The sequence below is a fragment of the Conger conger genome, chromosome 1, assembly GCF_963514075.1.
Source record: "Conger conger chromosome 1, fConCon1.1, whole genome shotgun sequence".
Taxonomy (NCBI): domain Eukaryota; kingdom Metazoa; phylum Chordata; class Actinopteri; order Anguilliformes; family Congridae; genus Conger; species Conger conger.
In genome coordinates this window covers 58,544,205-58,616,293 of record NC_083760.1, presented here as the reverse complement: position 1 = coordinate 58,616,293, position 72,089 = coordinate 58,544,205, and the positions used below count along the sequence as shown (strand labels likewise).

General features: G+C 42.6%; 4 protein-coding genes across 5 annotated transcripts; 3 read left to right on the top strand and 1 right to left on the bottom strand.

Moving 5' to 3' along the window:
* Window positions 1–23,772: 23,772 nt before the first annotated feature.
* LOC133135397 (alpha-N-acetylgalactosaminidase-like) lies at window positions 23,773–30,628 on the bottom strand. The gene is made up of 9 exons (XM_061252375.1): window positions 30,478–30,628; window positions 29,602–29,758; window positions 29,360–29,500; window positions 28,011–28,222; window positions 27,566–27,660; window positions 27,071–27,232; window positions 25,856–26,053; window positions 25,382–25,522; window positions 23,773–24,263 (listed from the first exon to the last, which is right to left on the bottom strand). The coding sequence occupies exons 2-9, from the start codon at window positions 29,754–29,756 to the stop codon at window positions 24,093–24,095; spliced, it is 1,275 nt and encodes a 424-aa protein (XP_061108359.1). The 5' UTR covers window positions 29,757–29,758; window positions 30,478–30,628; the 3' UTR covers window positions 23,773–24,092.
* Window positions 30,629–37,317: 6,689 nt separating this feature from the next.
* On the top strand, window positions 37,318–40,727 carry LOC133121558 (uncharacterized). 2 transcript variants are annotated; one of them, XM_061230822.1, is made up of 2 exons: window positions 37,318–37,425; window positions 37,974–40,727. In XM_061230822.1, exon 2 carries the CDS (start codon window positions 38,944–38,946, stop codon window positions 40,414–40,416), a length of 1,473 nt encoding a protein of 490 aa, XP_061086806.1. In that variant the 5' UTR covers window positions 37,318–37,425; window positions 37,974–38,943; the 3' UTR covers window positions 40,417–40,727. The 2 variants fall into 2 exon arrangements, with proteins under 2 accessions (XP_061086806.1, XP_061086814.1); XM_061230830.1 differs by having other exon boundaries at window positions 37,329–38,163; window positions 39,002–40,727.
* Window positions 40,728–43,433: 2,706 nt separating this feature from the next.
* Window positions 43,434–48,448, top strand: rrp15 (ribosomal RNA processing 15 homolog). The gene is made up of 5 exons (XM_061258012.1): window positions 43,434–43,567; window positions 45,471–45,787; window positions 45,994–46,091; window positions 46,452–46,641; window positions 47,589–48,448. The coding sequence occupies exons 1-5, from the start codon at window positions 43,519–43,521 to the stop codon at window positions 47,730–47,732; spliced, it is 798 nt and encodes a 265-aa protein (XP_061113996.1). The 5' UTR covers window positions 43,434–43,518; the 3' UTR covers window positions 47,733–48,448.
* Window positions 48,449–49,804: 1,356 nt separating this feature from the next.
* tgfb2 (transforming growth factor, beta 2) lies at window positions 49,805–71,293 on the top strand. The gene is made up of 7 exons (XM_061242917.1): window positions 49,805–51,171; window positions 60,413–60,576; window positions 64,822–64,954; window positions 65,316–65,426; window positions 65,867–66,035; window positions 67,992–68,145; window positions 68,636–71,293. Exons 1-7 carry the CDS (start codon window positions 50,826–50,828, stop codon window positions 68,792–68,794), a joined length of 1,236 nt encoding a protein of 411 aa, XP_061098901.1. The 5' UTR covers window positions 49,805–50,825; the 3' UTR covers window positions 68,795–71,293.
* The last annotated feature ends 796 nt before the right edge of the window (window positions 71,294–72,089 follow it).

Here is a 72,089-nt window from a genome sequence, read left to right as displayed (position 1 = left end):
GAAATGGTAGGATCAGAAAATCAACCGGGAGTGCAGGTTACCGCACAAAAGAAACGCCGCCGTCACACCCTGATTGGCCAAGAGGGGAACGCACCAGACTGCTCTCAGTTATGAAGTAAGAGCCAATACTCACACCCTGAGCTGCAGGTGACTCAAATCACCCTCCCTATCAACCCAGTGGAAGTTTGCTTTGCTGCAAACTGAAATCAAAATTGAGGACAAAAATCCTGAAGTAAGAGAAAAAACTAAAATGACTTCCTAAAGGAACTACTACTCATACCAGAAAATGGGTGTCTGCTACAAATTTAATGCATCTGGTATAATACAATTATGAACATCAGTAGTCTCTAGGAAGGTCCATACAAGGAATACGACAGTAATGCATCTGTTAACATGATCCTATTCACTAGCAAGTGACAGAGAGAGTTTATAGGAGCAGGCACTGGCCGCAAAGTTGACAATATTTTCTCTTCACATGCTACTTAGTGAACTCGTCAAATTCTGTTCAACATCTTCTCCAAAAGGGAGGCGAGTCGCCTCACGCCAGACAACGAAACAAAAAACAGCCAAATAAATCTTTACCACTGTTGTGGTGAAACAATGTAAACATGTTTCACCACAAAAAGGTTATGGAGAGTAATTACAGCCGCCGGCCCTGGGAGGCAAAGCAGAACATGGAGCACTGCTGCTCTGGAGACTAAAATATAGCTCACAGCTGGAACAGTTATATATGGATACCTTAAAGAGACCAGAAATAAGACAAACTTCCATTACATGCGAGGCCTGTGTCCAGCTGGAGGGGAAATCAGCCACGCCTCATTTCTCCCACCGGTTACAGCACTTTGCTTTCCATCGCGTGGGCAGAGGGGCGCGTTGCTGGGGACTACCTGAGGGAGATGACCGGTCTGCTGCTATCAGGATGATAAATTCTGTCCATTATGGGTGGTGTGCTTATTTCTTGAGTCAACATTGCTGACTAAGAGCGTAAGATGTAGCAACCGTTACCGGGGGGTGTATGGTGTTCAAAACAGGTACAGCATACTGAATTAGTGCTATAGAGGTAAAGTCAAAGGACAGAGAAAACAAAATGGATGCATTTAGGCGTTCAAGAAAGATGATTTACTGTACATGCAAATATTCCCCAGTAATGTCATTTCGATATAATAGATATTTCCACCAACAGCAAGAAAAGAATAACTCATGGCAAAGATTTCAGAAACTTAGTTGGCCTAGAATGCCCTCTGTCTCACACTAGAGCAATCCTATACCTGCACACCAGCATACGGCAATTCTATACTTTTGCACCACCAGAGAGCAACTCCATACTACTACAGGAAACATCATTCAGCCATTAGTACATTGCATTTAAAAGTAAAATGAAGGAGATATGTTTTGTAAATCAGCATATAAATCATTTATGTGGTGCATCGAACAATATACTAACATGATAATTCACAGCTGTTGCTATGGAGATTTGTAGCTAATGCAGAACTGCTTTCCATTTTCCCAGTTTTTGCCCTCAGAATGAGCCCGGTGGCGCTGGTACATTTCGTGTCATTTCAGCCCATCAGGGTTGGAAATAAAATACTTGCTAAATATACAGACGTGTAATTAAATCTATATTTGAGAATGTCTATTTGTGTGGGCGTATCATTATAGAAGACACAAAGTTGAGTCAGCTCAACGTTTTAAAACAGGACATAATGACTGGGTGATTGTGAAGGCGCAAGGAGCTCCTGTCTCTTGTCCACTCTGCTGTGGCTGAATATTCTCAGTTACTTCTGGGAACATTTAAATTCTTTCTTAAATGGTTCTTTTTTTAAATAGACTGTTATCTGATAAGGGACATGGCTCTTCATCTGCCCATGTAACCCACTTACATTTTGTTATCAGACACCTAACTCTGTGACACAGGTGAAGGAAAGTTTATTTCTCATATTAAAGTACCATGGCATTCTTAAATAAAACACCATCAGCGATGCAGATAAATATATTAGCTCATACAGATATGTAAATAAAGATTAAAAATGATATGACTAAACTATTGACACATGACATACATTATTACATTGCATAATACGACATTACATTATGTGTCATTATATTAATATTCAGAGAATCTTATCCAGAATGACTAAGCAGATCATATCCAGAATAGCAGGTTCTTCCAACTTATTTATATAAGCAATAGTAGCAGGCCTGTATCACACACGCACATATGCATGCACGCGTGCACACACACACACACACACACACACACACACACACACGCACACACACACGATACAAATGCTTATCAGTGTATTGGTATGAAGGTATACGTTTCCCTATGTTGGTGGAGAGACATAGAGCTGCCCTTTGTTAAGTTGGTTCTTCAGAGCTATAGAGTTGTCCCATGCTAGTGAATAGAATAGTGCTCCAATGTTGGTCAGGAAATATAGTTGCCCTAAACTGCCCTAAACAAGGGGAGATATTAAGTCACAATGATTTAGATCTAAGACGTAGAGTTCCTCGATGATGGCGCAGAAGAGCAAAGTTGCTTCGTTCGAGGTTGGGGTGTACAGTTACCCTGTGCTAGTATAAACGTGTAGAGTTTCCTGCATGGGCTAGTTACCCGGTACTGGTGGAGCTTGTACAGGGTGTAATTATCCTGCCTGCAGACAGAAGCTGAACTCGGCCACTGTTTGGACTGTCCAGGCGCCCTTAGGGTCAAACTCAGCATTCTCCTCAGGAACCTGAGGTGAGATGTCACTGATGCCCCATCTTTTGTTGAAGCCACAGTGACCCCTGGTGGATAGGTGTCTTAAAGTTCAGTGCTTTAACCCCCTCCTCCATTTATCATGTGCATAAATGTATAAATACAAATTTTGTACTGATGGAAAATTAATGAATTCCTACTTATGTATTAGGCGCTCTACGGATTCTATTACTGACTCCATTCTTCAAACTGCTCCAATATGTCAAATCAGCAAATAGCAGTCAGACAAACAAAGTGTTCCTTGCAAACATACTAATGACATCGTAAAAGAAGCCAGTAATCAGGGTCAGGGTTTCAAGCTACATATGGGTCCAGTGCGAAAACAAAAACATGTATTCGACATAGCATCGACATGAAGAAACATCAGAAGCACTGTTTTAAGAAGGATTGTGAGAATGTTCCAGAGAAATCATCCTGGAAAAATAAATCTTTAAAAAATGATTATTGTGTGACCTGCTGTGTAATTATCGCTGAGATTAAAGGTTTGTCCCCACAGGATGTCTAGAGTGGTTGATAATGGTAGAGCAATGTCTTGAGGTGTGATTATTCTGCAGGAGTTCTAGCCAGCAGTTTTAGTGATGAACAACAGTGTCATTAATGAAGAACAGATTCAGACATTCCACAATGAACTGCAGATTCATAGGGAAACATCAGATTCAGCAAAAAAGAAGTAGGAAGTAGATATTGCCATCATTCATAAATAACCCACTGAAAGAGCGGCACACAAACTTGACTCAGATTATCTGCGTAAAATAATAATGAACTAAAACATGGAAAAAGTTAGCAAACAGATCAGCAGGTAGGCAGACCACCCAATCAGATCATTCACTTTAAATGGCAGAACACAAGCACCAAATATAAGCAGTGGAATGGCTCAGTGACATTATACACACAGGTTCTTCCGCATAAACCTCCACAATTAGAACAGAAGGTCAGCATTGGTTATCTGACATATGCCTGGATGAGCGGAAATCATGAGTGAAAAATGAGTAGAATAGGAAACTTAAACAAACTTTTTCCAACTATTAATTTACGCCTGGCTGCCAACCATCATCATGGGGAGGTGTGATGCCTGGAGCTCATCCAGGGGTATTCTGACTGCGACTCATTCCTGTGGAAGGAGACCAGATGACAAAACAGAACGTTCCAGCTCTGGCAGGGCTCGCTCACAGTCCTGAAGGTCAGCTGACTCTCAATGAGGTTATTTTTAATGGTGTTTATCAAGGCCGTCTATTCCTGATTCCGTTTTGGAAAAGCTTCTTTGTATTTGTCCATATGTACACGTAGGCCAGGGTGTCTGAAGGGCAGGCGTGACAACCAGTTGGGTCATGGGGCTAACTTGGCCACCATGTTCCTTTCAATGTCCCCTCTCGGCATTTGTTTTGTTTTAATTAACAGCTTGTTAAAGGCTACCAGGCCACCAGTCAAGGTCCTCTCCTCTCCATGAGCACTGGATGTAAACCAATAGTTCCCAACCCTGTTTCTGGAGATATACCTGTAGGTCAACCATAATTTGGTGCAACTACAGCATCTACTAATTAGCAGCACAATAAGATCTCTTGATGTTGAATAAGACATACTTTGTTAGGGTTGGAGTGAAAACCTACAGGAAGGTAGATCTCAAGAAACAGGGTTGGGAATGACGGATGTACTGTTCAGGTCTCACATGCCACTACTAGCCACTGGAGGGAAGAATGAAGATTAAAGGGTTGCTGGCACTGGAGGTCCAAGGTCACCATGGTCACCATAATTTTGGATGCTTTTTTTGTTGTTGAATATTATAGCCTTTTGGCAAAATGCACATCGATTTTCTGGCTTTGGTGCTCGGTGACACCGGACATTAGTTACAGAAATGACTCTGGAGAACTGGAGTCTTAGGTGATGCATGCCAGATGGAGAGAGAGAATACTGAGCCTATAAACAGAGGAGGAAACCTGGTCTGAAAAAAAAGTGTTCCTTTGAAATCTGAATCAAGCCACACCATCGCACAAGCTGTCTTACAAGCCTGAGAGTTTGACAGACGAAACAAAGCAGGCAGGGGGCTTACACAAGAGTGGTTTCATGCATTTCTGAGAGTCTGAGAAATCATTTATTTGTTGCGATCTAACTGAGCCAGCCACCAGTGGTTAATGTTTAGACACATAAAATGTGAAGTGTTACTGCTATGACCGAATGGCACCGAGTGTGACTGTTTGATTTTTCCTGCAAACACAGCGAGGGGCTTAACCAGATGCACTCTACCTTCACACAGAGTCAATGGGCTTATATAATGAAAAGCTGACGCATTTACTTTGTCTTAAAGAGGCCATTCGGAGATGACTCACTTTGTGGGACACACGGGATGAAGAATAACAGACCTTTAAGAAGGAGCACACTGATCAGACGGGGGGGGGGGGGTGTAGTGTCATGGTTGTGCGCCCAAGGTCGTTCTGAACTGGTACATGTATTCAGAACAACCAATAGGGGGCACAGTCCCAGAGAATGGACCCAGAGAGGCCTGAGTATAAGACATCTCTAAACTGCAGTGAATAAAATTGAAGGGCGACTGAATGCCGAGAACTTTCCACACCATAATTGGCCATAATACAAACAGTGTTGGTGTCAGCACTGCAATAACTGTTATCTCTGCTGGGGCAGTGACATTTCATAATTAGTGCTATAATGCAATAAAATGTACAGGACAATAAATACTCTACCCAAAAAAACAAACATAAGCACTTTAAAGCAGGACTCATGCATGCTGGCAGAAGCAGACAGCACACACACATGCTGGCACACACACCACACAAACACACACACACACACACACACACACACGCACACACACACACACCACACAAACACACACAAAATATTTTTGCCTTTTCTTAGTTAGGCAGGTCATAGGCAGGTCCTGTTTAGTTCTCATTCTTGGTCAATAACCACACAAATACAGTACGTGCACTCTGTTTGTGCTAATGTACGTATGCATTATTAAATGTATCCATTAAAATGAGGGCTTCTTCTAGGCATTTTCTAGACAGTTTGCGTGATGTGGAGTACCTTACTCTGCTCGGATTCTTCTCTACAGGCGATCAATACCTTCACCCTGCAATAATGTTGCACAGATGCCAGGTGGCCTTATTTCTGGACTGTTCATCACACTGAAAGGTCCTTCCTCCAATAAGCAGGGGTGATGGGCAAGTGTTGATGTGATGTTAGCCCAGCATGGCCACAATGTCTGGTCTCTGACTCCTACGCTATTCAGCACTGGAGGGCCTCCAGTGCGCGGGCTGCACCATGCCTGGTCTACAGTTACAGCCACAGCATTCTCTGTGGGTCACCTCTCCGCCAATCTTGGAGGTCCCCCTTTGTCCACTAGGGCCAGCGACCAATCAGAGGTAAGTATTTAATAAACCAATAACCTTTTGGTGCCCGGGCTGGAATCTACTGTTAGCCAGCTGATCTTTCCAAATAAAATGTTTAATCAGGGCAACAGAAGAGCGTAGATGCTGATGCTTTGGTATGTCCACCTTTTGCTTTAATGGTAATGTGCACTCAAGCTGGCATGTACTCCACAAATTTGGGCAAAACCTGATGATTCATGTTATCCCAGCATTATTTGACAATGTTCCAAAGAGCATCTTGTGATGTTAGTGAATTCTTGGCTTTTATCAGTCTTCAAGTGCCCCATAAATGTTGAAAGAATGTTCAAATAATTGCTATCCTCATCTTCTGGATGGTATTGTGTTCGGTATAGCTCTGTACAGATATAATTATCTGTGTAATTATTTTCTATTTATAATATGTATTCTTGGTTCATCTGACTTTACAACTTTTGATTATAAATGAGCCATCTGGGCCTTTTGTCGACATTGCACTTTTGTAATCCTGAGACTAACACTCCTGAGAGTTGCGTTCTATTTTAAGTTGCTCTGGGAAAGGGCATCTGTATATGTAATATAATTATTGATATAAGGACATGTTGTTCATTTCCACCTATGCTCCCTTGTCCTCCTGACAAAACTTAACCTGAAAAATCTATTCCCCCATTTTTTATCTGCAGATATAACATAAGCAACATTGCTGCTGATGTAGATGCAGGTGACTCAACAGCATCATAAACGCATATTCTATTTTTGGCGATACACCTGGGGCCGGTTTCACCAGCTGAACAAATGCCTGGTCTTAATGTTAGGTCCGACGTAGTCTGTGCAAAAAAAATACACCTGTTGCACCAACTGGACATAGCGCTACTGTACGCCAGGGTGTAAATTTTACGCCGACTACGGGGTAGGCCTAAGTGAAGACTATTCTCCTCGGTAACACTCTTTGCTAAATTTTAAGCAAAAGCAACAATCTCTGAATATGCTGCGTCTCCTTTATAGATTTCTCAATCAGCGTCCTTTCAGACATGAGAGAATGTTAAGAGACCCAACAAATCCTCTCCGCATGTATGGAGATAGTGAGCTCATTGAACACTTTCGTTTCCGCTGGGCTGAGCTATTTCAATTAATCAACAGTTCTCGACCGGGGACTGTATCACAAAGCAGCAAAACTGAGTCAGCCATAGAAGTTCACTGAGTAAAATCTGAAACAGTTTCAGTTCATCTTGGTTATGGGTTTTTACTTAGTGAACTTATCCAGCAAACTCAGTTAGTAGTTGGATAGTTGGATTTTGAATGATTGGATGATTCTGTCTGGACAGTGATCTGAGCAGCAGATTTATGATTGGATGACTCTGTCTGGACAGTGATCTGTGTAGCACGTTTGTGATTGGATGGCTCTGAGTGAAGTCATCTGAGCAGCAGGTTTGTGATTGGATGGCTCTGAGTGAACAGTGATCTGAGCAGCAGGTTTGTGATTGGATGGCTCTGTGTGGACAGTGATCTGAGCAGGTTTGTGATTGGATGGCTCTGTGTGGACAGTGATCTGAACAGGTTTGTGATTGGATGGCTCTGTGTGGACAGTGATCTGACCAGGTTTGTGATTGGATGGCTCTGTGTGGACAGTGATCTGAGCCATCCCGTTGGGCGGCTTCTAACAGGCGCCTCATGTTTGTGGGCCCGGGCCAAACATCAAAGCGGCGCCACAGGATGTGTGTATACTGGAATACTCTATGCTCTGCAGGAAATGTAAAATAGCAGGGTTTAAAAAAAAAAATAACAGTGCTTAACCACAGACGACCTCAGATAGCACAGTCTTGTAGGATTGGTATCATTTTACACAATGTATTATAGTCACCAGAATTCAGATGGACCAGCCGCAACATTCAATTGTATAATCCACACACAAACACACTTATAGGTTGACAGGCAGGTACATTCATTTCAGTGGTTTGAATGCTTATGGTGCTTAAGGTACTCAGAACAGCCCATTTTCTACTTTCTCCCAGTTGAGCAACATTAGCATTCACTAATGAGATGCAAGTACACTTGATGTGATAATCACTCATGTGATCATCTAATCAGCCAATTGCGTAGCAGCAGTGCAATGCATAAAATCATCCAGATACGGGTCAGGAGCTTCAGTTAATGTTCACATGAGCTGTCAGAATGGGAAAAACATGTGATCTAAGTGACTTTTAGCGTGGAATTATTGTTGGTGCCAGACAGGGTGGTTTGAGTATCTCAGAAACTGCTAATCTCCTGGGATTTTCACGCACAACAAGTTGAATAAATACCTAATAAAGTGCTTACTGAGTGCATGTTGTCCTGGGATTTGCATCATATTTCTGGTTACAAAACCATTAGAAAGATTTCATCCTGAAATATTTGGCACATTTTAATCAAAAAGTGTGTCTGTGAAGCCGAATCTGAATCTGGGGTATATTTTGTGGTTATCCTTCAATCATGTAAGTTAGGAGGGAGCGTTCAACCATGGATTTCCAAGAAATGAGAGCCGCTATGTAGCTATTTCTCGAATGGCTCAGTGTACTTATATACTTTACAGTACAGTACTGAATGGGAAGCTTTTAATCTTATCGGCTAGCGAGGTGAAGAAAGGGCGTTAAGTGCTGCTGAGTCAGGCAGGCCTGTAAGAGAGGACTGGGCTGTTTGGCCAGGTTTCTGTGCCTGGCTATGAGCTACCCGGCGGCTGTAAGCTTGCAGAACAACAGCAGTACTGATTCCCTTTTCATTTTGGCCCCTTATTCTCTCCAGTGAGTGATGGATAGCTGTGAAAGTCACCATGTCATTATACGATCATGGGAACTTTTAAGGTGACAAGAAGCAGGCCATTCAGCAGAGCCCTGGCAGTTATTTTGCACCATATATAACAATATTGTTGAACTCTACTTTACATGGCGCAACTCATATGTTAAAAATATGAAAACGTGACATTTCTCACATTTTCCACATTCTACTTCTGAAAGTCACTGTACAATAAGCCATTTATAGAAAAGAGGAAGATCTCAGTCTGGAGGGACTCAGCTACTCAGCACTTTAAATCTATGTCAAAAGTTTTGTACACAGAAGAGCTTTTTGTTCCATTGGCAATGGCTTTCTTGCCAAATATATAATTTCCTATGTCTGAAATGAGTCAAAACATCAATAATAATCTGAAAATGTATTAAGCATGATGCATTTTCCTCCTGTGGAAAACAATATGGATTTCTCACTATGGTTCACTTTTTATTCATAAATAACTAATTCAGTAGTCTTGATGACTGAGTTTTATCAATGTAGTACACATTATTTTACTGGTCTGTAATTTCATGGATTAGTACATTATGTTGTAATTAGAACCAATTTTCAACCAATGAGCTTGAATTATTGCACAGCTGTACAATTCTTTGGTATGAGTGACCGTCAACTGTATATTTTGAAACACATATTTTGTCATTTGTGAGGATATATGCACACTGGATTGAATCAATTGGACTGAATAGAACTGAAAGAAATATTTTTTCAAAAGTGTTTAATGGTGAACAATGTTTCAACCTGTGAATGCCCTTGTAGCTGTCGATCAAATCTTTTCACATATTTCAATGCGAGGTCATTGTTTAACAATACACAAAGAGCACTAACTTCTTCAGAGTTAAAGAAAAGCCATTTGCTCCTCATAAAAATCACAAATTCCCCTCACGTAACCATCTTGAAACTATCATGTTTCAAAGAATAAGATCTGTAAAACTGTCCTGCATAAATTGCAAAACGGTTTAAATAGGTATGATCTTCTACGCAAGACTGCAGAGCTTCTTAAGAAATTATGATCAAACAGTCGTGGCTAAATTATGATCAATGGCCATACGCCAAACTATGATACATGGTTTCATATCTGCAGCACTGAATTACCAACAGACTTGCACAGTCTATAAAGGAGTGGTCTCACCCTGGCTGACTTAAACTGTCACAAAGATGATTTGCGGAAAAAAACAGGCAATAGGAAAAACTGCATCCGGCTGCCCCAGACTCGCAGTCACGGTTGGCTCATGATGTTGTCAAAGCTAGATCTGGCGACTATAGGGCTCCAACTGTGCTCATGGTGAGTATCTTTACAGATTGAGAAACTCAGAACAACAGCAAGAGGGTAATTGTTTTGTACCACACTCGTTCCTAGTCTTCTTCTGAAAGAAAGAGAAGATTACAAATGGGTCTATAATTCTCTGAGTCATTTGGAGCTAGCTTGGCCTTTTTGAACAAGTGTATTATTACAGCAATTTGAAGGAGTCGTGAGAAAGAGAGACATTGCAATATTCTAAATGTTTTGGCAGTGAGCAGGTAGTAGTTTTTTTTACAAGCTTCGTGGGAATAGGAGTCAACAAACATAAAAAGGATTTAGAAGTCATAATTATTTTGGTTAGTTCAGACTTGTCCTTTACAAAGAAAAAATCTGAAAGATTTTCTGACCAGGTCTGAGCCAGTATCATTTTTGTTTGGTATATACAGTATGTTTTGCTTTCATTTTTTTTCTAATAACATATATTTTATTAGGCCACCTTCATGATTTTTTAAGTGCATTCATAAAATGCCTCAATTAACTTTGTCCTTCATCTAGTAAAGTTGCAATTTCCTTTTAGAATGTTATCATATTATTTACCTCATAATTGTCATAATTCTCATTTTAAAAACATATTTTTGGAAAAACCAAATTAACAGACATTAATCTCGTTAGGTGAAAAGTAGCCTTCATCTAAAAACTCCCTGAATTCTTTTTCTTTCTTTTTCTAACATTCAGACAAAAGCAATTTGTGCAATCTGTACTGTAATTTAATAGAATAGGTTTAACCGGAAAAAATGACTGGCTGTAATGTTGTGACTTGATAGATTATAGACTAAATATGCTTTATCTTGGAATGATATGCAAGCTTTTAGTCAGAAGAGCAGAGGCCTGAATTAAAATATTATGATGTACTGTGCGTCAATATTGAATAAAGTTTAACTTAGTCTGTTTTCATATCATATTTCACCAGCCAGGCAGTTACACCCATATGGCAGAGCACTGCGCAGTCAAATCTATTGAAGGGGTTGAAAAGAAAAAGCTATTTCTCCCGGCCTTTTTGCAGAGATATTGAAAACACTTCAATTTAGTCACATTTGACTAGTTTGGATCACCCCATGTGAAGCCCTGAAGCAAAGAAACTATTATTTTTAGAGGGGACATTCTGTAACTGGAGCCGTATGTCCAGAATACTGGTACCAGAGAAACAATGGAACTTCCACCAATTTCAGAACATGCAGGAGTCAATCTCAGGTTCAGATTACTGCTCACTGGCAAAGCCCTGGGTGTGACAGTAATACAGATAGTGCCACAATGGAGAGAATTGCATTTGTCACGTTGTGTTGTTCCATATGAATACACCTCCTTGCACTCTCTGATTGAACAACTGGGGTTTCTCCAACATCCTCCAACTTTGCAGTCCTTGTGCGATGTGTGTGTGTGTGTGTGTGTGTGTGTGTGTGTGTATGTGTGTGTGTGCCAAATGGCCCTGGGGCATGTTTTGCTGCAGTTTCGCATGTATTGCCGGTCTCCTCTGGACCCAGTCCAGACCCACCATCAGACCAGAGGGGGCATCCATAACCTTGCACCCTCACTGCCCCTTTCCCATGGCTCCCATCCCCCTACGCCCCTCTGCCCCATCCCTCTATTTCTCACTGCCCCTTTCCCATACTCCCATCCCCCTCTTCATTACATTATATTAATTCACATGACATTTATTTGGCAGACACTTTTATCCAAAGCGGCGTACAATAAGTGCATGCTGAAGGTCAACTACAGAACACAGGTCAGATAAGGTACAGTACAATTCACATAAAGCATCAGCTATCCATAGCCATTAACTTCTAGTCTAGTTCACTTGGTAAATATAGGCTAAGTCAATAAAGTTGTCGAGTTAATTTCCGAAATATTGGCTAAGTTAGTAAAGTTATGGCATGTCATGAACTCTAAGCAAGGCATGATTACAAGAGACTTGGTAAGGAACTACAAAATCAAGATGGAGGAACTAGGGCAAAATGAAAGTGCAGAAGTGATGAGGGAGGAGTATGAGAGATTATGGAGATTTATCCTGAAAGTTACAGTGGATGACTTGTTGGAGGAGGTATGAGAGAGTGGGAAGAAGAGATAAAAGGAAACAAAGAAGTGATCTGATACATGGAGTCATGTAACAGTTGTGTCAGTTGGGCAATGGAGCAGCTCCTGGTGAATACAAGGTCTAGTAGGTTACCAGCCCTGTGGGTGGCAGGAGATGAGGCCTGGATGAGGGCAGAGGACTAGAGCATTGAGCTGACACTAGATCACTGAGAGGTTTGTTGTGGGAGGTTGAAGTCACCCAGTAGAATCACAGGGGTGCCGTCCGCAGGGAGGGAACTTAGGAGAGTGTCTTGTTCGTCCAGGAAACAGCCGGAGGACAGTAGAGAACAACAATATGGACTTTAGAAGCTTATTTGTACAGTTATGTATAGTAGAGAATTTCCAGGATAGAGAAATAAGCACACCAGTGCCCCCACCTTGGCCAGAGGCGCTGGGGTTGAGAAGGAGTAGCCCACAGACAGTGCAGCAAGAGTGCTGTTATGTGGAGTGATCCACGTCTCTGTGAAAGCCAGGGAATGAAGAGACTTAATCTTGTTGCAGGCAGGGAAGTCGGCGTTCTGGACAGCTGCCTGGCAGTTCCATAGTCCTCTCGCCACTTCCCGATCCCACAACCTCTCACTGCGCCTTCCTATAGCTCCCATCCGCCTACACCCGTCTTCTCAATAGGCCGGAAGGTTGGCGGTTTGATCCCCCACCCTGGGTGTGTTAAAGTGTCGTTAAGCAAGGCACCCCAATAGCTCCCAACGAGCTAGTCAGTGCCTTGCTTGGCAGCCAATCGCCATTGATGTGTGAGTGAATGTGTGAATGAGATGCATTCATTATAAAGCACCCATCCCTTTGCTCCCTTACTGTTCTGACTTCCACGTCCTTCTGTGCCCCCCATCTCTGAACCTGTCCTTTTTTGACCCACATTCCTTCATCCACACTTTACTGCCCATACCCTTTTATGTCTCATCACCCATCCCACCATCTCCTTTCCTCTGCCATCCCTCTGCTCCTGAGACTTTAGCAAAAATGAAGCTTTGTGTGACTTTAGCAAAAATGAAGAACTAATCTGATAGATGTGATACAATGCTGACCTTACAATTCTCCAACAACATTCACTTTACGAACACCATACAGTGCACACCTTACAATCCTAAAGGAGCGCTAACTTTACAAACAGATTCTTTATTCACCCTTGTTATAATGCTGCCTTTCCTTAAAACGTTGTTATTAAAATGCAGTTCCAGGTACAACAGGTGTACATCCTGTACTGTAGACCTCACAGTTGACCACTCCCTTCACACCCTTTCCTGTACAAGGTTTACCAAGCAGGTATACTTTCACCTGCCATCACCTCATTGAACTGTGAACACTGAGTGAATGTGTGTGTGTGTGTGTGTGTGTGTGTGTGTGTGTGTGTGTGTGTGCGAGAGAGAGAGAGAGAGAGAGAGAGAGAGAGAGAGAGAGAGAGAGAGAGCAAGGGGGTGGTGGGCACTGTGTATCTGTGTAAGACTACATAGTCTCTGTGTAACCGTATAATTGTGACAGGGTCTGTGTAATCTATTTGTATCACTGTAAATTTGACAGGGGCTGCATAGTCTTTGTGTAACACTATATATAACGAGCACTGTGTAGTCTTTGTTTAATTACACAGGGTCTGTGTAATCTCTTTGTATTACTGTAAATATAACAGGGACTGCATAGTCTCTGTAGCACTGTACATTTGACAGGGACTATAATATCTGTGTGACACTGTAAATTTGACAGGGACTATAATCTCTATGTGACACTGTAAATTTGGCAGGGACTATAATCTCTGTGTAACACTGTAAATTTGACAGGGACTGCGTAGCCTCTTCGTAACGGTGTAAATATGAGAGGGGCAGATAGTCTACGCAGTAACTATATACCTTTGGGGTGGTGCAGGAACTCTGTGGAGGGTGGTTGTGGCAAGCAGCTCTGCCTGTGACCTGCTCCCTCGTGGCTTCAGGCAGCTGACGCCTTGGATGCCAGCCATGTAGGGACTTAATCCATTGCAAACGTGCGGCTCGTCATGTAGGCAGCTCCCACAGAGCCAAGATACGCAGTGTGGCAGCACGAGCCAATAGCAGCCACTGCTGGACAACCAGGAAACTCATTCATAAAAAGGAGTGCTTGTCTGACTGTGTACGTGTTTCCACACGTGTTTCTGTGTATGTGTGTGTGTACATGTGAGCATGCATGCGTTTGTGTACATGTACACTCACTGAGTGCTTTATTAGGAACACCTACTTATTCATGAAATTATCTAATTAGCTAATCATGTGGCAGCAGTGCAATGCATAACATTTTGCTAATATGGGTCAGGAGCTTTAGTTAATGTTCACTAACCATCAACCATCAGAATGGTGGAAAAAGTGATCTTGGTGATTTAGACCGTGGCATGATTGTTGGTGGCAGACAGGCTGTTTTGAGTATTTCTTTAATAGGTGATCTCCTGGGATGTTCACGCACATCAGTCTCTAGAGTTTACTCAGAATGGTGCAAAAAAATCCAGTGAGCAGCAGTTCTGTGGGCAAAAATGCCTTGTTAATGAGAGAGGTCAGAGGAGAAGGGCCAGACTGCTCAAAGCTGACAGGAATATGACAGTAACGGAAATAACCATTACAAGAGTGGTATGCAGAAGTGCATCTCTGAACACGCAACGCGTCAAACCTATCAGTGGATAGGCTACAGGAGCAGATGATTTAAAGGAGTAACATGGTGGTTGAATGTGACACTTTCCAGTTGTCTTTAGGCAACAACAAAACAAATGTGCATCCTTTTTTTTATTACTCAGTCATTTAAATGTATCTTTAAATGTAACATATTTTTCTAAGCCTATATTTCTCAGTATAGAACTTCACCCAAACTGTCTGGGTGCGGTCAATTAGCTATGATTGACAGACCATGCTCCAACTTTCCACACATTGTTGTTTGTTACCATAGCTACCTCCATGATATGTGCTCATCTTGGGAGACTGAATTTTCACAAGCTAGCTAACTTAGTATATCAACTATCAATAGCTAAGGTAAGGACGCTGACTTATCCAAATGATAATTCTTGCTAGCTAGCTAGCCAAGTTAAGATAAAAGCACAACTATAATGTCCTTATGAAAGCAAACTAGCTAGCTAATGTTATTGATATTGTCGCCTTATGAAAGCAAACTAGCTAGCTAGCTGAATGAATATAGCCAGAAATAGTCTAATAGTCCTTAAAAGGCACTCTCATTTAAGGGAACCTAAAGTTAGTCAAATATTTTCATTGTCTTGCCTGGAGGCCAGCGGCACAAACTATGAGTCACAAGTTATAGGGGAGGGATAAGGTTAGTGGTCAACCTTGTGTGACACATATGAGGAGAACATTCTCAGCCGATTGAAAATAGGACGATACATTTAAAAGGCTTACTTCTCCAAAACTAAAGAACAATGTTTCTTCAATGCCAGTGTATATTTGTATATGTGTATGTGTTGATCATGATTTATGTTTTAAGGCAATCATAATTACCAAATGTATTTATTATAAGCAACAAACTTTGTGGGTAGTTATAGATATTTAATAGATCACCGCGAGTAAAAAGAACCACAAGCATTTAGTGATGAAATAGGTTTGGATGTGTCCAATGACATTGATCATGCATTCTGCGGCCTTCAGCTTGGTCACATACATTAGAGGAGCTGGTGTGAACAATGTGTGATCCTTTAGGGTTTACTGTTCACTGTAGCTCAGTTTTGTTGTAACTCAATGTGTGTCCCCAATGTGAGGTCTCCCCTTGTCTTTCAAAGCCAGCTTGAAACCATTGTATCGCATAATGAATTATATAAGACTGCGTTTTACCAGGATAATTTGTCCTGCTGTACATCATATTAGTCCACTCCAGAGTTTAGATTTATATCAGCGTTACTGTCAGAGGGACTCAAGTGCCAAAATGGGAACCCTCAGGCCTCCAGGGACAGGAGCCTACAACAGCCTAGCACCCAGTTTCTGCTCATGTCCATTGACCTACAGCATAATGTATGTCCTCTACTCTCTACTCTATTGACTTGCCCCTTCCCTTTTCAGCAGGATGTGTCATACACACTTTAGTGTGATGCCCCCTTTCCTCTTCAGTGAGATGTCTCCCACACACTTCAGGATCATGATGCCCCCTACACACTTTATCAATATGTCCCCAGCACACTGACGTAACATCCCTGCTGTAAAATCATGCTTGACCAGCTCAGTTGTCAAGATGGTCTAGCTGGGTATGAGCTGCTCAACCAGCTACCAGCTGTTTCAAAATTTAGCTTGAGCTGGTCAGACCATGTCAAGCTGGGAGCTGGTCTGAATGGTCAAAAAGCTACCAGTTGTTTCTAGCGACCTAGTTTGAGCTGTTTTTTTCAGCAGAGATGTGGGGCACATACCCACAAATTAAAGCTGAAAGTCTGCAGTTAAAGCATATCTTGTTTGTTTCATTTCAAATCCATTGTGGTGGTGTATAGAGCCAAAAAGATGAGAATTGTGTCAATGTCCTAATATTTATGGCCCTGACTGTAACTACATTCCATGGATGTGTGATGGTGACAGAGTCTGCTGTGTAGCTAGTTTGCTAGTAACATATTATTTTTTTGGTGTAGCCTGTGTACCCCACTTGCTTTCTTATTTAAGTAGTAAGAATGAAGCTGGACAGATGTCTGAGTGTAACGAGCTGAAATGTGTATGCTTGATTTGTTCATGCTATGGTTTTGTTATCAGTAACAATTTCCAGTAATGTTACTAGGTCTTGATGTGGGAAATAGCGAGAGCACCTTTTCCAGTATACCAACTCATTCACACATGACCCCTGAAGAGGATATGGTTCCATAACATTTGGGGATATGGTTACATGTGTGTGAAAAGGTTCATGTCAAGTTCACTAATGATCTTAGTCCTGAGGTACTCTACTTCCCCCAGTGGTGAATCCAGAGAAATCAACCAACCCTAAGGAGTCACGCACGCAAAATAACCTGCAGTTCAGAGAGCGTTTAGGGTCAGGGTTTAGGGTCACCATCACTGGCTGCTGCTGATGTTGATGCCAGTTCATGTGGCTCTGAAGGCCAATCCTCCACACACACACACACACACACACATTCCCTCACACACACAAACAAACATTCATGCAGTTTATTTCAAAGGATGACTTCACTCTCAAAATGTGCTCACTTTATTCCTGTACGTGCAGTCGTGCAGACTGGCCAAAGGAGCAGTCGTTCCAGGAATTGAGTATGAATGCACCTTTACTGTTTAAACAAGGTGACCTGCTTTCCACCTGCTTCTCACCGGAGTAAAACAAATGAGCGAATGAGAGCACAGAAAATGAAACATTTCTCTCCTGAGTCAGTTAGAGGAGGGGACAGAGGGATGGAAAAAGAGGAAGGGAGGGGGGAGGGCTACGTGAGGACAGTCAGGGACACGGCTCGACACTAGCCTGTTTTTGCTACGTCACTTCTCTCTCCTGTTCCCAAAGCAGCCTTTGACAGTCAGAGAGGTGCAGAATACCTGACGCAGGATCAAAGTCTGCTTTGCTGCAGCCTTGCAGTAAGGCCTTGCACACCACCCAAACGGTTCAAACTATTGAGTCTGCTCCTTATTGGGTTTACTAAATATTCCACACAAACACAAAATCTAAATTCATTTAATAGCATTGTCTGGCTTTTATCATTGTGTTCCGATTTTGTGTCCTGTCTTTTTTTTATTCTTTGTTAAAATCCTTCTATTTGTACAAAAGCTCTGTTTAGATGATATGCTTTGACACTGAATCTCAACTAAACAAAAAGCACATTATACTCATGAATCATGCTCAAAATGCCCTAGATGTGATTATCTTACATTCTCGGTAGTCCTTTCAAATGGTGAGGCTTTCATATTCTGTCATCAAGACTAAAATGCAGGCAGGCCCAACCCTTTACAGTAATAGACTGTAGTGCAATCTTCTTCCTGTAGATTACTCAGAGTGATAATGACTGCAATAATCCAATAATATTCAGTAACATAATTATGATTGTGGCTTCAAATTTGTCTCTATCACACGACCTGCAAGGATTTGAACTTTCTTTTGAACTGTTATCCTCCAGGGGTACCTGTAGGCACTCGAATGGTACAGTCATGTGAATAATAAATGAGTGTTGAACTGTAATAAGTTGGCTTAATAAGGAAATACTGAAAGGAAAGAAGTTGAGCATGGATGGAACATCAAATACACACATTAGGAAAAGCATTATGAATGCACGAGTGCAACAGTATACGTGATAAACTTTTGGATGGATTTTATTTACGATGCACATCCAGCAGTTTAACAATAAATCCCCACAAAGAACATAACAATAGATCAACATCTAAAAAAAGATAAACATCAATTAAGCCCGAGATCAACACTGTGGGTGTAATCGTCTGTCGGCAAGGGAACAGCGAGTCTTGAGCAACAGCTGTGTGTCATTCAGGATTCAACAGATGTGTTCTTATTTCGTAAAAAATAACCAATTTAAACAAGCTTGTGTTAAACACTGGGACAGTTCCATCTGTTCGACAGCCTCAACAGACGCCACAGATCATTGCTTTGCATAAGATCAAAAAGACAACAACAGCATAGCTGTGATTCCAGAGAATTACGTTTAGCATGTTATGTGTTACAATCCAGGACATGTGAACTTGAGAGATAAGAGGCTTCTGTACTTTAGAATGAATTCTGCTGCTGCTATCAGCAATTACATCATCAGTGAGGAGCCAGTAGCTGCGGCAGCCATACATGCCCAAACCATAACACCCCGACCACCATGTTTCAGAGATGGGGGGTGGGAGGTATTTGGTTCTTGGCCAATTCCTTTCTTTTTAGCCTCCACACTTGCCATCACTCTGATACAAGTCAATCATGGTCTCCTCTGTACACAATACCTTTTTCGTATTGTTAAACTGCAGGCTCATTTAAGTACTAAAAAACTGGCATCCTGTTTTTGCAGATAACTAGTGGTTTGCATCTTGCAGTATAGCCTCAGTAAATATGTTTATGATGTTTTCTATGGAGAGTTGTCACTGACATATCCATGCCTGTCTCCTGAAAAGTGTTTCAGATCTATCAGACAGGTGTCCATCCATCCATCCATCCATCCATTATCTTAACCCGCTTATCCTGAACAGGGTCGCAGGGGGGCTGGAGCCTATCCCAGCATACATTGGGCGAAAGGCAGAAATACACCCTGGACAGGTTGCCAGTCCATCGCAGGGCACACACACCATTCACTCACACACTCATACCTATGGGCAATTTAGACTCTCCAATCAGCCTATCCTGCATGTCTTTGGACTGTGGGAGGAAACCGGAGTACCCAGAGGAAACCCACGCAGACACAGGGAGAACATGCAAACTCCACACAGAGAGGCCCCGGCCGACGGGGATTCGAACCCAGGACCTCCTTGCTGTGAGTCGGCAGTGCTACCCACTGCACCATCCGTGCTGCCTCAGACAGGTGTATTGGGTTTAATTATAGCAAAAGATTTGTGGCTAACTCTGGTCCTCATATTGACAAATGGGAATAACAAACTACAACGGCAACCAAAAAGCAGAATCAAGAATCAAGATCTGAGATTGTGCAGCACAGAGCCAAATCATGAATCAATATGTCTTTGTCCCCAAAATAATGGAGCCCACTGTTACCGCTGTCATTCTTAATAATGAGAACAGCTACACTGCTTTAAAAACATCCCTGCACAACAAAATACTGCTGCTATATGTCTACAGGCCTAAAAAAAATGGGCTGAATTTAACGTGTTGATGGTAACTATTGTTGTGGAACATCATGCTAATTATGTTATCAAGGTAGATATTAGGTGTGGTGCAAACAGGATAATTGTTTGACGCAAGGCTTGAAAAAAAGGCCATCAACCTCTTGTTGGTAGAGGACTGAAGTACATGAGAGAAAACAAGCAGAGACTGTTGGCCCTAATTATGACATATGTAGCATGATATTAAATCTGACCTCTAGGGAAAGCAATTCATTTCAGGTGGTAATTTTCTACTTCAGTAAACCCTGTAACCCATTAGTGTGACATTACCTTTGGCGGTGGGTCAACTGTTTAATTGGTTTCTCATTTTATTGTGCCATCTATTTGCCATTATACTTAATAATAATAAACCTCTTACTCTCTTAGATATTCCATGGTGCTTTCATAGCATTTTATTAATAAAATAGTTGCATAACTCCTTTATTAATTGACTTTAGACTCTTTAGAGTATTACTCAAATTAAACAGTCACATGGTAATTGGTTACACATATACATAGACAGAAACAGGACTATTGTTTAGAGACTACCTTAGAGCATGTGATGATAAAAAATCTAATATCTTGCACACTCCTTCCCATTAAAATAAGAAGGCAAATATTTTGGCAAACCCTAAAATCCTATTTGTAAGATACTTAAAAAGGGAACCCAGAAATATGTTTCCAAGCTGCGGATTAATTTCAGAATGCTTTTTTCAATACCATTGTAACAAATTTGCTTGACATTTGGACTGCAGGAATTTGGTCAGATTATAATTATTTGGCATTGCTTGGAAAATTTTTGGACCATCATTTTTCTTTTTCATCCAAATTAGGATTTGTTGTAGCCTCATCAGATTCACTCTCCTACAAGTCAGTGGCTATTTTGCAACATATAGCTATCACCTATTTGAATAGAGGTGTAGGCCTCAATGACGTCAACTGACAACACATGAGTGTTTGCTCAAAAAATAATATATAATATAGCAGGCAGCAAAGAATCCTGGTCAACTTAAACCTAGCCTACCCCTGGTGTGCCCCACCACTGTTGACCAAAAACATTGCCATGGCTGTGGCCCAAACCTGCCACTAGAGGGACCCTTTCTGGGTTCTAAGACTAATCTCTTTGGAGCTCAAAGAATGATTTACTGATTTAATTTTGATTGCTGCAACACTAGGTGGCATGGATGGTGCAGTGGGTAGCACTGCCGCCTCACAACAAGGAGGGCCTCTCTGTATGGAGTTTGCATGTTCTCCCCCGTGTTTGCGTGGGTTTTCTCCGGGTACTCCGGTTTCCTCCCACAGTCCAAAGACATGCAGGTTAGGCTGATTGGAGAGTCTAAATTGCCCATAGGTATGAGTGTGTGAGCGAATGGTGTGTGTGCCCTGCGATGGACTGCTGACCTGTCCAGGGTGTATTCCTGCCCAATGTATGCAGGCCCCCTGCGATCCTGTTCAGGATAAGCGGGTTCAGATAATGGATGGATGGATGGATGGATGCTGCAACACTACTGGCCAGTCTGCTACAGCATATTTTGAGACATTTTGATCTGATGAAGAATTGTTTCTTCTCAAGCAGACAGTCAACAATGATGACGATGATGATGACAACAATGTTCAGAACGTGTTCAGATCATTTTTCTCCACCACTAATTTGCTCCCTATTAGCTGAAGCTGTCTCTGGATCATTACAGAGATTTGCATTGCATTCCCTGCAATAACGATACAGTATGATATGATACGCAATAAAAGCATTTTGGTGTGCAATGCATATTTCATGTGATATATCATATATTTATTATATTAATGCACAATTAAACATAGATAAAGAAGGGTTAATTTAATGCAATGGATGAAAAGCTGCTGTTGTAGGTAGAACAGGCTCATTAAAATGCTTTGTGGTGCCAGACTGGGGCAGAATATTCTAGAAATCTAGCCAACAGAAAAAGGGTGGCTGAGTTTTCCCGAGCAGTTGCTATGTTCCATCAGTATTGCGGCTTTAAGGAATGGCATCTGCTGCCTCTAAGTCTGAAATAAAACACAGACAGTCGGAGGAGGAAATCTAGTCATCATATGCCGTCTTCCGCACACTTAAGCCTCTCACGAAAACGCAGACACACACGTGCACACGCATGCATACACACGCTGCAGAGGATGTCGAGAATGCTTGGAATGGAATCAGTGGGTTCCTCCGCTCCCACTTCCCACGTACACAGAGAGGGCGTGTAGAGCTGCAGGCTGCCTCCCTGTGTCTGTCTGCACTTTTTCCCTTTTTAATTTAACCTTTATTTATACAAGGCAGGTTGACTGAGCACACATGTTCATGTACAGCAACGCCCTGTTAATTACCCCACCCAGTAGCCTAACCTGCATGTCTTTGGGTTGTGGGCGGAAACCGGAGCACCCGTAGGAAACCCACACAGGCACGGGGAGAACATGACAAAGTGCACACAGAAGAGCAAACAGAGAGGCCCCAGTCCGGATTCTAACCGGGATTCTTGCTATGATGCAATAGTGCTATCCACTGCATCAGACTGCCACGCCACTTATGACGTGTCCGTTCCCAGCTCACACACACACACACACACACACACACACACACACACACACCTGTGAACTTGTGTGCACACACACACACGTGTGAACTTGTGTACACACACACACACACACACACACACTTGTGACAGAGGAGTGGTTCTGTGCGCTGACCACCATAGCTATGAAAGCTCTGCTGTGTCTCTCACTGAAATCTGCTACACTTTCCCAAATTAAATCTCCTTTCTGAAATTAGCTGCTTTGTCCCATTGAAAAAAAGAATGAAGATACCCTAGGCGTGGGTGTATATTAATTCTACCGCTTGGCATTAGCAGTTGGAACAGTACACTACATGCTGAGCCTTCTGCTCATTTGCATTTTCAGTTGCCTCTGATTTTACATTTCAGACTTAAAGCTGCTTTAAAATATCATCCTTTTGACTGGAAATTGACTATGTCTGTTGTTTCATCCTGTTGCAGATATCAATTTTGAAAATGAAGCTGTTGCAGCTGATGATTTGTAACTATACACATATACTGTACTGTATATAGATATATATAAAAAAGAAAAAATACCCAGTCATTGGGAGATCAGGTCCAATGAAATGACTGCCAATGAAATGACAGTGACTTTGGTCTGTCCTGCCATCTGGTGGCAAAAGGAGGTAACGCACACTTCTTTTTATAGCATGCGTCTGCTGCCTCAGAGTATGAGGACAAACAGTGAGAAACGATAACGACGTGAAAGCGAATGCCATCTGCACTGCCAGACATCTGCTAGATGGATCACATGACATCTGAGTATTTCAGGAAATAACCTTTTTTTTCCAAGTGCATAAATTGTAAATGTACGTTTATAAAATACAAAGTCTTGCTTGTAGATCATCATATTATATCATGCTGTTATAATCCATACCCACCTAATAGGTTAGATGATTATACGATCAGCAGTATGAACTCACTCACCTATTGAGACTGTACCTTTGTTACCATCTGTTTAGATTGTAGCTGGGTTACCCTTTCTGACCGATACAGACTGTATCTGTGTCCTCTCACCTAGTTAAATCGGCCTTCCCTCTTCCAGTGGTCATGACGTAAGGTTAGGATGAGCCACGTTGGAGCACGCGGAATGTAATAACAGCAGTAAAAGACTCTCCTTGTTCATAAAAACACACTAAAGGCACTGATCTCTGGGCGGTAAAGTTTCACACATTTATTTACAATGTGCACTAAAAATAACCTCCTGGGACCTAGCTGAAAAGTATTTATACATTTGTGACATAAAGTTTCTTGGATGACAAGAACCTGTTGCATGCTGAAAATATTTGTAAAAAATATTCTTTTATTTTCATTGACTGGCCGTAGTGCAGGTTTCAGCACAGTAAAAACACAGTAAAATATATGGTTCTTGAGATTAAAACTAGAGACTCGCTGTACATGTCCCCGAGGGCAGAAGGGGGCAAAGATTGGTCTTTGCCCTGAAATACTGATCGGAACAGGGCTGGCACTCTACTCAATGTGGTTGTCCAACCAACTCAGATTCTCACTTTCCTGTGCCTGGCCCCGGTGCCTTATGGGAGACAGCAACCACATGACCACACCGGAAGGGTTGATGGAGACTGTGAAATATGTGTCATGGGTCAGTGCAGGCATAGTCTTCCCACTGAACACGTCATACACCTGGGAGAGATAGAGAGAGATAAAGAGAGAGAGGGAGAGGGAGAGGGAGAGAGAGAAAGAGGGGGAGAGAGAGATCAAATTTGAGAAAGAATGGTATCCAATTTTTCCAGAGAATATAAAAACAGTTCTCAAAATGCATCATGAAAATAAACTGGAAGAAAAGCACTAAGATCAAATGATAAAGGACTTATGGCTTTAAAATCAGACATCTGGAATAAAGTTATATCCAGTGCCTAACTCAGCAGTGAAAATGTTAAATCCATGTGCTGTAATTAAAACTTTCTACTCATGCCCCCATCTCTCAGCATCCTCCATATATCTCAATGTACTGCACTGCTATATCCAGGCTCCCATTATACCCTTGTTAGGTCACTCACCACAAGAGAAGCTCAGCTCAAGAGCAAACAGACAGACTATGAGTTATACAGCAGGTCAATTTCAGTTTCACCGAGACTATCCACCTGCTCTGCTCCCACCAATATATCACCCTGTAATTCTCCTCTGTGCGGGCCTTTGGTTACTCCTACAGTCTGAGCGAATGCTCTGCCAAAGTATGCATTTTAGGTACACAAAATGGCCGACAGTGTGATTAACACAGCAGCATAACCCGGTTTTAAAGCCGTCATGATAACTATGGACAAAAATAGCCTGTTACTGCCTACACACCTGTCTGAACCTCCATCTCATTCTCCACCAGAATCTCTGCTTCCACACATTCTGTCAAATACAGCTCCAAACATACATTTCAGCTTGACAGCAGAGGAACCCATCTCTCTATTTACCTCCTTCTTTTCACATTCTCTTTTTCATTCACCGCTGTTTCTCACATGCCTTTTTACAGGTCAAAATGTTTTCAACAAGAATATTTCATGAATAAAATGAATAATTGAATATTATAAAGCACATGGGAACAGGGCTTGTAACTCAAAAGGTTGCAAATTGATATCTGAAGTGGGGCTAATGACATCATACCCTTGAGCAAGGTAATTGACCTGAATTGCTCCAGTAACTAAAAATTGACATTGTGTAAGTTGCACTGGATACGGAGCATCTGTAAGCAGGTAAATAATAGAAAAATACTAATAGAAAGAAAGAGAAATGAGTGCGTTTGGGGAAACCTTATAGTTGCCGTCTTCATATCCCAGCTTGCTGAGAACATTCTGGTAGGGATAGGGCATGTCAGTTCGACGGCTGAAGAACACCAGCGCACTGGCTGAGTCAGAGAGAGGCCTCCAGAACACCTCAATGCCAGTTTTCTCCTGAGAGACGGGGAAGGGGGGGGAAGAGAGATTTGCTAAGTATTTCAAGTATGTCTTCGTCATTGGATGTCGATTATATTTTATCAAGCACGTATGATCATTCTTATGGTTACATTTACTGGCAGTTTTTCAAATATTACATAATTTGGCCCAGTTACACAGTTTTTTTTTTCTTATCGTATAAGAATATAAAACTGCTTGGGGCAATAGTCTGCCAATTTATCTATTCCCGTATGTATCCAGATGATGTAGTCAGGGCTTAAATAACTGATTAGATAACTGCCTTTTGATTTATCTCCCAGTGCAGTATACAGTTTGATAAATGGAAAGTACCTTCAGCAGGCATTTCCCTTGGATACCCAAGGGGTCTTGGTTGATGTCAATGAGGACTTCGTTCTGTAGAATGGCCCGGGCGTCATTTTTCAGGGTTCGAAGATCATTTGACATGAAAAGAGGTGCTGCCATGATTGCCCAGAGAGCCATCTGAGAACGTGACTGGTCCAGACTGAGACCAAAGTTTCCAATAATCAACTACGGAGGAAAAAAAAACAACCTACTCACATACTAACACACTAACAGCACACATGCACAAACCACAGGATGCACAGAAAAGCCAGACACTCACACACGTGCAGTACACTCGCAAATACACATAGCTGCTGTACACAACTCACACACATAGACACACATGACAGCCTGACACACAGGCACACACACTCACACGTATACGTATACACACATTGACTCAGAGTGTTAGACAATAAAATTAACAGGAGTCATGGGGAGCACAGACAAATGAATAGAAAAAATATGGAAAGGACAGGAGGGCTACCCTGCTGAAAAAAACAGCTTAAGCTAGGTTTTGAAACAGCTGGTAGCTGGTTGACCAGTTCAGACCAGCCCCCAGTTTGAAATGGTTTAGCTGGATGACCAGTTCAGACCAACTCCCTACTCAATATGGTTTGACCTGCCCAAGCTTTGTTTTGAAACAGCTGGTAGTTTCAAGATGGTCATTGCTGGATTTTACACCAGGGCAGGCATAAAGACAGAATGTAGACAGAGTGTATGACAGAAAGGGCGGCCTGTAGTGTAGTGGTTAAGGTAAATGACTGGGACACGCAAGGTCGGTGGTTCTAATCCCAGTGTAGCCACAATAAGATCCGCACAGCCGTTGGGCCCTTGAGCAAGGCCCTTAACCCTGCATTGCTCCAGGGGAGGATTGTCTCCTGCTTAGTCTAGTCAACTGTACGTCGCTCTGGATAAGAGCGTCTGCTAAATGCCAGTAATGTAATGTAATGTAACGTAGACAGAGTGTATGACAGAATGTAGACAGAATTTATGACAATGTAGACGGAAATGCATGACAGAATGTAGACAGAAACATGACAGAATGTAGACAGAATTTATGACAGAATTTATGACAGAATGTAGACAGAATGTAGACAGAATGTAGACAGAATTTATGACAGAATGTAGACAGAATGTATGACAGAATGTAGACGGAATGTAAACAGAAACATATGACAGAATGTAGACAGAATGGCATACCATGTCCGGGTCATTCCATTGCCCAGGGCCAGCAGCAGGCTGCAGCACATCCTGATTGGTTGAGAACCAGTCCACAATACCGAGCAGACTATCCCATGAATCTTGAATATCGTCATAGTTACGCCACAAGTTACAGATCTCTCCCAACTGTTTGTAGTTCACCTGGAATATACATGACAGACATGCAGAGAAATAGAGTCAGCCTGCGAACACATTTCATGATCACAATTATTTTATTTTATTGAATGGTTTATTCAATTCAAAGGTCAATGAGCATTAATAAAATAGGGAGGCAAAATTATTTATATAATTATTTATTGTAGACCTTGAACTATATGTTTTGAACCAATCACATCCCAATGCATGACAGCAAACCAGCCAAATCCCGCCTTAATAACTTCACATATCTCCGTGCAGAGCTGCCAATCACACACAGGGCTATGATACAGGGGCGGGAATGGAGAGGATGGCTGTTTTCAGATCAGTGTGACTTACTTTGGGAGGGAGTCCACCCTCGTAAGCTGGCCAACTGCAGGAGTAGGCAATGGGACGTCCAGTGGCATTCAGAGCCTTCCACATCAGAGGATACCCTATGAGGCACACACACACAAACACACACACACACTCACACACACACACAAAAACATGCACACACACACACACACACAAACATGCACACGCACACACACGGGCCCATGTGCGCGCGCACACACACACACACACATCTCTACTTTAATTGATGCCACAGGTTCAGTTTCCCTAATGACCCCATTTCACACCTAGTCTCTCTCTCTTTGTTTTGTCCTTAATCCCAGCTCCCTCACCATCCTCCTCCTTATCCTTCTATCCCCTATGCGCTCTCTTCCCCTCTGCTTCCTCACTCTTCTTCTCTGCCTCTGCACTCACTCTCCCTCTTCGCCCCCTGTCCTCTGCTCCTCACCCTCTTCCTGCACCGTGGCGTTGGAGTAACAGCCGTCCAGCTTCAGCATGTCAACGCCCCAGTCAGCGAAGGTCTGAGCGTCTATGGTGACTTTGTCCAGCGTGGTCCCTGGGTAGCCACCGCAGGTGTACGTGCCCAGATCACCATAGATACCCAGCTTTAGACCACGGTCATGAACGTAACGTGCCAGACTGGGGATTCCACTAGGAAACCTGGGAAACAGGAGGAGGGAACACACACCATTAACAAAGAGGCACAAATAATCAGCATAAAAACAGAGCAAGACTGTGGAGAGACTGACACAGTGATTCCTAAATAATTTTGTATTTTTTTGGCCTGGATAGCTGTGTGGTGTTTTTAAGACTATTAATTAACAGGCTATTCATTAGTGATTAATTAGTTGTTACTTATATTAATTAGTTAACTACAGTACTGTAAAGAGTTTAGCACCTTGAGATTTGAATTTAAATGAAAGCCGCATAATACACTCTATGTATTATTGTTATTATTATTATTATTAAGAAGATAATTTTTCCAACAATTTTATTTGCATTTATCAAGCTAAACAATGCAGCAGTATCTTGGGCCAATGAATGTGGTCTGTGTTAGATCTGCAATTTGGCAACGTTCTAGAAAATTAAAGATATTTGACAAAAAGTCTAGATCAGCTATATTAAAGTCACTGGCCTTCATTTACTGACAGATTCTTTTTAATGAAAAGAAAATATCCAAACCAGTATGTAACATTCCTTCACATTTTGGTGCCTGACATGTTTGAACAATGTATGGAATCTTGGGCGTACAATTTGCTGAGCATCCTGGAGGATGTCATAAATGCTGAATAGATTTGAAGAGAATGGAGCCTAATGTCTGGGCAAATCACACCTCAGCAGGATATCCCTGCATGTTTGCAGAAAGCTCTTAACCATTAGCATACCAGCGACAACTGATTCAATAACAGAAGAGTGACAACTGCAGATCAATCTGTCAGTATGTTTCTAAGCTGTCTGTTCTTCATTGATGGTGCAGTAAACTATTGTATTTGTTCCTAACTGGTTGTTCCTCATTGATGCTGCTGTAAAGTATTGACGTGACCACCATTTGCTGTATTTTAAAAACCACCCTTGATTGGAAGAAACTGAATTAAAAGAATATGAGTTTTCAATAATACTACTGCTGCTGCTGCTACCACTACTACTACTCCAACTACCTTACTATGAGAAAAACAACAATAGCAACAACAAAATATACTACTACTACTACCTCTACTACTACTACTACTACTACTACTACTACTACTAATAATAATAATAATAATAATAATAATAATAATAACAGACTGAACAGACCTGTCTGGGTCAGGCTGTAGCCGTCCATCTTTGTCACGTTGCTTGGAGGACCAGCAGTCATCAATGTTTATGTAGACATATCCCAGCTCCCTCCACCCATCCTCCGCCAGTCTGTCTGCCATGTCTCTGAACAGCCATTCACTGTAGGGGGTTAAAGGTGACACAGAGCTGTTAACACTCCATTCCGTCTCTCAGACCCCCAGGAGAGCACCGGTCTTTCACCACCCCCTCTGTCCCCACACCTGATACAGTTAGTGGGGTCATGCTTGCAGTCGATGTCACAGCGAAAGCGCTCCCAAGCCAACCAGCCCATAGGAGGAGTCCTCATCAAACCATTGTCCAAAGCGAGGGTGGCCGAGGACAGTGCCAGTGCAAAAATGGCCAGTGATGGGTCCATTTCTGGAGGAGAACATTAAGGCATTATTTATTTATTTTATATATTAGCCTTTATTTATACAGGGTAAGTTCACTGAACACACATGCTGCTTTGCACCACCACCCTGTTCAGGCCCCCCAAAGTAGCCTAACCTGCATGTCTTTGTATTAGATGGCACACTAAAGATGTCAACCGAAAACCTGCTGAGTGACTAAATGAAAATATTACGCAACAATTCCTGAACAACAGAACAAAGTCTTGTCACATGCTGTTTTCAAGAAGGTTGTAAACTGTACTTCACAAAAGAAATAAATATCAGACAACAGCCTTCTACTCAAGTCCACTGCAACACCATATACATTACTGTGCAAAAGTCAGGCACATGTAAAAATAATGACAGGAAAGGTTTCTAAATATTAAAAAATACTATTAAGAGAGCAGTAAATAAATAACAAAAAATCTATATCTGTTGTGACCTTTGCCTTTAAAACTGCACCAATTCACTTAGGTAAACTGTCCGGTAAGAAAATCAGCTGGTAGATTGTTTCATATGTTATTTTATTAAATTAATTATTTTTACTTTTTTATTTTTAAAAATGTAGGGTTCCTAAAATTTTTGCACAGTACTGCAGTTTTAAAATATAAACTCAGTTTTGAAAAGGCTGTCTGGTGACATACTCTCCCATATTTACACACTTTTCAAATTACATTAAAGACAAGAAGATAATAAAAAAGAGACTACCTCTGTCTATCAATATGAATCCTTATGCCTTTTCTTGTTTTAGCGTCTTTTGTTTAGACACAGACCCAACGGCAACACAGTACAGAGCCTGCGCTAAACACTTCCTTGTGGTTCTCTCGGTCACGTGACACAGATAGTGAAGACATGCCGAGTCAGCTGACTGTGAAGGGGGAAGGGCAGAATTCACACACTCATTCGGGGCTTTCCGACGTCATTTTACAGCCTTTTATTTGTCCTTTCTCAATACAGACCTGAGGTGGTGTGATGCAGCGTATCATTCCCTCTGTGCACTATTAGGGTCTGAAATAGGTATTGTTTAAGACATTGGGTCAATTGCAGTGTACTTAGCTGGAATCTTGACCTCAGGTTTAAACACATAGACCACATAACTGCATTCCAACTAGAATACTAAATACTTCTCAGATTTGGATAGCTGTTTCAATTGTAATAAAGTGTTGGGGTCTAGAGGTTTAAACATGAGATTTAATCTCCAGGGGGATATCACAAAACAGAGTTAGCAAGATAAGTTCACAGAGTAAAACAAGGAACCCTTCCAAAACTGGAATATAGACTAAATTTTAGTCACTAAAATAAAAACAGCTGTGCTGGGTTTTACTTACTGAACTTATCCAGCTAACTCAGTAACCCTGCTTCGTGATATACCCCCCAGCTAAGCAAGCTAGAATTGAACCATGTTGTTTTTGTTGTTAAGTACTTCTTTAGCAATCACAAACCTTACCACCAGGTGGGGCATATCCACCACACAAGGCTTTTTCTCATGTCGCTGTCAAACATGCTATACCAAATTATTACAATAGTTACCAAGACACATTTTTATTGCAAGATAACAATAACAGCTGACAACGTTTGTCATACAATTAATATAACACTGAAAACTACAGACTGCAGAGGCATAAATCAAGAACTACAGTCTATCAATCTCTTAATAGATGACTGACAGAGCCGACAATCCACCAAAAGATGACTGATGACTGACTGATACAGCCCACAATCCACAAAAATGGTCTTAACCTGGTGTGTGACAGAGTAAAATATCATGTGATGATATCTTTTGTCAGCTATAATCACTATATTTTGCTCCACAAGCTGTTGTTGAGTGACTCACCAAAAGCAACTCGTAGACAGCTGGAACATCTTGGAAATTAGCCTGGCACATAAAGAGCATGGATTCTATCCTGTAGAGTAGTGGTTAAGATACATGACTGGGACCTGGGACCTGCAAGGTTGGTGGTTGAGCCCCAGTGTAGCCACAATCCGCACAGCCGTTGGACCCTTAACCCTGCATTGCTTCAGGGGAGGATTGTCTCATGCTTAGTCTAATCAACTGTATGTCGCTTTGGATAAGAGTATCTGCCATATGCCAGTAATATAATTAATGTAATACTACAGGTTAGCTGTTGCATGTTGTGCTCAGTGCACCCCCTGATCTTGTACTGATGCATTGCCCTTTCAGTTAAACCCTAAACTAGAAAATGGTAGTGTCAAAATGGCAACTAAACTATTGGGTATTAACATACATGCTACCCAGCCTCATGGCAAATACGTACCTCTGAGCACTTTTTTGCAGAACATAGATTACGTTCTCACGTTGCTGCAGTTATGAAATCAAGTGGACTGCAGACAGACTATTGCAGATAGGTACGTTAGCTCTAACCAATACTTCTTTTGTTTAAGGTAGAGGTCAAGGTTTAACAGTTGGTCGTAGAAATAGTCTGTCTGTGTGGAGAAAGAATGTTTTTTTTTGTCTTACAAATGTTGCAGAGCTAAGTTGTATGCCGGGACCATGCACAGAGATTGCAGAAGTGCTGGTGTCCTTGTCTCTCACCCCCTGGGGAATGAACAGAAACACCTCTTCCCCCCTCTCAAACTCCCAAGGCGAACTCTCTGGGATTTGTATATTAGCTCAGCAGCTGTGAAGTGCTAAAACAGAATCACAATGAAACTGGTTCACAAAGCCAGTCAGAAAGTGATACTGCAGACTGTGAAATATCCATTTCAAGTGAACATTTTTTCAAGCCAAGCTGGCAGGCAAAACTATGAACCCTTCCTTTTTCAGTCAAATGTACTGTATTTTTCCACAAATTATTTAAGCTCTACTAGCATCTACACACAAAAAAACTGTGTAAAGAAACAGAATGGGTGACAGCAGGCCTGAGTCTTTTGAAAAGGAATGTGCTTAAAGGAATGAAAATGGATATAAACATGATTTGCTTTACCTGAGCTGTGGTCACTGTAATAGAAATCTGACAAAACCACGTATACCATACCATATCATGTAAATAAAATTGTGTCTATCATATACCCAAGTGTATGCAGGGTGAGTTTGAAAATGAATGGATGATCTCATGTCTTCTGATCATATGAAAGGTTGGTCATAGCCTAATAACTGCAAACAATCTCACATGAGAAGAATTGATTCCAAATATATTTTAGAATAACTGGTACAGTAGTATGCAAAAGTTTGGGCACCCCTGGTCAGCCTGTAGTGTAGTAGGTAAATGACTGCGACATGCAAGGTCGGTGGTTCTAATCCCGGTGTAGCCACAATAAGATCCGCACAGCCGTTGGGCCCTTGAGCAAGGCCCTTAACCCTGATTGTCTCCTGCTTAACTGTACATCTGCCAAATGCCAAAAATGTAATGTAATAATGTCAAACAGGCTTTTAAATGGTATGTCAACATGACATAATACTTCAAACTTTAAAGCAAGCTTAGTTCTTAAATAATCAAAAAAAAATAAAAAATAAAAGGAAAAAGGCCCTGTGCAAATGTTTGAGAACCCTGTCAGTTAGTACTTTGTAACTCCTCCTTGGGCAATTATAACAGCTTATAAATGCTTCCTGTAGACAGCTAAGAGTCTTTCAATTCTCACTTTTTGAATTCTTGCCCATTCTTCCTGGCAGAACATCTCCAGGTCAGAAATATTATTTGGCCTCCTTGCATTTATGGCATGTTTAAGATCTCTCCACAGATTTTCAATAATATTCAAGTCTGGGAACTGTGGTGCTCATTCCAAAACCTTCATCCGTCTTTCCTGGAGGTACTTCATGGTTGATTTAGAGGTATGCTTTGGATTATTGTCTTCCTGGAATGCCCAACCTCTCTTCAACTTCAATGTCTGGACTGCCCTTTGAACATTAGCCTCTAGAATTTCTTGATATTTAGTGGAATTCTTCCTTCCACTCGCACAATATTTCCTGTGCCCCCAGCTATAACACAACCCCAAAACATAATGGATACACCTTCATGCTTCACAGTTGGCAAGGTGTTCTTCTCTACAAAGGCTTCATCCTTTTTTTTCCCCAAACATACCTTTGTTGGTAGTGGCCAAAAAGTGAAATTTTGGTTTTATCAGTCCAAAGCACATTATTCCAAAATGCTTCAGGCTTCTCAATATTTTCGTTTGCATACTTCAGATACTTAATTTTGTTGAGGTCGTTCTTTCTGGTAACTGCCACAGGTCTTTATTGTTTAAAGTATGTTGTATTGTTGGCCTGTGAACAGATAGACCTGTGTCTGATACTCTTTTTTGCAGCTCTTTTGCAGTGATGCCGTTCTTCTGAGCATTTCTCACTAGGTCTCAGGCTATTCTATCTGAAATGTTTCTTGATCTGTTACATTTATCTTCCAATTTCTAATAATGTTTCTGACAGTGGAAATAGGAATAGTTTGAAACACTGAGAGAGTTTTTGTAGCCATCTCCTTCTTGATGGAAATAAAACATCTTAATTCTGAAATCATTGGACTGCCACTGCAGTTGGATACCTTAGAAGGCATGGTGTTACTTCAGAATAAAAGGTTCAGCCCTGGAATTATACTCACATGACTCATTGAAGCCCTAACAAGTAAATATGGGCCTTAGTAATCATCTTTCTAAAAAGTAACAAAGAATAATCCACAATAATCACAAACTTTTGCAAAGGGCAATCATGCTTTAGAATTTTCAGACAGGTCTCGTATTTTACTCTGTACCATCTACAGTTCAGGTTTGCTTTCAAACCCATCCAGATTCATTGTAACAGACATTTAAACCAGGGGTGCCCAAAGTTTTGCACCTTACTGTATATACCTTGGTTTAGTTACAATCTATGGAAGTGATACCAGCCAAGTTATTTAAATTTGAGCAAAATCATTCATTTCTTAAGAGGCTCAATAACCAAAAATGCCATTTCATTTTGACACATTGTTAATTAACAAATAAAAAGACATCTTAATGATGTTACAAACAGTTTATTTTGAGAAGGCAATTGTTTGGCATGACTGGCTCAGCTCTATTATACGTGCAAGGGAGGGGGTGACATCCCTTATTTCCTGAATTCACACTATAAAAATAGCTAATATAAAAATAGCTCATATAAAAAAAGATCACATCTGCTATTCAACCACATGTGTCCTTCCTTCACACTGCAGTTGTGTAGCTAGTCAGCATTCTCTATTAAGGGCACTAATCAATGGTACACTTCTAACTAATATTAACAGTTCTTAAAAAAAATGTTTTAAAGCATGCAATCACTGTTTTGTCTTCATACTGTCTTTGAAAACTGACTTCATGGCAAGATGGCAAAATAACAATACTGCAATGCAAAAAATAGCAATACAAATAATGTAACAACAAAATATAAGTGAAATCAAATGGAAGTGTAACTCATCACAGTAAAAGCAATCAAGACTTATTTTACATTACATTTTGTGTCATTCCAAAGTTACATTCATGCAAGTCTTCCTTTCAGAAACACTGAGTTTTTGTTCTGTTGGTCAGACCTGCCACCATGTTTTCATAAAGGGAACTTCCTGCTGTGAGTGTTTAAAAACCCCTTGACACTGAAGTCACTCTTATTTCGTCTTCGCCTGAATCGCCAAAGTCTTCCATTCTCAACATGAGGACACTGCTGTTACTTCCCAGTCTCCTGATCCTGATTCACTGTTAGTTGTATAATTATCTCATGTAATATATGACTGTATTTCTATTTCCAAATGGTAGTTCCAGAATTGTGTTTGTTTAACAGTGAAAAAGTGATACTCGCAAAAAACTGACAGATCAGCATCTCACAGTCTCCTGCCAAGTTCCCTCTGATGGCGAATGAGAGTGTGACCATCTCTGGTTGATTTAGTGCTGATGTAGTGCATCAGAGAACATCAATGATAACATGGGCCTGTATCTGATCCAGCCTGGGGTTGCCCCCAGACTCCTGATGCACAAGTTGCACGCTAAGAAGTTCCCTGGGACTCGTTACAGTGGCTCCTGGCAGCAAGGCTCCAAAGATTTAACATTCAGCATAAGTAACATTCAATTTGAAGATAAAGGGATGTGCTTCTGTGGACAGTACAGTAAGATGCCGTCACAGTGATAGAGTATCATACAAAAACCTACTCCCTGGCCTGCATCTCAGAACAGAAACTGCAGGTTCTCTTCAGTGAGCAGGTAAGAAACAGTTTTTACACTACGATTTTAGGAGAACATCATCTGCTCCCATTTTACAAAACAATCTTGTTTGACATCTTTAAGTGACAGCACATAAGAATGGAGCTGAACTCAAAAAAGCATACTATAAGGCAGGCCTCAATGTGCTTCAACAACTCAATCTCTTGTTGCTGGATGGTGTCCAAGTTCTTATCTTTTTAAAGCAGGAGTCGGACCCTGTCTTATGAATTAGATTGCGAGAGTGAATTGCTCGGGTCTATGTGAATGCAGAAGAGGTTTTTGTACAGCATATCCCTCTGTATAGAGCACTGTGGTACACTTTAGCAGCAGGAACCAAGTTAACAATCAGAGGCAATCAGATCTTTTAAAATATTAACAATATGAGTTCATTGTAAAACAAGTTATTCCTAGCTTTGCAAGGGCATTATTTTCAGGTTTTATGGTTTGTTGGTAATTATTTTCCAGACATCAACATTTCAGCATAGGTTGCAGGTTGCAGTCCTGTTTAGTCCATCTGAGGCATCAATTTTAATTTGGGTTGGGCTGCAATTTCATTTTTATGAAAATATGTTGTTCTCATTTCTTGAGTAAATAATGTTCAGTCAAGCTAGATTTATCAGTGAAACAGACTATTGTGCTATAAATTCTTTTTTAAAACGTAATAGGTAAATCGTATTTTGGAATAGGACTGGATTGCACTGTACCATTTTTTATATAGCTAAATGTAAAGTGATGAAGGAAAGATGTACTAGGTTGTTTGGCATAGTTTATGGAATCATTTGTCATGTACATTTATCCTGAGCTTTGCAAAGCAATGAATCCATGTCGATGGAAAACTATTGAAAATGTAAAAATATGCAGTAATTTTGTGAAGTTGATGTGACATTGCCATGGTGTTGTAAGGTGACTAACCAGTTCTTATCATGTTGACTCCTTCCATAGTTCATGCCATGTCTTCTCCTGTGGTGCCACCATCCCGTGAGGAGATATCTATCACCAACAAATCCACGGTGGTCTGTATGGTGAACCAATTCTATCCAGATACTGTGCGTGTGAGTTGGACCGTGGGCATGCAGCCACCTGGGAGAAGCTGGACAGCCAATCAGTGTGCAGCCCTGATGGGACCTATTACATGACCAGCACCCTTCTCATGTCCCGTTCAGTTCAGAGTCTGCAGAGGTCTTTGCCTGTATGGTCAAGCATGAGTAATTCAGAATTACAGCCACTCACACTATCCGCAGGGCCAGTGTACGTCTGAGTAACTCAGGATTACAGCCACACAGCACCCTCTAGTGCTGGCTCTGCTTTTAGAAAGCTTACTTGCATAATCTATCTCGATTGCACTTTCACTTTCTTTTAAAAATATCTCCCTTCCTGCTCTTTTTTTGCTTTGTCACTCATGACTTTAATGTTACTTCTGTGTGTCAGCATGAAAGGAGCCAGAGATGATACGAAAACATAAACTGCCCTGCATTATGAACCTTCAAGTTCTGGATTAGTCTAAAGGTAATGCCATATAACTAATGAGGTTAGCAGAACTTGATGTAAACTGAAATCTTTGATATCTATCACATTTGTTCATTTGCTTTGTGTCATAACTGTGCTTTAGATTGTAAAATGTAATTAAAAAACACTGGAGTGTTGTTTAAGTGAATAAGTATCTTTAAATAAATTCTGACCACATTCATACAACACTCTTGGACTAGCAAAATTATTGTAATGATTTTTCATCATTTGTAAAACATAAACAACCAAATATTGAGTTGCTGATAGGCAATAGTTAGGCAACAGGTTGTATTGTTATGTTGAGCAATGAGTGACGTCAGGGAATACTGACCTTTGATGATAATGAGAGAAACTATCCTCCACACACTGCTGATAATTATCACATAATAATTTCTCCACATAGGTGAACATTTGTACATAGTCTCTGCTAAACACTGGTAAACAATAGGATGGAATCTCTTCTACACACTGCTGATTATTACTGTATAAGAAGCTACTGTATATTGTCTGGATGAACCAAACTGACACACATCGCCTTCTGTTGACAGTCCTGCAGTGTCGCAACTGCTTCTCATAGCTGTAGCTCTAGCAGACAGGAAGTCCCATGTATATATTTATGGGAAACTCCAGCCTCGTTCATTCCATTGTACCAGAACCACAAGAAAAGAGAGGGTATTGTGACAAGTACCGATGTGCCTTTTTACCAGCTAGAGATTGCTATGGCACCACCGCAGCTTGGTAAGTAACTCCTGGATCATTTTCATAGAACAAGGCTTAGTTGTGGAGCGGTAGCCTGTTAGACAAAAGTCCTCTTTAATAAAGAACAGTGATGTTGCAGACTTACTGTAACAGGTGCATATCTATTCGTACATTAACTCCCAATCCAGGTCAATGTCTACAGAAAGTTTTACAAGATTTATTTGTATTAACAGAGGCACGTGCCTCTGTCAAATAATATCCAAACCACATTTGCATGCAAATAGATAAGAGTATCTGTCCATTGACTTGATGCAGGATAGAAATAAATTGTATGTAAGTAAGGTTTTGCTCACCCAGTGATCTGTTTTGTGCTGAAAAGTTGAAAACCTGAAAACATTTGGCAGAAAAGTAAAGATTTTCTTGGTAAAACAGGTAAAACCTGTGGCATATTGTGGTTGACCTAGGTCGTTTATGTCAAAACGTCTCTCAACAAAGATTTACAGTCCTTTAGACGTCGAGATACCGGCTTTGCTCATTTAGCAGTAAGTTCTATTCCCATAACCATTCACTTCTGAGATACGTCTGAATGGCAGACAAATCAGGCGACTTCTGGAAAGCTAACAACGTGAGTTCAAGAATAGGGCGTGGTAGCCAAACTAGTTCTGCCAGATATTTTTTGCTCTTGTAAAGATACTATTTGTAAACAAACATGATTTCCTCAACTGATCACAAGTTCATTTGAATGAGAGGGAGAGAGAGAGACAGAGAGAGAGAGAGAGAGAGCGAGAGAGAGAGAGGGAGAGACCTGCAGGTGTGTGCATGCTTCAGTGTATCTATTCTGACTCTCCCCCCCTCTCTTTCTCTCTCACTCTCTCAGAACTCGGAACAGCAGTGGGTGTGGTTCTGAGGGCAGTTGTTGGTGGGTATGCACTAGGCCTTGCAACAGAGACAGCCACAGAAGTGGAGAAGATTGCACTGACAACAGAGGGCCCCCTGGTGGTCACGGCAGTGAGAGTAGCAGGAGTGGTGGGGCCATACGGTGCGGGGGCAATGCTGTGTTGCACAGGGCTGGCACTGGTCTTCCTCTCTGCTGCCACTGGACTAGCACTGGGCGCTAGAGTCACAGTGTTGACGGCCAAGGCTGGATGGAACCCTCACGTCGCGCTGGTCTTGGTCGGGGTGGTGACAGCTCTGGGGGCCGTAGCTGGAGGGGCAGGCCTTGGAGCAGCAGTGGGAGTAGTCACAGGGGAGGTGCTCAGCAAAATTCTGTGCCTGGTGCTCTTTGCCACTGAAATAGCCATCCTCATTGCACTGACAGTGAAGTGGGAGGCAAAGAATAGGCTGAAACAAATGAAGATGTTTCTGGCAAAAGTCTTCATCACCATGTTTATGGGAGTGGTACTGGGACTCGTGTCAGCGGATCTGTTAACAGAAGAGCGAGGAGACGTTCTGGCACCAGTCCTGGGGTTGGTTGTAGTCGGAGTGATCCTAGTCCCGGTCGCAATTCGACTGGGAACTGTCACTGAGCGGGCTTTGGGGGAAATCCCAGGTCACAGGCAACATGCTGGCACATTTCTAGGCAGGCTGTTTGGCAAAATTGTGGCCCTCTCCGGATACCTGCTCGGGGCAGGAGCAGGCAAGGGCTGGCAAACAGCAGGAGTGCAGCCCCTCATGGTGACCCTCCTGCATTCCCTGGCGCCAGTCGCACTGCATTTGGCGGGAGTTGTGGGAGCCGCTCTGGGAACGGTGACGTTGGGGCTGGCAGAGGGAGCCAAGGCCGAGGGCGTGTCGGTTTGGGTGTGCTCAGCCGTGTGGGTGCTGCTGAAGGCCCTACAGGCAGTAGCAGGTCAGTGGTCCACAGGCATCATGGCTGGTGCCTTGCTGGGAGCCTCCGGAGCGGCAGGACTGTCCCTTGGTGCAGTGGGTGTCGCAACGGGAGCGCAGTTCGGATCCAAAGGCATGGCGCTGGCAGTACTGGGGGCAGCAGGTGGCGCTGTGCTAGGGTCACCACATAAAACAATGAGGACAGTGGGAGTGACAGTGGCGGCAGCATCCGCACCTCGACTCGCAGGAACAAAGGAAGTGGTCATGATCTACTGTGAAGCAGCGGGCAAGGCGAGGTCCGTTGTGGGGACACAAGATGGTGCCGTCATCGGGTCGGTGGCACTGGGGTCTGCCGCACTGGGGTCAGCCATTCTGGGAGGTATCGGGCTCTGGACAACTACGTTCGGGACAGCAGAGCAATTCACAGTTCTGGTGGTTTCCGGAGTCATTCTCATAATGGACCTCTGAGGACCTCCTCTTTGATCTTATGTTCTCCTTTGTCCAGACTTTTCAGCGCACCTGAAGTTTCTCCTCCTGATTTACACCTCATTTTATTTTACAGGACTGTTTTACTCTGAACTGCTGTTCAGTGTACAGTACCATAGATCTATGAAGTAGAACACAGACCTTTGATTACAGTTTGGTTGTAATTACTGCTAATTTATTTACTTATTAATTTTATGATCTTTCTTCATTTGTGTGGTTTGTCTGAGGCACAATTAATTTTTTTCTTGTTTGCTTCTCTTTCTGAGATGGGGGTGGCTGGTACAAAATAAAAAAAATAAAAAATAAATAAATAAAAATAAATAAATAAATAAAATAATAAAATAATAAAATAAATATATATATATATATATATATATATATATATATATATATATATATATATATATATATTATTTATTGACGTGTGTACTAGACTTCATGGCTGTACAACTGATTCTATGTGAATTGTACCTCATCCAACCTGTTCTGTAGTCTGTTCTAATGACCATGATATGCACTTTTGCATGTCGCTTTGGATAAAAGTGTCTGCTGAATAAATGTAATGTAATGTAATCTGAATCATATTATTGATTCTACTGACTTCAACTGATTACCATTCTGTCATTTGTTTATGCTATTTACAGCAGATGTTTAATGGTTTACACAGTTAATCCTACTGCTGTGCTGCTTCGCTCTTTCACTGTCTCTGTATGCTGTGACAAACCTGATATTATAACTGTGTGCAACTGAATGAAATATCATATCCTTGAAATGCACTTTATAATCCCTCCATTAAATTCCATTGTGAGGGGCCCTGAAACAAAATAAATCTGGTGCAGTACATTTTGTAACCTGGTGACTTTGACTTGGTCACCAATGTCCTCTGCAAAAGGGGGGAATTTAGAATTTTATCTGAAAAGAGATTTGTATTCTTCAATGCTACACTCAAACTGACCTCGACAACAAGAACAGTCAGGGTTGTATGCACTTCTTATAATTCCCCATGTAGGCCAACATTGATAGATATATAACTGCCAATATTTTAGCGTGTTCACTGCTGTTAAACTGGAAACTCATTGTTTCATGGCACTGAAGTCTGGAAATACTACAATGCATTCCAGACTTAAGTGCCATGGAACTGAATGGAGCCCTTCACATTTTTAACTGAAGCATAGAAAGACCTCAATATTTGGTTGGGTTGTACAGTACATCTGTCAAAATCAGCCACTGGAGCCCTACCTCAAGTTCAGCACGCGGCATGGCACGGCGGATGGGGTGCTGAGGAGAGCTGTCTGCCAGGCACTGTGAGCCGAGGCCTTCCCAAAGTGAATGAGGAATACGCTGGCCACTCAGAGGCAGAGAGAGAGAGAAAGCAAGGCCCAGAAAGCAAGGCCTTTCTCAAGGCTGTAAAAAGCCGGGCCACATAGCATAGGCACCCCCGCAACCGCTATTGACAAGACCTGCAGCTAAGGCCGAGCCCTCGGCCGAGACTGGGCAAAAGGTCCGGCACCTGTGGCAGCGCATCCGCCTTCATCCAAAGCGCTGTATAATTGATGCTTCTCATTCACCCATTCATACACACACTCACACACCAATGGCGATTGGCTGCCATGCAAGGTATCAACCAGCTCGTCAGGAGCAGTTAGGGGTTAGGAACACTTCGCCACACCCACACTTCGACACACCCAGGGTGGGATCGACTACACCAGGCTACGCCTGAGCCCTAAAAAGTGCAATCTGCTGAGGCAAGACTTTCCTGGGGCATGTGGTGAGTGCTGAGGGAGTGGCCACAGATCTGGCCAAAGTGGCTACAGTAAAGGACTGGCCTGGTCCCACGTAACATAACGGAGCTACAGAGATTCCTGGACCTGGCGTCCTACTACCGGCGGTTTGTAAGAGATTTTTCCACCATTGCAAACCTGCTGCCCCACCTCACAGACAACTGATCACGCCTCCCTCACCTGGCTCCTCCATTTCAAGAAGGAGAAGGTTAGGTGGCCAGTGGAACAAAGTGCTACAAGGCTACAACTTTGAAATCCAGCATCAAGCAGGCCGATGCAGACATCCTCTCCCTGTGCCCTTGCAAGGCCCTAGAAGAGCGCAGCCAGGTGCTCCCAGGGTGGCAACTCTCTTGATCCTGAGCTGAACCTGGGCCTTGACAGAACGCAGCTGCAAGAGGCGATCTGGCACAGTTCCAAGTCCAACCGTGGCTGGAGTCGGGTAAGTGGCCAGAGCGAGGTGCAAGTGACTACTGCGATGCCTGTACTGCCCAGAAAGGCCCAACACAACACTGGCAAGCCCCCCTGCAACAGTACCTGGTGGGGTGGGTGTTGATGTGTTGGGCCCCTTCCGCACCACTGACTCGGGGAACTAGTATGTCCTCGTGGCTATGGACTACTTCACCAAGTGGCCAGAGGCATACGCGACCCCCAACGAAAGTGCAGTAACCATGGTTAACACACTAGTGGAGGAGATGTTCTGCTGCTTCGGGGCGCTATAGGCGCTCCACAGTGACCAAGGGCAGAACTTCCAGGTCCAGGTGTTCCAGGAGGTCTGCAATCACTTGGGCTTCAAGAAAACCCAAACTACCCCCCTCCATCCTCAAAGTGAAAAGCTGGTGGAACGGCTTAACCGTACCTTGGCCACCCACCTGGCTATCCTCACTAGCCATCACCAAAGCGACTGGAACCGGCATCTTCCCCTGGTGTTGTGGGCTTACAGAACAGCAGAAAGTCCACTTGGTGCCCTCCTGCAGTTCAGCTGGGAGCTTCAGTATTTGCGCTGCCACCTGGGTCCGAGGAGCAAGGACAGCGGAAGAGTGAGTATGCCCAGTAGTTGCAGGAGTGCCTCCGCGTCGCCCACGACTTTGCCCATCACGCCCAGGCCAATTCAGGAATACGCCAGAAGAGGGCGTATGACACCCGTTGCGGGGGGCGAGACTTTGCCTGTTGCAGGTGCGCAGAAAATGAACGGAGACGCTGTGGGCCTGAGTTGTAGTTCGTCCTCCGACTCAGTAGGCAGCAGCAATATGCCATTTAGTGGTTATATCGGCGAATTACATGAATAAGAAGGATTTCCGGCCAGATGGCGGCGTCTGTGGAAGGATCACATGTGAGCTTAGAAGAACCCGTTGGTAATTTTTCGTGTAACTTAATGTTTCATCATTCAGCTACGATTATTTGTTTGATTCACTTGAATTTGCAGTTTATATACCGAGCCATTGTTAGTTTTCGGTCATCGTCATTACGCCACAATTTGGCATAACTAACTAGTCCACTGACTATCATAATGGTCTTACAGTCGGATGGTTTGATCATGCTCGTTTGTGAGATCTTTACTGAGCTAGCTAATGATACTTAACCTCGTTAAAGTGGCATGTCTTCTGACATATTTGCTCTTGTTGCATGCCTGATGTTAGTTTTAAAACGCTGAGATCTCGGTGTTTGTTTTTCCTCACCATCTGTAGTATAACGACCGATTTGCTACATAAAAAATAGCGTGAAAAGTACGAACTAGGTTTTGTTTGTATCATGTTCATCAATACGAACCAGTCCTGGCAAAATCCCTTGGGTTGTATTGCATGTTGTCATGTAGGAAATTGTTTAACATCTTAAGCTGGCTATACACTGAGATTTTTGCCAGGAGTTTGCCCTCGCAGTCAACATGTGCAAATCGTAGAAGTATTTCACAGATTGCTGATTTGGTGAATGTTGGCCTTTATGGAGGCCACATTTGATAGTGTGTGAACATGACCTGGTCACTGCTATCAGTTTGATCAAGACCTGAGCAGTGTGGGGAGCCTGAATGAGACCTGAGCACACCAGTGTAATGCAACCAACTGTGAGCTGACCAGCAGTAAAACTGACTGTGACCTGAGCAGTGTTATCAAACAAGTTTTTGAAATTAAAAGTAAAATGTACTGGTCTGGAGTGCGTTTGGTGCCTATTTCTGTAACCTTTGTTAGTTGGTTTAATACTGCGATGAGTTATACTTTGATTAGATCAATCACAGCCTGATTGGTGTGGGGAGCCATTAGGAAGTATTCTTTCACACAAAGTGTTCACTGTGTGGAATAGTTTGCCAGGACATGTAGTGGAGGCAGAACACTGGGTGTTTTCAAGACCAGGCTTGTTGACTTGCAATAGGTACCCTTTAGTGGTAGGAAAAGGTGAGCATTGCTGGGCTGAATGGCCTGTACTCGTTATGCTGGGTTGGATAAGTTTATACGTGTATGCGGTTATCTTCTATAATCTGGGCAACCAAAGGATGCATCAGGACAACCAGATTTAGGAGGTTGGTTGCCCAGATTTGTAATGGTACAAATAGAAAATTATTTGCGTGGGTTAATCTCTGCTTTTAAGTGCTCTTGCAAAGAGATTGTTAGGCAAAACAGCAGGATATGTTTGTGAGCCAATGAGGCAATTTAAGTTATTACAGTATTTGGTCAAATTAATGAAGCTTCACATCTCACTCATTACATGTAGGCATGGGCTGGTATGAGATTTTGAAGGTATGATAACCTTAGGAAAATAATAATGAATAATTTGGCACTCAAGTTTGTCACTGAATGTTACACCCTTGTCCTGTCTGGAGAGACTGTTAGCTAGCTAACGTCAGCGTTAACCAATTTAGCTAAAGTTATCAAACTTAATCGCGTTATAGGCTATGCAGCAATATTGAATAATCTTGATTTCCGGCTTCATTGATGGTGTGTGAAATTATTCACAGCTCCCACATACTGAACAAGAGAGCCAATGAAAATCCACCAAACAAATAGTAGGCTACATCATATCTTGTCCTTTTGACCAATGTTATTAATTTCCAATCAATTAGCTGCAGTTTAGGGGAAAACAAGAAAAGGCAAAATTATGTTGTTTTACGCTGCTGAGGTTTGATCGCCCAGGACTAACATCTGGTTGTCCCTGTTGCCCAGACAACCAATTTATCCACCCCTGTTGTGTTACATTATGACCGATTGTGGTCGGTGCAAACCGGTGACACAGGCAACCAATTGGAACTCCATGTTTGTGTTTCAGGTTCAGCAGAGGAGGATGCATCCGCTGGTGACAGCAGTGCGGATGGAGAAAGTGATGATGGAGGTTCTGAAGGAGAACGGGAGGAGGAGGGTGATGGAGAGAGTGAGGGAGAAGAAAAGGAAGAAGGTGACGGAGCGATGGAAGGAGAACAGGCGGAAGGGGACGGGGACAACCCCAATGCAGGATGGGCAGAAGCCATGGCTAAAATCCTGCAGAAGAAAACTCCTGAGAACAAGGCTGGCATCCTAATAAAGAATAAGGCACTGGAGAAAGAGAAGGAGAAAATAAAGAAGGAACAGCTGGAGAAGAAGAAACAGGTACTGAGAGTTTTTTGTGAGGAGCAAATTGCTTTTTGGTGGCCAACCAGCTAATTTCAAGGACTGCTTGCAAGACTGAGAGGAAAATGGCAGTGTTGCATATTGGTGGAGCTAAAATGACATCTGTGTCTGCCGTTGTGTTTAAAGTGAGCGGGCCATTGAGAATGAAGTCTGATGGATCTGCTCTCTGTGTCTATAATTGACAGGTGGATAAGAAGCGGGCGTGGGAGATGATGTGTCGGGAGAAGCCGGATGTGGTAAAAGACCGAGAGACTGAGAGAAACCTGCAAAGGATTGCCACCAGGTACAGCACAATTGTGCACAATACTGTCACCTCCATAATTACTGCCACCCTTGATAAAGATGAGTGACATTCAGTCGGTTGTATGGAGTAACACAGGCAATAAGCTGTATTTTATGCCCAGGAATATAGTAAAATTATATTATTTAATTAAAATACGTATATTTTTTGGAGAAGACAATTTTATTTAGCAAAAATATATGTGGGCATGTATCACACAAACGGCAACAAACAACTGTAGGTGATGCTGTGCTGCCATGTTGAGTGTTTTCACGAAAATGTGAGTTACTTGCTACTTCTATAATGCAACTTTTGCTCTCCCCCTGTCTACCTGCTGTATTCCTCTCTTCTCCCCTCTCCCAGGGGCATGGTGCAGCTCTTCAATGCCGTGCGGAAACACCAGAAGAACATGGAGGAGAAGGTGAAGGAGGTGGGGGGGTCGGAGAGGAAACGGGCCAAGCTTCTGTCCTCCGTGTCCAAGAAGGACTTCATCGACGTGCTGCGGGGAACCGAGTCCACTGGGGAACAAGGCTCCAGAAGCAACAAAAAAGTGGTGTGTGCAGTGTGATAAAATGAAACCAACATTACTGGAGAGACACAGGTGTTATACACTATCATGGACTGATAGGGGTCTTCTACACCCACATGGAGAGACAGGGGTGTTCTACACATACTTGGAGAGAGAGGGGTGTTCTACCTCGATATAGAGAGTCAGGGGTGTTCTGTATATACATGGAGAGACAAGGGTGTTCTACCCCGATACGGAGAGAGGGGTGTTCTACCCTGATATGGAGAGACAGGGGTCTTATAGATTGTTACAGGGAGAGGCGGGGATGTTTTAGAATACCCAGATGAGTGGTGTTTTCCACTTTAACAAGGAGAGTTCTGTTCGTGGGGACAAAGATGGGGAAGATTTGGGAGAGTTGTGAAATTTGCAAAGGACGTAGTACATGTCTATGTCCAGTAGGTGGGGCTGCTGTATTGGAGAAGTACAGGGAGAGTGGCTGTGCGTGCTTATCTGACTACAGCTGTATTATGAATTATGTGTTAAGACTGATGTCATAAACCTTGTCATTAACCCTTATTGTTATTTTACCATCCTTTTAAAAGCGTTGGTGGTGTTGGGTGCCTTTGTAGCAAAAGCTAAAATATAGCCTATCTGCAACTTGGTGCACCTTGCTGGGGGGGAAAGGCTACTGGCTGTTATAAGCAGAAATGAAGCATTGCTAATAACCGGTTTACTATCTATGCTTCTGCTACTGTAAGAAGAACTGGAAGAACATAATTCATAATACATTTTATTATGATCGCTCTGTATAGGAGCGTCTGCCAAATGGCATTAATGTAATGTAATGGTGCCCATGCTCAGAAAAAGTACTATCCTACTATCAAGATAAAACAAAGCACCAGGCATTGTACATTGCGCTTGGTCCTATACCCATGAGTTAACAGATTTTTCTTGGTCACTGTGTACGTACTAACGCGGCCCTGTGTGTGCAGGTCGGCCAGCCTGCAGAAGAGACGCCAGCGTGGAGTGTTCTGAAGGACGACTTCATGATGGGCGCCTCCATGAAAGACTGGGACAAAGAGAGCGAGGAGGAGGCGCAGGAGGGTCCAGGGGACTACAGCAGCGATTCGGACTGAAGAGGCATGCGTGTTAGTGCACGCCTGTGTCAGCGCGCGTGTTCCTTTGTGTGCGCGTGTCTAAGAGACAAAGGATGGGACCCATTTGCTCTTGGTTCTGGTCTGTCTCTTCTTTATGAGGGAGAACCTGATGGGATTGAGACTTGTCTTTCTTCTTTGCATCAAGATATCCCCTACCAAACCCAACACTGATATTTGAGTATTGTATGTTTTTTTTTTTTGGGGGGGGGGGGTTTCCATCTTTCATTTTGTTTTTATGTGGAAAATATTTTTTTCTTGAGTGCTATGAAGTAAGTTATATGGCCTAATCCTAGTCAGTCAAAATTCCCAGTGAGGTCCTTACATGCACTCTGTTTAATATCCTTAGTGCACAGGTGTTCCATATAGAGTAATGTTTTACTTTAATATCTGTTCCTGGTAGGGGGCAGAGCTACAGGGAGATGTACTGTATGCTTAGTCTGTATGGTATTCCCAGTACCATTAATGAGTGTTCTGATTTGTTTATGAGCGATTTCACCATTTGTCACATTGGACAGGCAGAGCACTGTCCGCAGCAAGGATTTTGTAGTGCCTCATTTTTAATAATGAAATTCTGTAAACTTGTATGGAGAACTTATCCATGAAAGATGCCAACTTGGTATTATTTTGTATAAATGTTTCCAAGTGGAAAATGTTCTGAATTGAGGGGTAAATAAAATTACCTTTGTTTACCTGCAGATGTTTTTTGTTGGTGAGGTGTTGCTTTTATCTGGTTTGTAGACATTAGGTATAACACTGTACCGTAGTCCTGAAATAGGGACACGGTAACAATCCAAGGTTAAAGTCCACAGCCACTTAGGGAAAGGTCATCCTGACTACAGCTATGCAGTGCGTTCTCTCAAACATCTGTTAGTGTGGGAATTGATTTAGTGACAACATCTGTGCTTCAGCAGAAAGGGAGCGCCGACTGTTTCTGAGGGCTCCTCACAGCTGAGAGAGTTGGGGGGGGGGGGGGGCCGGCCGGCGGGCGGATTGGCAGTGGATGAAAAATTTTGGGATTTTCTCGGGAGCAAAATGCGTAAATCAACCTGCCGCATGGGGTGTTTGGACTCTGAGAAAAGTGGGACCACATGGCTAAAACATGCCATCGCGTCCAAGAAGCGCAGAAGTTTAACCGGAGACTCGTGTACTCTCACGTCTTCAGGTTGTGTTTAGTGCTGCTCGCGCATCCTTAGCATGTGTTCGCTGCTGTCCTCGCATCTTCGATACGCAGGGAGTGTTCTTGCATCCAGGCGTGTGTTCAGCGGACCTGTGACCATTGTTAATACAAGTTCACTTTTATACTCGGATCTTTAGCATACATGGTGCATATGGTCAGTGTTCTCGGGTCCTCCACATGACATCTTTGTTACAGAACATAACTAACACTAAATCGGTTATATTAGTAGTTACATTCGGTTGTATAAGTAGGCTATATTTTTAAGTACTGTGATGTGTGAACCGTAATTAGATTTTTTTTTTTTTAAACCAGAAACGCAATTCATGAATTTACACATTATGCGAGTCAATATATTGGTTAGGAGTTAGTGGCATTTGAGATTTACTATTAACAATGTCCTGTAATGTCTCAATTGTATGTTACTGTCATTTGACTAAGCCCTAGCTGAACAGTGTGACTAACAAAAATAAGTCTAGTGTGAAACGTCATCGAATATGATTATTTATGCCAATGGAGGACAATTACCCCTTTAAATCCCCTTTTTATCCCTTTCGTTGAAAATATGGAAATGAAATGTCTTTTAAATGACCTTGTACAAATTGTATATTTTACATGGCAAACTTCCATTATGATGAGAACTATAAACAAACGTTCAACAAAGCAGTGTTGTGATTTCACAGAATTTAACTGTACCACGAACTGAAATGACCCGGCCAGCACTAGGACCCCGGTGCTCTGCTTCTGGGTTGTTACTCGCGGCATTGTGCTGGCTGGCACGCCAAGCGGTTATATTCATAATAAATTGCCCGTTGACCCAACTTGAAGGACTCTCGGCCACAGACCTATGACCACAACGTCCCTTTGTAGGGGGCAAAGCACGTGGTGAAGAAGTCCTTTATAAACCTCTTCTCTTTGGTGATGCTATCTCCTGGCCAGCGCTTGCTTAGAGGGACAGAAGATCAGATATTTGTTTTCATCGGAAGGGGATGGAGAAACGCTTAAATAGTCTGATCGAGTAGGCTACGAAGAGAGACGAAAAATTCTCATGTGTTCCGGTATATTATTTCTTTAGGATACGACTAGGCATTGCCTCCTGTGCTATAGTCGATGAACTTTGAATTTTTCATTTTCAACACGTTAGTGTCCGGCGTTAGTTTGACAGGCAGAGTGGTGTTGGGATAGGGTTGGTGCGATCAGAGTAGCTATGCAAGTCTTAACTGCAGAGCGCAACAGGCAGACTCGCCGAAGTTAGAAAAACCTTTCAGTTCGCTGATGTGGTGAAGGTGAGCGCGAACCCTCAGGCAACGATTCAGAGCTATTAAACTGCGGATTGCCGAACAGCTCGCATTTGTGTGGCTTTCAGGCTTTACAGAGTTTTGTTGGAATTCAGAGCCAGTATTTCGAGATTCTGCGTTTGCTACTTTTTACCTTGAATTTTGTATGCCTTTGACTATTAATGTGAAGCGTGCTTATTAGACTAGCTATAAACGCAGTGGGTGTCTGGAATGTAGATCAAATCTGGTCTGTCTGTTCTGCTTGGATAACGGATTTTGCAGCTCGCGTTAATTTATTTCAGGTTGGCTATGTGAACGTATTTTCAAGTATTGCCTAACTCAAAATTGACGTTGTAAAACTGAACGGGCAAGTAGCTACTAGACTCGAATAGACTAGCATTGAAAAATAATTACTTAGCCTTTCCAAATATAAATAGGTCTATATTCAATCTACAGTTATAGCCAAATTATCGAAAATAACATTTGTTGTACAACACTGATTTGCAGAAATGCATGTGTTAATATTATTTAACTAGCATATCCTACGCCATATGTTCAAACTATTAACTGCTTCTGCCGAGTAGTAATTCAAATCCCATAGTTTCGGAATTTATTTTAAAGATGAATTTATACTTTTTGAGCCTCTTCCTGACCTTGGACTTGGCGACAGTGGCTTCGGGTCTGTCTACATGCAGCACATTAAACATGGACCAGTTTATGAAGAAGCGCATCGAAGCTATCCGTGGGCAGATCCTGAGCAAACTTAAGCTTACCAACCCCCCGGAACACTTTACCGAGCGTGAGGACGTGTCGCGGGAGATCATCGCGATCTACAACAGCACGCGCGACCTGCTGCAAGAGAAAGCAAACGAACGAGCGGCGACATGTGAGCGACAGCAGAGCGAAGAGGAGTACTATGCCAAGGAGGTGCACCGAATCGACATGCAGCCATTTCACCCCTCCGAAAGTAAGCCATATGTGTACCTGCAAAATCACATTTTGTATGTTGATTAATTTATTCTTTTATTTATTTTTTGGTTGGTTGGTTAATTTTTGCATTCATTATTTGTTCTGAATTATTATATGAGGTCTGTGTTTTAAGATGAAGGGTTTGAGGTTTTTTGCATTACTGAAATAATTCCAATATCTCAGGAATTCTAGTCTAGGTTAATATAAAACATCGGTGGACATCCACAAGCAGATGTACAGGTGAACTTCTTGGTGTCAGGTGTAAAGTGAAATATGTCTATTTCTTCTCAGCTCTGAATGTAACAAAGCAAAACTTATGATGATGGCACAATCTTATTTTGCTTATAAAATATATCCTCTCAGTAGGCTACTTTATTATTTGCGAGTAGAAACCAGACTTCCAAAAAGTAAAGAAGCATATCTAGTGAAGCTCTGTGTTAATGGAATGTAAGCTGTGTGCTTTCTGTCAGATCTGGTTCTGGTCAAATCTACTCTTGGCATAATTGCTAGTGCTGGATGTTGTATATCAGACAAATTGTACATTTACACTCAAGTTTCTTGTTGTGTATTTCTTCTTCAGGGCAAGCAAACACTTGCGTGTTCATGCATGTGTGTTATTGCTTGAGCTGCGAAGGTGCTGTTTACCTCTGATGGTCTGTCATGAATAGGGGATTCAGAGAATGAGGGGGCAGGTACGAATTTCTGCACTAGGTTGGCACGAGACACTGGTCTACTTTCACAGCTGTAAACAGAAAAGGGCGCGTGAAGGAATAACAAGGCAAGAAACATCACATTATGTTTACACGTTACACGAGTCACTAGGATAATGCGAGAATTAACAAAGGATTCCTAAGACAGGTGGAAACAAGGTTTGCTGCGGTTTCCCAGGCTGTCTGAAATCCAAGAACTCAAAGAATGTTAACTGAGCTGAATCACACCTCGATTCCTTAGTCAAATCTAATAAACAGCAAGTAAGGGGTTTTGTGTACATGCACTTATTCTGTTAAACTGAAGCATCATTAGTGTTGAGTTTGTCATTATTTTTTAGTTATTTAAGTTATAGTTGGAAATGCTGGTAAAAAGGTTGATACTGATGAGGATCAGGCCAAAGGAAATGGGAGCGAAGATTCATAGCTCTTTTCTCCAGGTCTTTCAGGACGCGGTGACATAACAGAGGTTACCTGAGATTTGTGTTCAGCTCGTTGTGTCCTCAGCCTTTTCAGCACAGAACAGTAACAAATCAAAGGTCTTAAAAACAATTCAATGTAGTCCTTTTCCAAATAAACACAACATGTTGTTCCTTATAATATCTGTATGCACTTTACATTTTGCAGTCCTAACTATGTAAGCACAGTAGCAATATGTGTAGGGATTTCGCTTTTTTTATTTTTATTTTTTTTCCTGTAGACAAACTGCGTATACAGGATGTAGAAAATATAAATTAGGAGATATATTATCCTCCCCAAGGTATATTTTGCACTAAATATTATTCTTGGCCCTACAAGCTTGTAAAAATACCCTAAATATGAATCAAGCTGGTACTTTGCCAGTTACAGACAGGAAGGAATTTACAGTATGTGGTATAAATAATAATGAGTCAACATGTGGAGAGAAAGGGGTGGGGTTACGTTTTTGAACATCTTTCCATACTCCTTAATATTCTCTCCTGTTTCTCTGTTTGTGTCAGAACCTGAGAAGGAGGGAGGGTTGGAAAAAGTAAGAAAAGGAAATGGATGTCACTGGTCAGCAGCCATGACAGAAAGCGGGTGGGGTTGGGGGGGGGGGGGGGGTACCTGCACTCAATCTGCTTTCAAACTCAGCCAAAATTTAGCTTAGGCTAATTGTGCACACGTGATGTCAGCTGTGTTTGGGTGTGCGGCAGGAAGTTCCCATGGACTGTACCCTGGGGCATGAGAGTGCTGGAACTCGCACAAAAGAGGGGGTTGGGGTTAGGGGTTGGAAGGTGGGTGGGTTGATCTGCAAGGGTTGAGGTCTGCCAAGGCCCACAGAATACAAGCAGTTTGGAAACTAGCAAGCAGCACATCGTCATGCCTACTGTACGGTACCTTATTCTCTATGGAAAATTCCGTTAGTAGAAATACGAGTGCCAGGCTGTAGTGCATTCTGTGCCCCCCCATTCTCCATTGCCTTCCAGCACTTTCCTCCACACACTCCAGACACTTTCTGTCTGTTTGAAGTGTCCATTTTCATCCCTTCATCCAGACTGGCTTACTGGGAGGAGAGGATGCAGAGGACGCACCACATTGTTACCTGTGTCTCGATCTTTATTTGAAAGAAGCTTTCAAAAAAAAAAAGAAGATAACCAGGATTCCTCCACACCTACACCTCAAAAACAGATTCCCCTGTACTGGCAGTCAGAAGTCAGCCTGGCCCATGTATCTAAGAGTGGGAGTATTTAATATTTCATTAATAATTATTGAGGATACTGCAGAATATGCAGGTCCATATATCTTGTTGCTGTAAGAATCAGTCACACCTGAGTCTTTATAAGCCTGAACTTTGACTGAAGTCTATGTGTGTATGTGTCTGTATAGCCCCCGCAGTGGCTTCAGCAATGGTCTCTTTTCATAGGGGAACCCCTGTGCATGGGAGAGGGAGGGACTCTGTATGAAAGGTAGAAACAATAAGCTCCCTGTGCAGTGGGGAAAACGAACACATGCACACAAACAGACATTCACCGCCGGCACACCTATACCCTGCACACACATGTGAATACAGTCTCCCTCTCTTCCCCCCACTGGTCTCTCACACGCACATTGGTCTGGTAGCAGTAGGTGTAGTCAACCCCACCTCAGCACACATGACAGGCTGGCTGGAATCGCATGTAGAATCAGTGCTACTGGAATAGGTCAGTTTCACTGTTTGCCAGTAGATAGCTGGGAGATTGATTCCACTTTCTCTCTTTTTTTAGGCAGGCTATGCCTTCTTGTGAGTTATTTGTGGGCTGTTTTTATAAACAATAATATTAAAGTGTCAAGGAAAATAAAACTACTTCTGACCATTAGTAGATGCAGCATTTTATATTTTTTATTGCGATGAATTGGCAGAATAAACAAAGAAAACCGATTGTCAGGGCAGCCCCGTGGAAAAATAAACTCCAAATCTTTCAGATGTGGACTGAGCGATACTCCTCTGAACCTAGTAGTGTCAGTCAGCTCTGATATAGAAATTACTCATTCATGCTGTTTGATCTATGAACAAAAATTATCAAGGCACTTGATAATGCCGACTAATCTACAAAGCAAAATAAAATAAAATACAATGATTTCCAGGATGCAGCCTTGAAGTTGATTACAAACATTTGTGCCTGTTACGTCAGCCAATAAAGTGCCATTTTAAAATTGCAGTGTTTACACCATGTGACAACTTATGAGGCCTCTAAATGGGGAATGGATTCTCTCGTGTTTATATTTATATGCTGCAGCAGTTGTTGATATGCATGTGTTGCCATGGTTGTACTAATGTTTACATGTTGCTAACTGTGTTGTATTACATAGTTAGCCATATCTGATTTGATATAGTATGGTTCTGTTGCTTTGTTGATATACATATACTGCCACAGTAAGGTGTTAATATGCTATCATAGTTGTGCTGGTTTAAACTCTGTATGGAAAGTAGGGTAGGAGAGTCCAAAGAAGGATTTTTTAATGGGGGGGGCTGTGTGTGTAGTGTGTGCCTGCTCTTTAGCTGTCTTCTTTCACCCTCTCCCCTCTTCCCTCTCCCCTCTCTCCCTCTCCCTCCCTGCTTTGAAGTGGGCCGAGAGAGAGAGAGGTTGGATTGAGAGCTCAGTCGGAGGGGAAAGTGCCGTTAATGTTGAATCACTCACTGTAATCATGCCAGAACAGACTCCTGCCATTTCTGCTCGGGAGCAGAGCGTCCAAACGGTGTGTTTTTGTAACAGGAGGAGAGCGAGGGCGAGAGAGTGACTAACACTGCAGCACTGTGAACTGGGCTACACAGCAGTCATTCTGATCACATATTATATAATGCAATGTTCTCCGACCAGAGGAGGGTAATGTGAAAGTAATATCGACGATAGTTCTTTGTAAAAATTTGTTTAGATGAACGTGCCCTCCTTCTTTGTTCTGTGGTCCTCCCTCCTCATCTGTGTTTGTGTGTGCGTGCGTGTGGTTGTGTGTTTGTGTGTGTGGGTGTGCACGCATGTGTGCAATCGTGTGTGTGTGTGCATGTGTACATGCGTGTGTGTGTATGTGTTTGTACGCATAGGTGTGCGTGTGTGTTCGTGTATGTGTGGGTTCATGTGTGCCTGCGTGTGAGTGTGTGTGAGTGCATGTATTTTTGGGGCCTTGCCACACAGCAGTAGCTGAGAGCAGAGGCCATACCTGTCCTGATTGATACCAGACGCAAAGCCCCTCCCCACTGTATTACAGTGCCTGCAATGGGAGGAGGCAGACAGCCCTGTGGTGGGAGGAGTCTAGGTGATGGACATGGGGGAGACATATTGTGGAGGACAGGCTTTACCAGAGGAGAATTATTGTGGAGAAGGACAGGCTTCACCTGGACAGAATTATTATGGAGGACGACAGGCTTTACCAGTACAGAATTATTGGGGAGGAGGACCTGCTTCACCAGGGAAGAATTATTGTGGAGAAGGACAGGCTTCACCAGGGGATAAATATTATTGAGGAGGACAGGCTTCACCAGGGGATAAATATTGTGGAGAAGGACAGACTTCACCAGGGGATAAATATTGTGGAGAAGGATGGGTGTCTTTGAGGAAGGAGCCTTATAGAGACCTGCAGCCCCGTGGCAGAGATGCTTCAAAGCAGGAGTATTTTTAGTTTGCAGGGATTATGCGCAGAGTTGTTTTCAATTTGCTGTTGGCAGGTGAGTGGCTCGGGCGGGGGCGTCTGCAGGGACCAAGACAGGCCGAATTCTCCGTTTCACATTTCCTCTCTCCCCTTTCTTCCTCCTCTCTCATTCCTCCTCTCTGTCTCCTCCCTCTGTCCCTCTGAACTTCTCGTCTCTCTTTCTCCCTCTCATTCCCACACGCACTCTGCAGCGGAATCGGCATCAACAGAAGCTGGAGAGGAAATTGATCTGTCCCTCAGCACTGCATTTCCTCCCCCTTCTGAATCAATTCAAATTCAGTTTCCTGTGCTGGCCTGAGAAGCACACACTGTGTTTGTGAATATATACAGAGCCGCTGATAACAGTGTAGAAATAACAGCAATAGAAGTGAGTTGAATCAACAAAAATATTTTTTTCATCATAAAAAAGTCACAAATATTTACCCATTTTCAGAACTTTGTGCAACATTTCTTTTTCATTTCTTTTACCTTTCCTCAATACAGAATCAAGCTGCCCTCTTCATGTCGAACTCCAAACTTGCCATTTCCCATTGCAGAAGAATAATTTTTCTCTCTCCACCCTTTCTCCCCTCTTTTGATCCCCTCTGTCTTTACTCCTTCCTTCTCACCCCTTCCCCCATTCCTCTTTTCCAAAAATTTACTTCCCCCCCTCTCTCGTCTCCTCTCCTGTGTGTTTGTGGAGGTTGTCCTGGTTTAACATTGGAACTCTCCCTGCATTAGCGTGTGAAAGGGAGGGCCTAGGGAATTGTGAGTAGGTCTTTCTGAAGTGAGAAATGCACAGAAGTTGGCCAAACAGTTTTAGTTCCCAACTCTTTTAGTGTTATAACTGTGTATGACATCTATTTTAAGGCTATATCTTGCCTTTCCATAATGGAAGAAATTCTGTGTTTCTACAGTCTGAAATGTTCTCAGTTATAAAAAGTATTTGTGCGTTTTTGTACAATAGCAAAGCTGTCTTTTAAATATAGTCACATGGGCTCTTCCAGACCTCGATGTATCATACTTTGATGTAAATTCAACTCTTAATGTCACAAGCAAACCTGTATATTGTCACATTTTAGTCCACATATTAAAGAGGTTTTAGCTATTTAATTAAAGTTTACTATTTAATTATTTAATAACCAGTAAAAATGTCCTTGCATCTGTCTGTGACCAATATGGCTACCAAGTGTTCTCGCTCAATAGGGGGCAGAAATGTGCTTTGTGCTTTGTTTGAAGAATGCCCATTTTAGTCAGTGATTTCACCCTGCGTTCATAATTACTTGATTAGCAGGAAATTACTTGCTTTTTTATTCATGCAAAGAACAGCATGGGCTAGAAGAAGGTGTTCCGCGCCATAATATATAATTTGGCTGCTTTTGCATGAATGGACTTCACTGATGCACTCTCAGAAATAATGTGACAGTGGAGGTACATTTTTGTTTTTCAAGGATCTAATTACCCAAATGTTCCCTGAAAGTACAGTCATGTTCTCTTTGGGTACAAATTAGCCAAAAATGTCCAAATTAGTTATATATTGCTGGCTAGGGGTACAATTGTATGTACCTGAAGGGTACTGCCCCAGCAACAAGCATTTGTACCTTTTTAGGCTCTTTTTGTACCTTTATTTCTGAGTGTGTCGTGTATGTAATTTAGAAAGGTATTCACACCCCTAATTTAGAAAGGTATTCACACACGGAAGGACCATGAGGCAGGGATGAGGGAGCAAATTACATGGTTTCAATAAGAGGTGTGTGGATGGTACAACATACCTGCGGTGCATCAGAGCATGATGCTAATTCATAGCTAAACAAAGACTTCGGATACAGCCCTTATGACCTTTTCCAGGTAACAGCCAATTTCATGCTGTAAATCAGTAAAAATATGACAAAACGTGTTTCTTTGGAGCAATAATTTCAATAATTAAATGCATTAATCTTTTCTATTCAATTGCTTTTAAAATGAACGCTATAGACAGTAATGAGTGTTGAGGTCAGCAGCTTTCCTTTGTGGATACAGTACATTGGAAACGCTTCCCCCCTGCTGACTGTAACCGTGTTTTAAACATCAGGTTCATTTAGGTTAATGGTTTCTGAGACTTCATTTTCCAAGAGTGTTTTAGCACCTTTCAGGCTGAACAAAGAGGATGGGTGCGTTTTCCTGCAATTGCCAGGGCAATCTCTCATTTAACCTGCTCTCGGTACTGGATTAATATCTCATATGTGTCCATGGCATGGCTATTCAGGCCTGCAGCTCTTACAGTGTATATGCTGATGACCAAATGACCTTCCATGGATCTAACAGTCAAGGTGTTGTAGGTTTGCATGTTCCTGTGCTTTAAAGCATCGCGTGTACATCTGAAATGTGAGACCTGTGGGAATGCTGTCAATTAATTATTTTATTGTAGGCACACCTGATAGTTATTTTTGCTTGTGATGTTTTTAGTAGCCTACTACAACTGCAGCTGATGAGACCTGCTCCAATCATCTTTAGTTAAAGGTACAATAGGTAATTTTGGACTTCTAATAGTCAAGAGAGGAGTTGCAGCAACAAACACCTTCAAACCACAACACTGTTTATCCCTCCCCCTTCTCTCTAAATGCACCAACATTGAAACGCCATTGGCTGTGGCAATTGAAACCAATTTTCAACCAATGAGCTTGAATTATTGTACAGTTATACAATGTTTTGGTACAGAGTGTGTGGCCGTTAACTGTATATTTTGAAACCTGAATTTAAGGACTATACACACAAGCAGAGGGTGAGTCAACATGTCTGTGAGCCTTTTTCAATGGTCTTGTAACAATGTTTTAGCACAAAACTCGTACCTATTGTACTTTTAAGCATATTATAACTTGGTCAGCCTGGGTAGACCAACACTCTTTATACAGTTATACTGTATACTGAGTGTCCCTGTATACCAAGGTAAAGTCATACTACATGTTAACAGGTTACAATCAAAGAAGGTAAATAAAGCACTTTTAATGTCTTCAGTATACAAGGGCAGATGTGATCTCAGAGCTCCCGTTGAATTCCTATGAACAATTCTGATTAAGTCAGGAAGGTTTCACCATACTACAGGTAAGTAAGACAAAGCGATGACACCAGTTCAGTAGTTTTGAGATACAGATTTCATTAAGATGAAAGTTAATGAATGACAGAGCCATCCCTTTAAATCTGAATGACTCAGTTTTGCCGTTAAGGAAACAGCTGGTCAAAAATAGCATGGCATTATTGTGCTCACACACTCACCTCAGGACACCCCTCCCCCACTAGGATTCTGGATGCCATTCGCTCTCACTGCTGCCACTCACAGTCTGTAGCCACAGTTCATGTATGCTTAATCATTCTTAAATTAGTAATCTTATTGCTTCATACTATTTACCTATTGAAGTTCTATGTAAGTGTCCTTCATCCAATAAGGGTACAGACCATGCCGTCAGAGGAATCTTATCATAGTCAATTTGGCTAGTACATTAAGCTAGTACAGCCACAGGTGCCAGAAGAGCTGCAGTGTCTGTGGGTTTTTGATGTGTTTCAACACCAGTGATAATTAATAATTGCTTGGCTAAATAATAACAAAGGAAGGCCTTATTGGGTGGCTAATTGAAAGGAAAAACATGCAGACACTGCAGCCCTCTGGGACTTGAGTCTGGCATCCTTTGTTTACATGTGACAGTCATTGATTGCAACTACAATTGTTACTGTTGTTACTAAAATAAAAAATATATATTGTGCTAGATTTTCAGAAAGAATTATGAAATGTAAAATGGAACATTCTTAAATCAGACATTCAGCAATTTAAACAGTATTGAGATTGAATGCCCCCCTTGCCTATAGGAATGACAAAGCAGGTCCTCTTTGAAACAGGCCTGCCTGTCAGTTCATGCCATGTTCATCTGATCCGTAAACAAAACTGGATACGTTTGGGAACAGATAACACTTATTTTACCAGGACCTGAAGGTTTTTGTTACCAGAAAATGCACATGAAGACATATGTTCTCAGAAAAACCTAGCTTGAACAGTTTTTTTCAGCTAAACAGCAACTTAAAACAAGCTAATATTTTGTACTTGTTAGGAAAAAATAAGACTTTAAGTCTCGATGCAAGACTATAACACTTGTTAAGACATGCTTTTTGCACTGAGAATGTTAATCTGGCAGGATATAAAGACCAATGGGTGTAAATTTAGACACATTTTGGGTGAGTGTAAAATTTGCATCAAGTAGCGGGCGTGTAGAGAATGGTAGGATGCAGAGGTGAGTATAATTTGTTGGGAAGTGGAGCGGGGACGTGTGGGGACATGAAGCACCGCCGTGTGGAGGGCAGGAACGTTCACACTCGCACATCCCAGCGGACCCTCAAACGGCCTCTGCATTCTTAAAGGCGTTTCCTGTTGTGCTGCAGATGTAATCTCCCCGACGCACTACAACCCCTACTTCAGACGGCTCACCTTCGACGTGTCACCCATGGAGAAGAACGCTTCCAACCTGGTGAAGGCGGAGCTGCGCGTCTTCCGCCTGCAGAACTCTGAAGCCCGCGTCTCTGAACAGCGCATCGAGCTCTACCAGGTACCTCCCCAAGCACACCGGCTGTTCCCTGCACTCTCTGAAATAAAGACACAAAAGGTGCCTAGAAAGGTACAAATATTGGTCGTTGGGGCAGTATCCTATGGGTACATAAAATTGTACCTAGGCCTAACCAGTAATATATAATAAATTTGTAACTGTTTTGCTTGGAAAACACTCATTTGTGCCCAAAGACAACATTACTGTGCTTTCAGGGCACATGGGAAATGTGTCACTTTATTTACTGAGAGTTTGTCATCTACAGTGCCCTCCAAAGGTATGTGAATGTTAGAGTGAAATGTGTTCTTTTTGCTAGTTAAATTTGATTTTGAGAGCATATGATGAAACATGGATATGAGACAAAAATACAGAAAATAAGCTTAGTTCATGCTATTTACGTGAGTCTCCTCTTCAGCAAGTGAGACACATGCTCAATAAGATTTACTTGATGTGTAAGATGACTTGGCCAGTCAAATCTTTCCGCTTTTTCCCATTGCTGAATGCTTTGGTGGCATAGGACAGATGAACCAAGCGCAACCAGGAAGTTTGGAGAATAGATGTTTTTATTCAGCACAGGGCAGGTCAAACAGCCAGGGGTCAATTGCCGATAGACAAAAACAACAGGGATAATCAGAAGCGTAGTCGATGTCACAAGCGAGAGTCCAAACATAGAAAGGAAGTCCGGTAAGGCAAAGGTACTGAGGGTAATCCCAAAATCAAAAACCAAATGTCCAATCAGAGTTTGGCAACGACAGATCAAAACCGAGACAGAAGGATAATCCAAAATCCGAAGGTAGGAGTACACAAAACAGGATGAAGCACGAATCAGTCAGGAAAACGCTGGAAAGAATGAGACACATTACAAACATTACAATCTGGCAAAGAGTAGACGAAGACTTACGAAGACTTACACAGGTAAACAAGCTGAAATTAGAATAGTGTGGAGAATAGGTAACGAGACACAGGTGAAGCAAATTAATAGATGAAAGGACGACGGAAACAGAGCGGACAAAAAACACAAACATCGGGCAAGAAACAGAAAACGCCAAAACAGAATGGACACCTGTTATGACGAGTCAGTCATTGTCTTGCTGCAGGATGAAGCACCAGCCAATGAGTTTGGATAAATTTGTCACATCCCACTGCTGCCATCCTCCTTCACGTCGTCAAGAGAGAAGTGTGCCTGTTCCGGAAACAGCCATACATGCCCAAGCAATGGCCCTACCTCCTCCATATTTAACAGACGAGGGGGGGAGGGGTTCTTTGGATCATGGGCTGCTCCTTCCTTTCTCCACATTTTCAGCTTTCCATCAGTTTGGAAAAGGTTTATTTTGGTCTCATCTGTCCATAAAACTTTGTTCCAGAGCTCTTCTGGCTCGTCTGTGTATTTTTTGGCGAATTCTAATCTGGCCTTTCGATTCTTGCTGCTGATGAGAGATTTGCATCTTGCAGTGCAGCCTCTATAATTCTGCTCTCAAAGTCTACTGCGTACTACGGCTTGTCATATTTTCACCCCTGCCCTGTGGAGACTGTTGGTAATGTCACATTGACCATTGTTTTAGGGTTTGTCTTCACAGCTCTTAGGATTCATCTGTCATCAGCTGCAGTTGTCTTCCTTGGCTGACCTGTACAGTGTTTATTTCTGAGTTCACCAGTGGTTTCTTTCTTTTTCAAGACTTTCCAAACTGCTGTACTTGATATACTGTACCCAGTTTCTGGCTTTCCTTCCTCATGCATTCTTCCTTTCTCTCGGCTCACAGATTTGTTGTTTTTCCAGCCATAGTTGGTTCTCTGGTCTTGATGATAGTGTTTGACTCCAAATGCAATCACCACACATGAAGATGAAGGCTAAAACCAAGACTAGACACTCACTGCTCTTTTATGTGTGAACAATGCGCGCAAAAGGACACACCTGAGCAACAGTTAACACCTGTCAGTCTTCCGTGACCTTAATATTGCACATAAGAAAAGGGGGATTCAGCACAAACACAGCTGTTTCTGGAAAGCGATAATATACACATGTACTGTAAATATCATTAAATAAAAGCTGACTGTCTGTACTTTCACTTCATATTCACATTTTTATCTCAAATCAAAATGCTTCTAGGATAGAGAAGAAAAAAAAATCACTTCACTGTTTCCATACTTTTGGAGGGAACTGTATTTTGATAGAGATAGCGATTGTGCCCTTCTTTTGTCCATGACCTAACTGTTGTAGGTATCTCTACCTACATGGCAGGTACCTGAATATACATGCCTTCTGTAGTTATCTACCTACATGCTCGCAATGGACATGATCGAAAGATAGACCCACTGCACCCTAACCCTTGATCTTAATCTTGCTGAATATAGCTAGTGATGAACCGCACATAGGGCACTGTCTATATCACTGCTTGTGTTGTCTCACTGCCTGTGTTATCACATCCTGTGCTATTTCATTGACTGTCTTGTCACTTCCTGGACTCACTGCCTATTCTCTCTCACTGCCTCTGCTTTGTGCACAGCTAAACAGCAGTGATTTACCACTCTGTGTGTCTGGGTCCGTGTCAAACTACACTCCTGTATTGCTTGTTCCAGTGCTAACAAGTACCAGGAGGAAATGTTAATGCTGAGTTTGTAAGTTATTTCATGGGTGACATGTTTGGTAATTAAATTGATTGAGTATTTTCTCATATTACCCCTGAGAAACCCTTAGAGTGAGAGAGGGAAAGGTCATTTGGAAAACTGCATGTTCAGTTCACATGTATATGTGAACATATGTGAGTTCACATATCACAGACAGTCAGTGATTTCATGTGTCTTATACAGTCTGTAAGCTCATGTATTGGTCACTCTGTGAGTTCGCAATGCATACTTGAATTCAAGCAAAACAGACTTGTCACATTATTCATTCATTACAGTCGCTATAAGTTTATTACAATCTAGGTTTTGTGTCACAGACAAACAACTGTGAGCTCAAACACATTGTGAATTAATGTATCATCAATTCAGCAGTGTAGGGGGCTTAGCTTTGTAATAAGTTATTTTTGTCAGTGTGAGAAGCTCTTCTCTAGGTCTTGCTGCAGACCTCAGCTCATGCTGTACTCATTAAGGAGGTACCAGCCAATACAAACACATCTATGAGGAAAGTGCAATAACAGCACTGCTTCAGACATCTGCATTCTCAATATTTGCCTCGCACAGAGGGGCTGCTGGGAAGAGTGTGGTAAACCTGTTGCTCAGAAACAGTCTGCACGGAGGGGTGGGGTTTCTCCTAGATCTATCACTCAGAAGAGGGGCCCCTAGGAAAGGGGAGATTTCCCCCATACAGTCATATTTAATCCATAGCAAGACAAATGCTGTTGAGCGAGGTGAGAAGAAGGGCATTTATTGGTGGAATAAATGGTTTTCTGAGTTATCTCTGTACTTTTGCTCCGGACTGTCACAGTTGTTATGCTCTCTAAGTGTTTCCAAATGGAATGCCTTTAACGCCGCAAAGCCTAGATCCTGAGGAAATGAGTTCAGCTGGTGAAGCGCAATTCCTGGGAAGCCTGTTCCTCCAAAGAGTCTGTCATTGTCAGTGGACTCATTCAGCTTTTTCAGGTTGATCAGACTGACGTGTGCAGGTTTGACTTCTGCTGCCAGCTGCTGCTTCTTTAAAGGTCCCATATTGTGGAAAATGACATTTCCCATAGCATTATTGCTATGTGGATTATAAAGGAGTTGAAGGTGCTATAAAAATTCTGCGATCAAAGCACACAGTCCCCAAATAAACAACCTTGTAGTGAAAGGGTTGACTATGTGAATATGTTATGTAAAAAGGGTTGGTGTAATAAGCTAAAGCTTCAGCCTATACCTTTCGGTCAATATTGTCATTGATTATTTCTATGTGCATTCATTCTGTAAAAATAGTTAATAAGGACCAAAATAAATTACTACTACTACTAACTACTACTACTAAATCCACACAATCCATATATCAGATAGATATCAATGAGCCTTAAAGACACAGTCACTAAAACATATTGTTCTTGTTAATGCTCATGAGAGGTGCTGATGAATGGACATGTAGAAGTGGATAGAGATGTTTTTTGGTACTTAATACCACACGAACACCTTCTTATGGATATCGGGTCCTAAAATAGAACACTGGAAAGGTGTACAATATGGGACCTTTAAATGTTTTTTGTGTGCCATTCCAATAAATAGGCTCAACCTCTTCTACAGCATCTGACTGCATTGGTTGGGCTGTCTTTCCTTATTCTGCAGATTCTGAGTCACAAAGACCTGGCCTCTCCAACGCAACGCTACATCGACAGCAAGGTGGTGCGCACTCACACAGAGGGCGAGTGGCTGTCCTTTGACGTGACAGAGGCTGTCAGCGAATGGCTGCTCCACAGAGGTGAGAGAGAGGGAGGGGCATAGGGGTGAGAGGAACGTTCCCATGATAAAATGGCTGAGGCCAGAAGTGAGTGGCATGGGGAGAAAGAGGGAGGGGCAGGGAAGCAAGTAAGAGATTAGTGTTGTGGAATAGAGAAGAGAATTAGCAATATTACCTTACATTATTGGCATTTTGCAGATGCTCTTATCCAGAGTGACATACAGTTGATTAGACTAAGCAGGAGACAATCCACCCCTGGAGCAATGCAGGGTTAAGGGCCTTGCTCAAGTCATTTACCTTAACCACTACGCTACAGGCCGCCCCTAATGGTGTCTGTGCATCAGTCCTGGAGGTTCTCAGTGCTGTTTTTGTTTTGAACCAGACAGAAACAACGGATTCAAGATCAGCTTGCACTGCCCCTGCTGCACTTTCGTCCCATCAAATAACTATATCATACCCAACAAGAGCGAAGTGCTGGAGGCCAAGTTTGCAGGTACAGTAACTCTCAGACACTGTGTCTGCATGTTTTGTTCTGTGTTTGTGAGTGCGCATGTGTCCAGTAGCTGGCAGGTATATTGTAAGGTATAACTTGTCTAATACTAGTAGGTGACCTGTGCGTGTGTGCGTGATCGGCAGATGTAGTACGTGTGTGACTGGCAGGTACAGGTGACAGGTGTGTGCATTGTGTGTGACTGGCAGGTACAGGTGACAGGTGTGTGCATTGTGTGTGACTGGCAGGTACAGGTGACAGGTGTGTGCATTGTGTGTGACTGGCAGGTACAGGTGACAGGTGTGTGCATTGTGTGTGACTGGCAGGTACTGGTGACAGGTGTGTGCATTGTGTGTGACTGGCAGGTACAGGTGACAGGTGTGTGCATTGTGTGTGACTGGCAGGTACAGGTGACAGGTGTGTGCATTGTGTGTGACTGGCAGGTATAGACGATGGCTTCGTGAATGGCGGAGACGTGAAGCTGTCTAAGAAGCGTCGGCCGACTGGGCAGAACCCCCACCTGCTGCTAATGCTGCTGCCCTCCTACCGCCTGGAGTCAGAGCACAAGAGCCACCGCCAGAAACGCGCCCTGGACTCCGCCTTCTGCTCCAGGTCAGCCTCCCCCCCAGCGCAGAGCATGCCCAAAGACCCCCTCTCCCCTCAAGCACTTTATTAGGTATAGCACTTTAAATAGACTTATTTTCTTAGACTCCTGTCGCCTATCCACTTATAGGTTTGGCACGTGTGTTCAGAGATGCTCTTCTGCATACCACTTTTGTAATGCGTGGTGATTTGCGTTACTGTCACCTTCCTGTCAGCTTCGACCAGTCTGGCCCTTCTACTCTGACCTCTCTCATTAACAACGCATTTTTGCGCACAGAACTGCTGCTCACTGGATGTTCTTGTTTTTCGCACCATTCTCTGCAAACTCTAGAGACTGTTGTCTGAGAAAATCCCAGGAGACAGCTTCTGAGATACTGAAATCAACAATCATTCCACGGTCAAAGTCACTTAGATCACATTTGGTCTGAAGAAAAGCTGAACCTCTTGACCGTGTCTGCATGCTTTTATGCATTTAGTTGCTGCCATATGTTTGGCTGATTAAATATTTGCATTAACAAGCTGGTGTACAGGTCTACCTAATAAATTGCTCACTGAATGTATGTGTTTCAGCCACCTGTTCAATGTGAAGTCAATGGTAACAATACGGTATAAATTCAAAGTCAATCATGATTTACTGTGTTAGTATTATTAATTCATTCATTCATTCATTATCCTAACCCGCTTATCCTGAACAGGGTCGCAGGGGGCTGGAGCCTATCCCAGTATACATTGGGCGAAAGGCAGGAATACACCCTGGACAGGTCGCCAGTCCATCGCAGGGCACACACACCATTCACTCACACACTCATACCTACGGGCAATTTAGACTCTCCAATCAGCCTAACCTGCATGTCTTTGGACTGTGGGAGGAAACCGGAGTACCCGGAGGAAACCCACGCGTGTTAGTATTATATTATATTATTTGTGAAGGAATCAGGGACAGTTTGTGTCACTGCCGAGTCGCCCTCTCTCACACGATTAATGGAGGAGCCACATTCAGCAGTCCTACTGCACAGTATCCCGCTCCAAATTGTACAACATGGCAGCACCAGTAAACGTCACCTCCCTGGTTTCAAAACGCTTTTCACGAGCCCATGGATAGTCAGTGGGCACTTGGTCCATGTTTTTTCTACAGTCTCTGCTTCCCGCCCCCAGTGCAGACCTCACCCTTTGGCCCCCGGTCCCTCCACATCCCCTCCACACTCTGCACCGGGGGACGGCCACAGGGTCTGCTAGGTTTCTGCTTTTTCAGCCTGATAGCGCCAGCAAATTTAGACCCGAGAAACCCGATAAGGAGAGTCAACAATGTAATCGCCTCTTTTATTCGAGCGGTTAAAGTCGCAGTGAAACGGATGTTCGAGCAGCACTAGCCTCCACAACATGACATAGACGCAAGTGAAACTAATTTTTCCGGGGGGGAATGTTTGAAGGGCGGGGAGTCAATTTGACGGAAGAATGTGCGCCGCTGCTTGAAGGACGTTGATTGACGGGAACAGAAAATTGACAGACATTCGTTCGACATACACGCCCACTGGTACTCGATGACGTAAAATTTAATCAAATCATTTTCCAGGAAGTTGATGGAAAAAAGCTTTGCTGTGAAAATACACAAGTATTACAAGTGTATTAATTTTACGGAATATGTACAGTATGTATACAGTTTGTATAGTTATCAAGAATTTACTAAATTGAGGACAATTTAGGAATTTTGGTTACGGCTTGTCTTTAAGTACTGAGTAACAGCAAACAGCAGCAGGCCTTGTTCTGCTCCCATATCCGGACCGATGGCCAGTGCTGCTCACGCTCCAGTCTCCCCTCCAGACCCCTCCTCTCCCCTCCAGACCCCTCCTCTCCCCTCCAGCCCCCTCCTCTCCCCTCCAGACCCCTCCTCTCCCCTCCAGCCCCCTCCTCTCCCCTCCAGACCCCTCCTCTCCCCTCACCCCTGTCCTCTGTGTGGCCCTGCAGGAACATGCAGGAGTCCTGCTGCTTGCGCTCCCTCTACATCGACTTCCGCAAGGACCTGGGCTGGCGCTGGATCCACGAGCCCAGAGGTTACCAAGCCAACTTCTGCGCGGGAGCCTGTCCCTACCTGTGGAGTGCCGACACACAGCACAGCAAGGTCAGTTCAGCAGCGCAAAGCAGCACTATTAGTTAGCTTGTGATGCTAATGGCACATTAGCGTGTGGGTGCCGGTGTGTGGTAACAGTCATGCTGAGTTTTTGTCACTGTTATTATTAACCTTTACTTATTCAGATGAATTCCATTGAGATAGGGATATAATTTTCAAGGGAGACCTGAATTACATACAATAAATGAAATAAACGAATAATTTAACAATATACAGGTGAATTAAAATAACAAATTACCATAAATTGAATACAATAATATAATAAAACATATGAAAGAAATTAAAACACATTATGGTTGCGGTTTGTGTCAAAGCCGGTTAGTGATGTACTTGTTGTTGGGTGTCAGTGCTGTTGGTGTTAAAGTGGTGAGTGAGCTGGTGTTGTTATGAAGTGCTTGTTGTTGGGTGTCAGAGCTGTCGGTGTTATGGTGGTGAGTGAGCTGATGTTGTGGTAGTAATGTGTGTTCCTGTGCTCCTCCAGGTTCTGGGTCTGTATAACACCATTAACCCTGAGGCCTCAGCCTCCCCCTGCTGTGTGTCCCAGGACCTGGAGCCCCTCACCATCCTCTACTACATTGGCAAGAGCCCAAAAATTGAGCAGCTCTCCAACATGATCGTCAAGTCCTGCAAGTGCAGCTAAGACCAAACATAACACAGACACACACACACACACACACAAACCCATAAGCATGACCTCTCAGTCCCAAATTTACGCACACATACATAAGCACAATCTCTCTCTCGCTCTTTAACACTCCCTGTCACAGACACACTCTCTCAGACACACACACATGCGCATACACATACACACAAGCAGTTTGATCTTTGTTTGTCCCTCACACACACACATGCCCACACCTGTTTCTGTCATGAACACGCGCACCCACACACTTACATACATAACCTAAGCATGATACTCTTTATCCCACTCACATATACACCACACACACATGCCCACATCTGTTTCTGTCATGAACACGCACACCCACACACTTACATACATAACCTAAGCATGATACTCTCTATCCCAGACATTGACACACAAGCATGATGTGTCTCTATTCCATACACACACACACTTCCACACACGCATACACACATGCACACACACACTGACTCACACACTTCCACTCACACACACACATACACACACTTACACACACACACACACATACACACACACACTCACACTTACACAAACACACACACATACACACTCACACACGTACACACACACACACACTGTGGAGGTGGCTGTGAAAAGGCTCTGTTGGCACCCCTCACCTCACACACTCATCGCGCCACAAGAGAAGTTTGGAAAACACTGGAAGAGTATAATAATATAAGAAAAATAAGTATGAATATGTGAAATCAGGAGATGGAGGATGGTCCCCTGGTCTCAATGTCCAAATCAAGCCAGTTCTTCTGGTACTGTTGTCTTGCATCTTTGAAACTTTTATAATTTTACATGTTTTTTTAAATACTTGTGATATTATTTAAAACGTGTGGCTTGCACTGGCAGCAGAGGGCTGTGTGTTTACAGCCTGCTCCATGATAATAACTCTTATAAAAGTCACTGCAAAGAGGAACAGAGAGTCAAGAAACTGACAAACAGATGCAGAGACACATCATGAGCTAAAAAAGACATACACACAGATTGAAAGAAACAGATAGAGATATTGTCTTCAAGGCTGTGCTGTACTCTATGTCTGCTGTCTAAGGGACTGGGTCTGTGTGACTGCTAATCTGACTTAGACTTTTATGTGCAGCGGGAATGAGTTTCCCTGTTTGCTCTCTACAAGTAAAATATTAGTTGTGTAGTTTTGTTCTGGACTTGTCTATTATAAACATCAAGAATCCAGTCAGACATATCCAGTCACACCCAGACTAAGTTAGAGACACCTGGCCCAACCTTGGTGTCTCTCAACCATGGTCACATCCAGACATGGTCCGCAGCACCAGACCACGTGAAGACTTAGTGAGACTCACTCAGTCAGGCACTCCCATTTAGGCCGAGACTGAGTCAGAAACAGTCAGTCAGGATTAGACTTTGTGAGAAACAGTCAGTCAGGACTACACTTGATTAGACCCACTCAGTTAGGATTAGACTCAATCAGAAACAATCAGTCATGATTAGAGTCAACTAGAAACACTCAGTCATGACTAGAATCAGTCAGAAACACTCAGTCAGGATTAGACCCAGTCAGAAACACTCAGGCCCAGACTCGGTCAGATAGCCAGGCCCAGACTTTACCAGTCCTGTCCAAAGACTGGCTGCGGGCCCAAAACCTGACAGTAGAATTTAGCTCTAGTTTTTTGCATGTTGGGTCATTACACAACCTCCCAACGATGGTTGAGCAGCCCAGTAATGAGTTTCAGCCCTTCATGAACACGCAGGGAATAAGCGGAAACTATAAATATTAATGTAAATATGAAAAGGATTTCCTGGTTCAACTTAGGTATATGCTACAGCTAAATGTTTTTATTGTGTTGTTTTGTTTTGTTTATATATGCAAGCTCTAGAAACATTGAGCATGTGGTTAATGTGCTATGCCTGAAGGGGGTCTGGGCCATTGTTCTAGAAGGCTCCTTCTTTAGCACACGAACAGGATGCCAGTGTGCGTACTGCACATGGACAGGTAGTGATGTAATGCACTTTGTGCAAAGAGTGTGATGTTGCAGTGCATAAAGCACAGGTACACAGGGCAGTGGAGTGATGTGCGGACGGGTTGCCAGCAGGAAAGAGGTTTTCTACCCACACCTTTTGGAGCTCTGTTCTGGATGGACAGCCCAGTGGACAGCCATGTTAGGTCGCACACCTCTCCATTGTTCAAAACCTTCATTTATCCGTGTTGTTTTTTTCTGATGAGGAGTAAAATATTTTCATCCCAAGAATTGCACTGATAGTACTTCCCCCCCCCCCTTTTTGTATGTCATTATTTTATCCCCCTCATAGCTGTCTTTTTCCCTTAGTGCAGGAAGGGTGATGGTGTGAACACAGAGGAGGGTAGCACCAGCGTGCTCATGTCATAGCTGCTGCTGATGTTGTCATTGTCCTTGTCATTGTCGCGGATGTCGACCCGTCATGATGAAATGTAACGTTTTTTTTTGTTGCGGTGCTCTAGTGATAAATAAATTATTGAAATTATGAGGGAAAAAATAAGGCTGTTTGTTTTTTTTTCCACTGCTTTCTCTCCGTGCTGAAAATATTGGATTTATGCTGTAGTTTATACTCTTGGCTTCAGGGCATTTCACACAGAATAAGCTAAACTGCCAGAAGGGCTGTTACTCTCCGCAAGTACAACACTGAAAGTTTGAATAATTACAACTTTGGTGCACCACATGAGTGGAGCCACAGCTATTGAACGTCTGCCCTGTCCACAATTGCACATTTGCACATTTTTCTTTTTCTATGAAAACCTTTAAAACACTAAGCATATTGCACTGCCATGTCAATTGTAACCTTCAAAGGATGAAAGATATACATAAGGCAGTTTAATTGGAGCGGTAATTCCGTCCCTCTGAACCACAGCTGATGTGTGCTGAGCGATCTGGTGTAAAATGGCTGCACTTCATCATCAGGGGATTCTACACATTGATGGTGGTTGAAATTAGTTTTTCCATTCACTGATGAAAATAAATACTATTCATTAGTATGATTATCATTATAGCTCCAGTTGGTGCTAATGTATAAAAACATTGTTTACAATTTTCTACCACAATGTATGGCTGAATCGCATGTGTGGGAGAGAAATTGTGCCTCTACCTGGTCTCTTTCATACACATACTCCTGTACTCACACACTTAAAATACACCATTTCTAATACATACTTTTGCACCTCTCTCATACACTCTCTTTCACACAGCTATGTAAAATCACACATCATAAATGTCCAAAAGATTGAAAAAGGTTTGGGGTGAAGGGGGATTTTCTT

Coding starts and splice junctions, on each gene's coding strand:
- LOC133135397 (XM_061252375.1), bottom strand. CDS start 29,756: ATGGACCCATCACTGGCCATTTTTGCACTGGCACTGTCCTCGGCCACC. Junction 27,661..28,010: donor CGCCACGGTGCAGGAAGAGG/GTGAGGAGCAGA, acceptor TGTGCCTCATAG/GGTATCCTCTGATGTGGAAG. Junction 24,264..25,381: donor ATGAAGACGGCAACTATAAG/GTTTCCCCAAAC, acceptor TATCTCTCCCAG/GTGTATGACGTGTTCAGTGG.
- LOC133121558 (XM_061230822.1), top strand. CDS start 38,944: ATGCTTCAGTGTATCTATTCTGACTCTCCCCCCCTCTCTTTCTCTCTC.
- rrp15 (XM_061258012.1), top strand. CDS start 43,519: ATGGCGGCGTCTGTGGAAGGATCACATGTGAGCTTAGAAGAACCCGTT. Junction 45,788..45,993: donor AGCTGGAGAAGAAGAAACAG/GTACTGAGAGTT, acceptor TATAATTGACAG/GTGGATAAGAAGCGGGCGTG. Junction 46,642..47,588: donor CCAGAAGCAACAAAAAAGTG/GTGTGTGCAGTG, acceptor CTGTGTGTGCAG/GTCGGCCAGCCTGCAGAAGA.
- tgfb2 (XM_061242917.1), top strand. CDS start 50,826: ATGAATTTATACTTTTTGAGCCTCTTCCTGACCTTGGACTTGGCGACA. Junction 65,427..65,866: donor GCTGGAGGCCAAGTTTGCAG/GTACAGTAACTC, acceptor TGTGACTGGCAG/GTATAGACGATGGCTTCGTG. Junction 66,036..67,991: donor GACTCCGCCTTCTGCTCCAG/GTCAGCCTCCCC, acceptor GTGGCCCTGCAG/GAACATGCAGGAGTCCTGCT.